Here is a 71061-nt window from a genome sequence, read left to right as displayed (position 1 = left end):
CAATGCGAATCACCCTAAAGGGGTTTATTTTGATCTTTCTGTGCAATATCCTACTTGGCTACTTGCCAAATAAATGTATTATCTGTCACAAAATCACATTTAAATTAATTTTGTTATGTCTATTTGTGCATTTATAGCTTTGCCCACAAATATGGTTCCAACAAATAACGATTTTTAGTATCCTAGCAACCACAAAAGCTCACAAGTTCAATTTAAAGGAGCAATTTCGGAGATTCTAGTATATTCTCACAAGATGTCTCTGGTTAACTGATACACTATTCTTGTCTTCTTGTTAGGTATAAATGTACCAGCAAATCATGCTAGCATGAATCTCTAGCCTTGATGTAAATCAGGAAACAGTCTGGTTAAGCAGTCAGCTCAAACATGGTGGTGCTTAATTGGCAAGCAAGCGATGAATGTAAGGGCTAATCCTCAGACTTGGATTGCTGCACATCCATTCCCTTCCCATACATGTCCAGTAAAAGGGGACTGCATCTCTCATCTTTAATTCACCTCGGCTCTGACGAGGGACGACCATGCGGAACCGACATTCTCACAAACCAGGCTTTTCGCGGCTTCAGGAAAGTACGCGATTTGACTACATGAGTGGCCACTCCTAAAAAGGCTACTGAATCAGCCTCATAACTAGTATGTACTGTCCAGTAAGCATACTGAAATGGGCAGTAAAAATATCCATCATACTATTACTGTGGAAGATTTGCAAGATGTTCAGCCAGAGCCATCCCTAGACTTTTGCGGGCCCCTAGCCGAAAAATAATTAGAGGGGCCCCTCTAAAACTTTGGTATCCTCTGATTCTTCTGATTGGATGCCATTGTTGCAGTATTCAGCCTGATCCGTCCGGTGGGAGGGACGGCTCTGCATTCCACCCTTTGCAAGGCCATGCTCACGTGTCATGGTTGTTGCTGTTGACAGAAAACTTCATTTATAGAGCAGAGCTCATCATTATATTAATGGGGCCAAAATAGTTGTTTACTTCCTGAAAGGTTTGCTCCGGAATTCATTCAGCATGGAAATAGGCATATCATCCTAGGAAGAACACAACATTTAGAGAAAACTTCACCAACTTCACATTCTCAGCGAGTGTACTCAACAAGTATACTGAATAGTAGGCAAGTGCACTGGATTTGGCCACGGCCTTGGACGTTTCTCCATATAACGCACAGAAAAGGGACTTTATATGATGAATTTATAAGGAAAAAAACCAGGATGATTCCGAACATGAAGTTTTCGATCAGACTGCTTTCCCGAAGTGTTTGTGTGCCCAGCACTGTGAGCGGGAGAGAGAGAGAGCGAGCACTTTTTCCTTCAGAGGATTAAGGCTTCCCTGATGATGCAGCCGCCTTGTGGGATTTGGTATGGAATAATTTACCATTTCAGCTCATTTGCTCGGCAAATAGCTGCACTCTGAGCGTGTGCAATTAAAAAGTGCTTCTGCACCTCGCTGTTGTGGGCTTCGTTTCAAAGGCCAATCACTTTAATTACAGGCAGGGTACAAACACCTGTACCTGAACCACAATTACAGCTAAATAAATGTTTGTGTAAACCTCGGGAAAAATTACTTCTCTTGTAATTCAATTCAATTACAGTAAAGGTACAAATGCAAATTATCCAAGATATTATGTTAGTTCATAATATAAGATGTGCCCTTGCCTTCAGAAGAGTGAAGAGAAGAAATTAATGCAAGGTTTGTTTCCACGAGCCGGTTGGGACTATCGCTAATTCTGTAAGTGCTTTAGCGTTTTATATATAGTCACATGCAATTATCCAACAGCATTGCAGTGCAGCAGTAGATACTTGAAACTGGTGCAATATAAAATATTCATCACCAGATATAGTATAATTCTATTCTAATAAGAAATTATGAGCTGTTTTTTCTTTGTTCTACATTGCATTCCATTCCATTACATTACATTGTAATTTAATGTAATAATAATGTAATGCATTCCGCTACATAGGAAAGATGGTACAAAAAGGTTCAAATTTGGCATGCTAAGCTACCTTGTATCGATTAATGCTTCATACTAAATTACATGAGAAATAGGACAGAATAGGACAGAAAAACACATTCTGAGCCAGCCAGAGGATGGGCTCCCATTAAAGAGGTTCCTCCTACATGCCATCCTGGGCATTATTCCTGTCTGTCTTGCCTCCGGCTTGCATTCGTATGTCTTAGGCCAGGCTTTACCGTTGTGATGTTGTGTTATATATATATATAAGGTCTGATTGATAACTCTAGTGTAAAATCCAGCTATGATCAGCTTGTTACCAGCTGTTTCTGTCATGGTGGGAGGTAATTCTCACTGGTGCCACTAGTTGGCCGAGGATTATTGTTTCCACCTGTTCCTCGTTTACGCCAGGGGAATTACCTCCCGGGAGAGTATTTAAGACCAGCAGGGACTAGTTTCTGTGCTTTTGTGTTCAACCGTTCGCCCTTGGCACAAAGCCGGTAAAGCGCCCGGTAGACTCTAACCCTATACGAGTCAGGTACGGCGCTGGTGGATAATTCTCTCATTGCTAAAAAAGGAGAAATATCTAAAAGGTAAGGAAGGCGTACAGCTGGAAGTGTTGTGTGTGCTGGCGCCTTCCTCAAGGGTTTTGTTTTTCTTTTGGACTCGTGTGAGTCGATGGTAGAGGGACGTTGTCCCCGGTGTTGTATTTTGGTTTGCATTTTTGTCCCGAGCTGCGCCTCGAGGTTTTTATTTTCGTGCCTAGCTTTTCTCGCTAGGTTGTATTTTCTTTTGGTTTTCACTCAGTGCCCAGCTATTTGGCACGGTACCAAAGTATTGGATCGCCCTAGTTATTTAAGGGTTGTTTTACGTTCTCTAGCCGTTTTTTGAGCTACTTCTCTGTTTACGATTTCTAAGTTTGGTTTGTTTAATTTCCTTTCCTCCCATTGTTCCGGGAGAAGTCCTGTTCCTAGCTGGGTATCCCTATTTCGGTTCTCCCTGGGATTTAGTGACTGACACGTTCGCGTGTCGGTTAAAAAAGGTTCTACCTTTGGTCGCGCCTGGCTCTCCGCTTAGCTTCCAACGCTACAGAACACAAAAGCCACCATGGAGAGACCAGCGACCAGTACTGGAAGGGAGATGGGAGACTCCCCACTAGAAGCGGTGGTAGCCGCTCAGCAGGCTATGCTAGCTAGGCAGGGGCAGGCGCTGCAGGAATTGCACACCCAGCAGACAGCTACCACCGAGCAGCAGACCATGGTTTTTCAGAGGCAGGACGAGATCCTGTCTAGGCTGGGCAGGCAGCAAGAGGTGTTGATGGAGCTTGCCGATAGTTTTCGATTACTGGCAAGCGAGTTCCATTCCCCACAAGCTCAGGCACCACATCCCTACAACCCTCAGCCACTCACTTCCTCCCCTTCTACGGGATCCGCATCCCAGCCCAGTTCACCACTAATACGGGAACCTAAGTTACAGTTGCCGTTGCGGTACGGGGGAGAGGCGGGTAGATGTAGGGGGTTTCTTTCCCAGTGCTTAATTTTTTTTAAAGCCCAACCCTCACGATTCTCAACCGAGGATTCCCAAGTAGCGTTTATTTTATCCCTGTTGACCGGGACCGCTCTGGCCTGGGCGGATCCGCTGATTCGGGCACAATCCCCCCTAATGAGCAGCTCCCAGCTCCTAATGCAGGAGATGACAAGAGTATTCGACCACAATGTCACGGGTAAAGAGGCGGCGGCCCGATTAACGTGGATGAGGCAGGGAACTCAGAGTGTGGCAGAGTTTTCAGTGGCGTTCCAGGCTCTGGCAGGGGAGACGGGGTGGGCGGACGAACCGCTAATGACACTCTTTACATGTGCACTGTCAGACTCGGTCAGGGACGCGCTGGCCACAGTGGAGCCACCGGGGAATTTAGGCTCACTAATATCGACAGCGATTCGTATTGATAACCGGGTTCGGGAACGTGAGCGAGAGAGAGCCGGCAGAATGGGTAGTTTCAATTGGCCGGTTCCGCCCTCCCTGAGCCAGTTTACAGAGGCGGAGCAGAGACAGGGGGAACACAAATTGGAGGAACCCATGCAGCTTGACAGCACCACGCTGGCGCGTCCTAGGAGGCGGCCTGGGAGAGAATGGTTGTGCTTCTTTTGTAAACGGCCAGGGCACTTAATAAAGAACTGTCCTAACCGGAAAGCAAAAGAGCAGTCCCACTAGTGGAGCGAGAGTCACTAGTGGGACCAGGTGCAGGTATTAGCTTTCGCACAGTGCTTCCCGTCGAACTGACGTGGAAGGGGGCCGTAGTGAGGACAGAAGCTTTTATCGACTCTGGGGCAGTGGACAACTTTATTGACCGTCAGTGGGCTAGGCAAAATAATCTGCCGGTTCGGTCTATACCGCAGCCCCAATCCATTACGGCGCTGGACGGCCGCCCATTGGGTTCCGGGGTGGTTCGTCACAAAACGGAGCGAGTGGTTATGCGTATCCCGTTTGGGGGGCACCGGGAACGTATATATTTTTATTTGGTGGAATCTCCGGTTTATCCGATTATTTTAGGACATGTCTGGTTGGTAAAGCATCAGCCACAAATAAACTGGGGTAACGGGAGCAACCCGGTGTCCCGGTGGGGTCCGCAGTGTGATGAGCACTCCAATCATGTGTATAACTCCTCGACCCCTCCTATTGAGACTGACATAGGGTCCGAATTGGACGAGGAGGAGGCTAGGGAGCCCCATAATCCTAGTGTCAGGGTACCTGAGGGGGAGGAGGAGCAGGAGGGGAGTCTGGAGTGGGACTCCATGTGTGATTGGAATTGTCTTACTGACGACGGGGAGGGCAGTGAGGGCTCTGATTGGGACACTGAGAGCTTGTTTCAGACCTCAGGTAGTGGGGGTGAGGAACGTATGGTTGGGGCTATCGAATTTCCGCTACCAACCAACGTTCCGAGGGTATATGGCGAGCTGGCAGAGGTATTCAGCAAGCAGCGCGCGACCACACTACCACCGCATCGGTCATACGACTGTGTGATCGAGTTACACCCAGGGACAGTCCCACCCCGGGGCGCACTCTATTCTTTGTCAGTGCCTGAGAGCAAGGCAATGAAAGAATACATTCGCGAAGCCTTAGCGAATGGTTTTATCAGACCATCATCGTCACCAGCGGGAGCGGGATTTTTTTTTGTTAAAAAGAAGGATGGCAGTCTTAGGCCATGTATTGATTACCGGGGACTAAACGCGATCACAGTCAAGAATAGATATCCCTTACCGCTGATGAACTCTGCGTTTGAGCGCCTGCAGGCGGCATCGGTGTTCACAAAATTAGATCTCCGTAACGCGTACAATTTGGTTCGCATACGAGAGGGCGACGAATGGAAGACCGCGTTTAACACACACTCTGGCCATTATGAGTATCGCGTCATGCCATTCGGTCTTACCAACGCCCCCGCAGTGTTTCAGGCGTTAGTAAATGATGTGCTCAGAGAAATGCTGGAGAGGTTTGTATTCGTCTATCTGGATGATATCCTGATCTTCTCTGCCACTATCTCTGAGCATATTCGCCACGTGAGACTAGTGTTGTCGCGTCTTTTGGAGGCTCGCCTTTTTGTGAAGGCTGAAAAGTGCGTGTTTCACGCTAATTCGGTATCTTTCCTGGGGTTCATTGTATCTGCGGGGAAAACAGAGATGGACCCGAATAAAATCTCTGCGGTAAAGAATTGGCCTACCCCGGAATCGGTTAAGCAGGTGCAGAGGTTCCTAGGCTTCGCCAATTTTTACCGTCGTTTTATCCGTAATTTTAGCACCGTAGTCGCACCCATTACCGCGCTCACAAAGAAGGTCCCGACGCGTTTTGTATGGACAGCTCGTGCGGAAGCTGCGTTCATTGAATTAAAGAATAGGTTCTGTTCGGAACCTATTTTAATAACTCCGAATCCCTCCCTACCATTCATTGTAGAGGTTGACGCCTCTGAGCTGGGGGTAGGGGCTATTTTGTCTCAACGGTCCCCCCAAGACCAAAAGGTGCACCCTTGTGCGTTTTTCTCGCGGTCGCTGTCCCAACCCGAGAGAAACTACGATGTGGGAGACAAGGAGCTGCTAGCGGTCAAACTAGCTTTGGAGGAGTGGCGGCATTGGCTGGAGGGGGCGGAGCATCCGTTCACAGTGTGGACAGACCATAAAAACTTGGAGTATATTCAATCGGCTAAGACTCGCAACTCGCGCCAGGCCCGCTGGGCGCTGTTTTTTGCGCGTTTTTCTTTTACTGTGACGTACCGCCCCGGGTCCAAGAACACCAAGCCAGATGCCCTCTCACGGGTTTTTGACAAGGCGGATAGGGAGCACGAGCCTGAACCCATTCTGTCCGGGGCTCAAATTGTGGCGCCTGTGGTTTGGAAGGTGGAGTCGGCAGTGCGGAGAGCACTGCGCCAAGATCCGGGTCCAGGGGGGGGTCCACCTAGTAGCCTTTTTGTGCCTGCGGGGGTCCGTTCCGAAGTACTACAATGGGGACATGCCTCACGGCTGGCGGGGCATCCCGGGGTCCACCGCACCAAAGATTTGGTGTCTCGACGGTTCTGGTGGCCCGGGATGGAAAAGGATGTCCGGGAATTCGTGGCCGCGTGTCCAGTTTGCGCACGCAGCAAGGGCTCCCATCGACCACCATCAGGGTGGCTACGTCCGTTACCCATCCCGAAGCGCCCATGGAGTCACATCGCACTAGACTTTATCACGGGGTTGCCACCATCGGACGGTAAAACGGTCATTCTAGTGGTGGTGGACCGTTTTTCCAAGGCGGCTCATTTTGTGGCACTGCCAAGATTACCATCAGCAGGGGAGACCGCTAGGTTGGTGGTAGATCATGTGTTTAGACTTCACGGTCTCCCACAGGACGTGGTTTCTGATCGCGGACCCCAGTTCGCTTCCCGGTTCTGGCGTGCGTTCTGCTCTCTGTTGGGGGCCTCGGTGAGCCTTTCGTCTGGCTTCCACCCAGAGACCAACGGACAGACAGAACGCACTAACCAAACTCTCGAGAACACGCTCCGGTGTCTGGCTATGGACAACCCCACGTCGTGGAGCCGCCAGCTCACGTGGGCGGAGTACGCCCACAATACGTTACTAAATGTGTCCACAGGTCTCTCACCGTTTGAGGTACAATTTGGCTATCTCCCGCCTCTGTTCCCGGAGCTAGAGAGAGGGGGCGCAGTGCCCTCTGCTGAGGCCTTTGTTCGGCGGTGCCGGGCCACATGGAGGAAAGTGCGAGTGGCCCTTTTAAGAGCTACGGCCAACCAGAAAAGGCTGGCCGACAGGCGTCGTCGAGCAGCGCCCTGCTATAGGGTGGGGCAGCGGGTATGGCTGTCCACACGTGATCTGCCCTTGAGGGTCGAGTCGCGTAAGCTTGCCCCTCGATACGTGGGGCCTTTTAAAATTATTAGGAAGATCAACCCCGTCACGGTGCGCCTCCAGTTGCCTCGCTCTATGAGGATCCACCCTACCTTCCATGTTTCCCGTCTCAAGCCCGTGTCGACGAGCGTACTGGCACCTGCGGAAGTTCCTCCACCACCCCCTCGATTAATTGACGGGGGCCCGGTCTACACCGTCCGTCGCATCCTGGCGGAACGTCGCGTAGGCAGAGGGAGACAATACCTTATAGATTGGGAAGGTTTCGGGCCGGAGGAACGCTGTTGGGTTCCCTCTAGGGACATTTTAGACCCCGAACTGATTCGTGAGTTTCACAGGCGGGGGGCTAAAGGAGCGTCTGGGGTCGCTCCTTAGTAGGGGGGTCCTGTCATGGTGGGAGGTAATTCTCACTGGTGCCACTAGTTGGCCGAGGATTATTGTTTCCACCTGTTCCTCGTTTACGCCAGGGGAATTACCTCCCGGGAGAGTATTTAAGACCAGCAGGGACTAGTTTCTGTGCTTTTGTGTTCAACCGTTCGCCCTTGGCACAAAGCCGGTAAAGCGCCCGGTAGACTCTAACCCTATACGAGTCAGGTACGGCGCTGGTGGATAATTCTCTCATTGCTAAAAAAGGAGAAATATCTAAAAGGTAAGGAAGGCGTACAGCTGGAAGTGTTGTGTGTGCTGGCGCCTTCCTCAAGGGTTTTGTTTTTCTTTTGGACTCGTGTGAGTCGATGGTAGAGGGACGTTGTCCCCGGTGTTGTATTTTGGTTTGCATTTTTGTCCCGAGCTGCGCCTCGAGGTTTTTATTTTCGTGCCTAGCTTTTCTCGCTAGGTTGTATTTTCTTTTGGTTTTCACTCAGTGCCCAGCTATTTGGCACGGTACCAAAGTATTGGATCGCCCTAGTTATTTAAGGGTTGTTTTACGTTCTCTAGCCGTTTTTTGAGCTACTTCTCTGTTTACGATTTCTAAGTTTGGTTTGTTTAATTTCCTTTCCTCCCATTGTTCCGGGAGAAGTCCTGTTCCTAGCTGGGTATCCCTATTTCGGTTCTCCCTGGGATTTAGTGACTGACACGTTCGCGTGTCGGTTAAAAAAGGTTCTACCTTTGGTCGCGCCTGGCTCTCCGCTTAGCTTCCAACGCTACAGTTTCAAAACATAGTTTGAGCTGGTCTAACCATGTTGAGTATGGAGCTGGTCTGAACTGGTCAACCAGCTACCAGCTGTTTCAGAACCTAGCTTGAGCTGGGGGTTTTTTTCTTTCAGCAAGGAAAAATGTAAAATATCTTATACATTTCTGCAGAAAGCGACGATGGAAGAACTGAGCTCATCTTTTATAAGTTATTATTTATTTTATAAGTGTCCCACAGAGCAGGATTCTGCCTTTCACCAGCACACAGTCACAGATTACCACATAACCTGTGAACATCTATTTGACCCTCGCTGTCCAATCCCCTTTGTGCCGTTTTGACACACGTTTCTGTCAAATTTGCGTTTGACCTTGATATTAATGATGCATAAGCGTGTATGCCACTTCACAGTGCGTACCGGAGTTAGTTGAAAAGTCGATCTGTAACTCTGTGGTCCTACAGAATCGAATGGTAAAGATCATGCACCATCACTCACAAATTCTGTCCAGTCATCGTCAAATGGGTCCCTTTTGGGAACCAGCCATTCCTTGAACATGAAGAGGCAGAACCAATATGCAGCTAAGGTGGCTAAGATATATTACATTGCATTGCATTGCATTGCATTAATGGAATTTGGCAGACGCTCTTATCCGTACAGCTGATTAGACTAAGCAGGAGACAATCCTCCCCTGGAGTATTGGGCCTTGCTTACAGGCCCAATGGCTGTGCAGATCTTATTTTGGCTACACCGGGGATCAAACCACCGAACTTGCAGGTCCCAGTCATGTACCTTAACCACTACGCTACAGGCCACCCTGTACATGACTGGGATCTGGAAGGTTGGTGGGTCAAGCGCCGGTGTAGCTACGATAAGGTGTACGTTTGTGATGCAGCTGCCGAATGCATGAACAAAAGCTAGTAACACACATGGTGAGTCAAGTTTCTGTAAAAAAAAAACTTGAAAATGTCATTATTAAGTGCTACATACAATGCAAATGCAGTGCATATCAGTGTACTATTTTTCATGAAGACACACTATCATACCTTTTTCACCGTACTGGGAAGGAAAAGAGAATTCAAACTTATTTTGTTTCAATTTCTTTACCACACCTGTGTTAATTGTGCCAAAATGAAAGACAAAGTCCAATCACAGTCATGAAGCAGGTTCAGTGTTAAACTAACAATTTAACAACTAACCTGCCAATGCATGGGGTTCATTTTTACTGTCAAAGTTTTTTTTTAATCAGCTGGAGATATACAGAAAGGTACTTTGACAGATTTTCCAGAAGTGAGCCATGGCAGTTGTATTTTGTTAGAGATGGATTGCTAACATTAGCCAACAAGCCCCAGAGCTTCCTAAACTTTCAGAGAGAGAGAGAGAGAGAGAGAGAGACTGCAAGAAGGCTGGGTCTGTGGGGAGCAGCACTCCGGAACTATCTGGAACATATTTCCCCAGCCCTGCACTGAAGTCCTACTCTCTTTCAGCTGTTCCCCTCCCCATCTTTCCCTGACCTTTCACCCTGACCGCCTCTGTTCAAGCAGAAGTCCGGAATAGAAATATAGCTAGGGATGAACCAAGTTGGTTGTTCACGGACCATGGTGGTTTGTAAGAAGTTTGCAGTTGCTTCTGGGAAACCTTTTTTCCAAAGCCTCCATTGGTTTTTCAAGGGATTATTTTTTTACATTATTATTTCATGACACTTCTGTCACACTTCTGACTTACATATGACACCATGCCCATGTAGGGTCAGGGGCCTTGCTGAAGGGCCCCATCGGCCCAGGGAACCTGGAACCTGGAACCTGCAACCTGAAACCAGTCCAGCACCCCAACCAGTACAACACATTCTTTTGTGTTGTGCTGTATAAAAACTGTTTTTAGATATAAATATAATCAATGAATCAGATTAATCAAATAGGCTCTAGTTCTTATCTTTGTTGTACTGTTAGCACCTGAAAATGTACTGCCTTCTAGGGTCTTTCAGCGCACTTATCTCTGGTTATGGGTATGCACTTTGCACTTTATTGTACGTTGCTCTGGAGAAGAGTGTCTGCCAAATGCCAATAATATATTATAATGTAATGTAACACTGGGCTGCCAGTTTTTAAACAATCCTCAGCCCTGGGGGCTTTGCAGTTCTGCCTCAGAAATATAACAGAGAAATATAACCACACAATATTAAAAAAATACCACACACCCAAAACATTAAAACCATAGGACATGTGACGTAGCCAATCACACATTCGATTTGTCTTTTGGAGGGTGGATGGAGGGGGGTTTTGCAAATTGATGTAAAACCACTCACCAGATGTTCCCTGTGACAAATACAGTCTCTCGGCTGATCCCTGGAACAGAAACAATGAAAAATAATGAGTGGAATAAAAATCCACCCCCAGGTGATCTGGACGCTGTTGTACAAACACTTGCTAGCCTAGAGCAAACATGCGCTAGCCTGAAGCAGAAGTGTCCAGGGAAGAGTGTGACCCAGGGGTTTAGCTGTTTATGGACAGTCAGAGAGAGGAAGAGAACAGAGATTCAGGCAATTCATTGTCTGCTATGGTAAATATTACAGTAGAAAAATAATGCAGCAATATTCACTTCACTTGAGAGTGTGCCTGCCCCATTGTTTATCCCGATTATGTTCAACGTGCTGCACAATGGTTATGGTTGCTCTGTGATGGGTGTGCTACATGCTACATTGTCTGTGGTATATATGCTAAATGCTATATGTCCTGAGGTTGATGTGCTAAGTGCCACATGCTCTGAGGTTGATGTGCTATATGCTACATGCTCTGAGGTTGAGGTGCTAAGTGCTACATGCTCTGAGGTTGAGGTGCTAAGTGCTACATGCTCTGAGGTAGATGTACTAAGTGCTACATGCTCTGAGGTCGTTGTGCTAAGTGCTACATGCTCCGAGGTTGATGTGCTAAGTGCTACATGCTCAGAGATGTGCTAAATGCTATTTCATCTGTGGTAGATGTGTTAAAGAAGATGTGAAAATGCATGCTCTGAAGTAGATGTGCTCAGGTGCTGCACAAATACATTTAGAGATATAAAACCTGGCAGCAGTGGATAAAAACTCAGGTGCTAAGAAGATTACAGGTCATAGAAGTAGTTCAGCTTTGATCATCAAGCTTAACGGGTATTAGGGGAAGGTAGCACAGAGTGACACAAGGGAACAGGCTGCTTCCGCATACTGACATTTATCCCTCCTCCCTCATTCAGTTTGACCCTTTAACTATTGACTTTCATTCACACCATTATTCTGTCTTTTCATATTGTGTGGAAATGTCTGATTTTGAATCTCAGCAGTAAAAATGTATCATCTTTGGAAAAATCTATATTATATGTATAACTGATGATTGCAGAATGAACTTAAATAAGCAATAAAATGCAATAAATGTTTTAATTTTAATTCTGTTCTGTGGGCCTGTACCCCAAAGCAGGATTAGTGAGTTAGCTGGATAACTGCACTGAGTAAAACCCAGAATCCTCCTTAATCTGCAACATGGACTGAAGTGAAAAGGTCACACTATCACATTTTTTCTAATAAAGCAAGCCAGTTCTTTAGGCATATAAATGGGTGAGGTTTACCATAAATCTACCGGTGCAAAGCAAAGCTACTTCAGTCTATAACTTTGATGGACAACATCATAGAGCCAATTAGAGAGTTTCATTGAAAGAGTAATTAATACAACTTCACTAGCTGGTGATGTTGGAAAGCACGTTAATCCTCATCTTTCACTAGTAGGGTGTGGTAGGGGTAGAGATAATGTTGGTCAAATGAAGTTTGCTGTTGATCATTACATGCTATATTTTAAAAAGGTTGATTTTTGTGGCATTATTGCATTAGTTTTCAACTGTAGTGTTCAGATCATTTGTAAATGCCAGCAACTGAATGTTATCATAGATTGCAAAAACATTAAGGTCCCTTTCATGTGCGAGACTAAAGCCTCAGGATCGAGAGGCACTCTCAAACCGGTTTTCTCAAAAGTACTGGAACTTCTTCTCACACTACTGCCCTGAGCTGGTTGTTATTTTGCTACTAAAGTGGTACCACTGAATGTGTGTTAGATTCGTAAACGCAGCTTGATTTAACTCACTATATGGATTTGTGTGTAGGAAACCAAAATATAAGTAAATAAATGAGAATTCTAATGTTCATTTATAGCACAATACGTCTGACATTGCAGTGGCACTTTTAATTTAGGACTTCTTATTTACTCTCTGAAAAGAGGTTTTGAGTTACACATTGGGCTGGTTTCCCAGACAGGGTTTAAATTCGTCCAGGAGTAGGCCATAAATCAGAATAGTTAATCATGGCTTGAAATTAAACACGCTTCTGAAACACAACTTAACTTCAGATTAGTTACTTCTGGACTACGGAGCCCTTGCTTAATTTAATCAAGATTTAGCTTAAATCCCAGTGTTGGTCCTCATTAGAGAGATTGAGTGTACTGAGTACTGAATGGAGGAATGCTTAAAAAACCTAGAATGGGCCCAAAAATGCACATTATTTTGTGGAATTGGAGAAGCAAAATCAGACAAAACAAGCAATTAGTGAACATGTTGTCCTCCACAAATGACATAGTCTTGCCACTTCTGATTTTGTTAGGTGGGGGGCAGTTGAAGGGGCCTTGTTGGTCTGAATATAGTCACATAACATTCCAGTGAGTGAAGTAACAACCATGATTAATTTCCTGTCTAACATAAAAGCCTCTAAGCATCTTTGCCGAAGATGAAAGCCTTGAATAATAATAAACCCTTCAGAACCAAGTAGAATTCTATACATCTACAGAATCCCAGTAATTTTCAAAGGAATCATATATTTTACACTTAAAAATGGTGATGTACTGCAAACAATGTTTCAAAAAGTAATACTGCTAGTAATAATACTGCAAGCGGTATTTAACGGGGTCCAAGAAGCATGTTGAAATTTTAAGCTGTAAAGACACATATTGGATGAATGGTGAAAACAACTTTTCAGTCTCTGTCCCAAAATTTTCTCTAACATGCAAGTTTTGCGATGGCATAGCTGCCATTGCTAAGGCTGTCACATTCCTGCTGGCAACTGATTGTACATTCAATGGGAGACTGCCATAGTATGCAAAGTTTAAACTTGATTGGTCAATTGGTTGAGGAGTTACAGGCATTTAATGTTATTCATGTTATTCCCCTCCCATCGCCCCAAAACTTGATTTTCATTGAAATGTCATTTATTTATTTATTTTAATTGCATTACATTACATTACATTAATGGCATTTGGCAGATGCTCTTATCCAGAGGGATGTACAGTTGATTAGATTGTGGATGTTATTGTGGCTACACCGGGGATTAAACCACTGACCTTGCGGGTCCCAGTCATGTACCTTAACCACTATGCTACAGGCCGCCCGATTGCTTATAGCACACCAATGTGATGAGAAGGAGAAGCTTGTTAGGAGGAACAATGCCAAGTGAAGAAACCCCTTTGCCAAAACAGGTACAGTTTCATCACTCAACTGAAATATAGCGACGTCATGGGCAAGCCATTAAAATCGTTATACTGTATCTCAAGTGTATGGTTTTGTTGGGAAGATGGCGATTGGCTAAGGAAAGAAAAATTGATCCTGAAGGTCACGTGTTTAAAGACATGAAGAGAAGATTACTTTTTTGCTGGAAGTGAAAGACAACCCAGTTCGCCTAATTTGTGGCAAAGAACTTGCTGTTCTCAAAAAGAGCAATCTTGAGAGACATTACACCAGCAGACATGCAAGTTATGCCACTCTTCAAGGAATGATGCGGGCAGAGGAAATCAAGGCACTGAAGAGCAATCTCGCTGCACAGCAAGCGTCTTTCCTGCGGCCTAAAAATGGAGCTGGACAGTGTCACAGACGCGAGTTACGAGTGAGCCTGCTGATCGCTAAAAGACTTCAGAATCGTCTGATGCGAAACTAATTTTTACCCCCCCCCCCTCCATGTCCTCTGAGGTCTCTGGGCGAAGGATCGGAGGTGACGTCTTCAAATACTTTGTTGAAGTCGCAGTCTTCTTCGTTGTTTGTCCCCCGGCGTCGTTCTGGCTGGCTCCTTTCGGTCAGGCTCAAACGATGGCCCCGTTTTCACTGAACCTCCTTCAAACGGCATCCGTTGGGCCCACGGCTGTTTTACACACAGCAGTAGCACTGATGAGATGCGGCAGGCTTGGCCACCATTTTGTTTTCCACCACATTCACCCTGACGTTAGATGGTCTCGGTGCAAAGTGTTGCACCTTTCCCTCCTTACCTCACCACCATGATTAGCCTTGTATATGCCATAGATTATAATGGCACTTATATATAGTTATACATAGATAATGTTGTATTGTATTAGATATTGTGTTGTTGTACTCGGGGTATTCTAGCTGCCAACCGTGGTATGCCAGTTCGTAAGTTGATGTATTCTTCAAGGGTTTCGACTGTATCTGTATGGTCACGCTAGGAACCCTACTGCCCTCTTCACAGTTGTTCCTGTGTTTGATCTGCACTTTGTTGTACGTCGCTCTGAATAAGAGCGTCTGCTAAATGCTTTGTAATGTAATGTAATGTAATGTGTTGCACATTTTTCTGGGACGCCTCAGTCCCATTCTAAATGCAAGCACAAGGGTTAAATATCTGGAGTGAGCCACTCGGTCTCTCAACTCCACACTTAACACCGAATATAAAAGGTACTCATACTCTCACCATCCATTTGGTTTCAAGTGTGAAATTTTTCTTTTCTAGAGTGTCCATACCCTGCTGAAAAAAACTGGTTTTGAAGCAGTTCAGATAAGCTCCCAGCTTGACATGTTCTGACCAGCTCAAGGTATGTTTTGAAACAGCTGGTCGCTGGTTGACCAGCTCATACCCAGCTAGACCAGTGTATGTCCAGACTGAATTTTCAAGCTGGCATAGCTGGATTTTACTGCAGGACATTTTATATGTGACTTTATTTGTTTTTCTGCTGGGCTTATCAGGTTCACACAAGTTCATGATAACTCTGTGAGTTCTCCGACCGACGACAGTAGGAAAAACAGACTTCTTTTTGTTGTCTTCCATCAGGCAATTTGCCTGGAAAAAAAACTGCTCACGCCTGTCCTCATCCGCTTCAAAAGTTTCAAAAATGAAAAGCGTCAAACTTTCCAAAAGTCAGCATTTTTTATTTATCCATGTATTCTATGCGAGTCCGTCCCTGTCATCCTCTATTTCAATTGTGGAAACATCTGGAAGGTCCTCTTTCTGTTTGAGGATCTGGACAGCCATGCAGTGAGGAACAGCTGTTGTGACGAAGACAGTGCCACGTCTTCTTGGTTTAAAACGCAGTGCTTTGGGAAGGCACTGGAGGGGACTCCAGTTCACTAAGCCTGCTCTCTTCTACACCCCTGGTGCAGAGCTCAGTTGTTGTACCGTTACTCAGCTGTTGTAGCATGGTGAACGATGCCACATGCCAAAAACCTTAAAGTGAACGGCAGACAAGGGGGTACAGGCATTCCTTTTGCCTTCAAAGATGAAAGTCTGGGCTCCAACAGCATTGATTGCATTGACTATGCATTTTACCATCTTGAAAAGTGACGTCATCAATAAGCGGCCTGTAGCGTAGTGGTTAAGGTAAATGACTGGGACACGTAAGGTCGGTGGTTCTAATCCACAATAAGCCACAATAAGATCTGCACAGCCGTTGGGCCCTTGAGCAAGGCCCTTAACCCTGCATTGCTCCTGGGGAGGATTGTCTCCTGCTTAGTCTAATCAACTGTATGTCGCCCTGGATAAGAGCGTCTGCCAAATGCCAATAATGTAATGTAATGTAATAAGTACCTTCCTTGCTGGTAGTGCTCTTTGGTCTTGATTGAATATTATAAAAACAAATGCGTTCAACTCAGTAAATCAAATGTAACTGGGTGGTGGTCCTATGAAAATTACAAATTGAGGTAAAGGATTTATATTCGCACAAATGTTGTGGGGGGAAAACTTCCTTCTTCAGCATGCCTGAAGTAACAAAGCAGAATGGCAGTTTAATCAATCATATGGCTTTCACCTTTCACCAACAGGTTAGATAACGCGGTACATAATAACACCAATCTTTCATCTAAGCAGGCAAAATAATCTATGTGTCTTCCTGACAAGCAGCATTCATTTGAAGTTAAACCTGCCTTCTTGGAGGCTTCATTTAAACCCTCCTCTCCACTTGGAGGAACACTAACCTTTGTTCCAGAAATCACATCAGTTATATCTAGAGAAAGCTAAATCTTAGACTATTTAATTCCATAAAATTGTCCTAGAAAGTGAATTATTATTATTCTAGATTAAAAGGGCATTTTTAGATTTCAGTATGGAAATAGTCTGGGGAAACTGGTCCGTTATAAGTCAGGGCAAGTTTTGCATGTTGTGCCATTGTAGGCTGGAGTTCAGACAGTAGGGGATATGCAAGTCACTGCATTTTCTTTGCTTTAGCTTTTTTTTTTTTTTCCCAGGAGCAAACCCCTCCAGTCAAATTGAATCTTGGCCTTGGCAACAGCCGTTCCACGGCTCCCTTGCCCCTCAAATGCACAGAGGTTACTATGGAAACCACTCGTGTTAATCATTGCGGCCGCCAGAGCAACACTACAGGACCAATTATTTTCCATTTTCCTCTGACATAAATACATCTCCAGGAGTGTCTTACAGGGTAGAATGACATACATTTGTCATTTCTCCCATTTGCCACAAAAGACATACTTCAGAGGGTCTTCCGCGCCCGCTGAGGGTGGGGAGGTTGAGTGACAGCTGTTGTTCTTTTTCATTATGTGTCTACTTTAAGAATTGCCATTGTAAGGATGAGCTCTGCGTGTTAGCATATTGCAAATGTAAGCCCGGTACTCCTCTGTTCAGCCGATGCAAAAGAAAATACTGTTGGTTGGTTCATTTCATTATTTGATTTGACAGGTTTTTTCTCAGATTGTCGTGTTTGTGTAAATGCTGTGTAAATGTTGCACTTCTTATGTGTACAAGTAGTGACATTGTAATATCCTTTATAGTTTTGACACCAGAGGTATGCCAAAAAGGTAAAACAAGGCGTTTCACTAATACATGGTACTTGCTTTATGTAACACTGGACCTGTCGGTTGATGGTTTGGTTAATAGCCGAAGGATTTCTGATTCCTAAAAAAAGTAGGAAAATTTATGAAGGCTTATAAAGGCTTATAATACCAAGAATATGAATACAAACAGCGTTTGATTTGATTATTTAACAAAACATGACCTAATATAACATAACATAATATAATGGGAAAGAACAGGCCATTCAGCCCAGCAATGCTTGCCTTTTCCGACAACTAAAAGTAGTAAATAGTAACTAACACCATACCGCCTGGTCTTGAAAACCCCCAGTGTTTCTGCCTCCACTACATGTCCGAGCAAGCTATTTCACACAGTGACCACTGTCTGTGTAAAAAATACTTCATTTAGCTTTGACAGCACAGGCATACCAGAAAGAACAAGGTAAGAAAAAGGCGAATAAATGGTACTTGCTTTACATAACACTTAAGGAAAATGTAGGGACTGAGAATACCAAGAATATAAATGCAAACAGCTCTTTACATTTTATGATGCTTTGATAACTATCTGCATTGGAAAATGTAAATTTGAAGGATAGGTTTGGTATTTTTTTTTAACACAGGCCCCATTTTCAGATAGTCCAGAATGATTGTGATTAGTAGAGACCATAATTTCGCTGATCGATTGAGAATTGAGTTTGATACACATTTGCCACATCCTCAGACACAACTCCAATAGGAATACATACATAGGGCAATCATTTTTTCAGTCTTCAAAAACCATGACAAATGTATTTTTTGAAAATGGGAAGTTCACAATATATTCATTCTGGTGTAGAATTATTTTTGGGTTATTCAGAAATCGTTTTGAATAACAGCAATGATGAGTTGGAACTATTTTCTCAGAATAATAATTTACAGGCCACGGAACAACCCCATGAACGAAAAACAAGACAGCCGTGGCTCTGCGATTGGTGCACAAAACACAAAAGGCAGTTGGATGACTTTGAACATAATTGAAGAGCCCTGCTGACTGCAGCTAAAGACAAGCTGCCCAACCGCAAAACATTAGCAGGCAGAATGGGTCACACGCCCAAATTTTTCAATTCATTAACCTTTCATTGAAAGAACACTAGTCCTTTGTTTAACAGATTTGAGGTCGCATTTACAGAAAAATATTATTTGTTTCAATTGCAAACGTATTAACCGCCAATAGAAATAACTGGAACTGATCACCTACAGTTATAATATAAAGTCAGAAATGTACATCATTCCTTAAATATTACATTACATGTTCTTCTGCAGACACTTTCATCCAAAGCAATGTCCAAAAAGGGCATACCAAGTAATTTGAACAAACTGCAGAACAGGTTTGATAAGGTACAATTCACACAGCATGAACTAACCTGGTAAATAGGCCAAGTCTGTAAGTAATAAGGTCAGGAACTAAAGTACCAGGGTAAACAGAAATGCAACAGTTCTAGATTAAACTACAAAATACAACAAGGGGCTTTGAGACAAGATTGAGACAGGTGAAACAAGTGGCAATAGATCAGGGTAATCCTGCAGAGGAGTCAAGGTACAGTTTAAAGAGATAAGTCTTCAGACTGCAGCGGAAAATGGGCAGCGAGTGAGCAGTTCTTACAGGAACATTCAATCCACTTTTGCTTATGTTGCATGTCGGAATGTGGCACGCTCAATATTGTTTTTGTGGGTTTTCTTTTTTGTAAAATTCATGGCCTATCATGGGACAGACAAACTCTACCTCACGTGTGTGACTATATAGATCCTACAAGAAAAATCCCAAGCATTTATTGAAACCCCGCGGCCCCAATTCTGCTTTGATTATCTCCTCGGTGACTGTTCATTCATATCTTATTTCCTCAGTTTTTTAATGCTGATCTTTGGATCCTAAATGTCTTTGGTGGGCACTTTTGGTTATATTGCTCAATGGTTTCTCCCTTGCACATTGTCAGGGAGTGTATGTGTGTTTGCATTAAATTACATTACAGTTATTTAGCTGATTATTTTATCCAAAGTGACTTAAAGTTGATTGGACTATTCTATAGCTCAATGCTAATTCCACAGTTATTTAGCTGATGCTTTTAATCAATGTGACTTAGTTTATCACAGTTTTTTACAATCGTTTTCACACTTGTCTCAATACCATGTCCACTTTTTCAAAACCCTTCACACAGTGTGCTTTTGAAACACGCACCTGAGCACATCAGTTAACCTTTGGTGCACAACCACCAAAACACTTCATATTTCACCCAAAAGTGACTCATGCTGCCGTAACTATAGCCTATGCTTTCTCTTACTTTGTCACTCAATGTACAATGAACTACAAAACACAAACAACTTGGAGCATAATACTGCATTATACAGTAAAAAAACAATTTTTACTGTATAATGTAAAACAATATGATAAAGAAACAAATCTCAAAAGCAACAGTATTCTTCAGGGGGGTTATTGTATTTTGCTGTTTGTTCTCACAGTGCAATATACTGTAGTTCAGAAAAGAAAAATACAATACAATCAATTACTCAAAATACATTACAATCAATGACAAATACATAACAAATATCAATATTGTCACTATATACAGTAAATCGCACATATATTGTCTGCCTATCAGTATCAGAAGTCTACTGTTGGCCTGGCCCATCCATCCTGTCCTCTGCATTTGGCCATAGATTTTCATCAATATCACACCGAATGTTATCTCTTGGCATACACAGAGGAAAACATCTCTTTGCATGCCTTATCCAGCCCTGGATGTGTTCCACTGTTATGTTCATACACCCAGTAGCCATTGCACCTAGAAGTGACATCTGGTCATGTGGGTAGTGGTCAAGCATATAGTTTCATTTGTTGTCAAAATGCCACATATTTCCATCCACAGTGATCAGAATTTTGTTGGGTTTTGAACTAAAAGTTAACTGTTTTGAACCGAGTATCTAAATGTCTGCAACATTTGCTGTATTTGTACAGACTCTTGCTGGTAGTGAACACTGACTGAGAGAGGTATTCATGAATTTTGGAAGAAGTGGTGATTGAATGCCTTTAGTATGAAAGCAATGCAAAAATATCCACAGTTTAGTTCACATAGTCTAATGATATGGTGAATGTGTTAAGTGTTTTGAAAAAGTGGACATGGTATTGAGACAAGTGTGAAAACGATTGTAAAAAAACTGTAACTAAGCAGGGGCAATGTGCGGTTAAGGGCCTTGCTCAAGGGCCCAACAGCTGCATGGATCTTATCACGTCTACACCGAGGCTTGAACCACCAACCTTCCCGGGTCCCAGTCGTGTACCTTAGCAGCTAGGCTACTGGATGTGTGTGCGTTTTGACACACTCAAGTCTTCTGCCTCATTTAGGGTGTGAAAATCAGCCTTTTCCTGATGAGTTCCTCCTTGGCTGTCGGTTGGCGAGCGTCCCGCCAGCAGGGGTGAGTAAGCCCCCCGGGGCGCCGGTGGGCACGGCGAACGGCCGCCTGAAGAAGCGCACAGCCGCGGCGGGGCTAATCGATCGGCCGTCATGGAGGCTAACGCGGAGCGCGCGTGGGGCCCCCCCCCTCCGGCCGCTTCTGAGAACAATCGATGGCTGAGCCCGGGGACGCCGGCGCGGTCCGCTGCACCTCCGCTGCGTCACTCCCGTTCCGGGGGCCGTGGAGCGGTCCGACGTGCGGGGCGCGGGTCTATCAAAAGGCCATTAGCCCTGGTCCATCTCTGTTAACACGCAGCGCGCGGGCTCTATTCCGCGGGTCAACTGAGGACTTATCTCTCAGTCTTCTGGCACACACGATATTGACAATGCCAGCGAGGTGTATTAAAGCTTTAGAAGAGCCTTACTGGCACAGATTTCTGTTGTTTTGGTGACACTCAAGGGACGTTTGGGCTGGAGCTCTTGATGAAGGGGCAGTGGGCTGTGGAGAGATTAACATCCTCTTTGATGAGGTCAGCCCTACCCATGGTCAGATCCTTCTCGGTCCTGTCCAAGCCTTGACTGTGATTGAACTTTACCTTCAGAATGCCTTTAGAGTGAGAGGGGCCTTGGCTGCGGAATTAGTATTGAGCTGTGGTGCTTAGTCACTGGGGTGTCCCAGGGCAACCGCTCAACTTCTGGGGTCTCCCTGTGGATTGCTCTTACAACGACCAGCTCCTGTGGGCCAGGAGAGACCATTCTTCCACACTGTGCCCGTTTATTTTTGTAAAACACGCCCCAAGTTTATTCCTGCCTGTCTAATGAACTGCCTGCTTAGAAATTCTGGTACAGAAACTCAAACATCTGTACCAGAGAATTATTCAAGAGAATGTCAAGTCATCTGTCTATGAGCTGAAGCTGAAGTGTAATTGGGTTATGTGCAACGACAATGATCCAAAACACATAGAAAGCCCATACCTAAAACCAAAAAAATGTTTGGAGTGGCCCAGTAAAGCCTACTAATTTGTTGGAATTACATAATTTCTGCGAAGAAGAGTGGACTTATTTTCCTCTAGAATGATGTAAAAGACTGATATCAAATTATAGGAAATGGTTGGTTGCAATTATTGCTGCTAAAGGTGGTACAATCAGTACTTTTTCACAGGGGGTGATTTGGATGTTTGATAATGTTTTTCATTAAATGAAAAAGTTTAGAAAGGTGTTTTGTGTTTACTCAGATTCTCTTTGTCGAATATTAAATGTATTTACACAGATCTGAAACCATTCACCTTGAAAGAATATGAAAAACAGAGGAAATCAGAAAAGGGGCAAATACTTTTTCATGACACTGCAGTTGCAAGCAGCGATTAAGGGGACCAAGCATAAAACAAAAAATAAGGAAAACAAACATTGCATGTGATCAGCAGGGACCCAGCCAAATGCCAGACTGCTCTGAACATCTTTCTAAAGAGGGTCATGGCAGGGGAATGCTCTCTACAGATGCTAATATAGATTCTTTTAGCTGTTCCTGTCGATAATATGTTCCAAGCTGGTCTTTAGGATAATTGTTATAAGCTATGTTTGTGCTTGTCTCTACAATTGATTCACATTTGTCTGCCGCTTAACTTTATTGGTGAAGCGTTAGTATTCTAACCTTGTTACACACTTGCTTGTAAGTCACTGCAAATAGGCCTCTACTAAGTGCCCATATATGAATGTAAATCTATAAGTGCTGTAATTTATAATTGACAATGTACTTCAGATTGAAGAGCATTGATATACAGTACTGTGCAGAAGTCTTAGGCACCGTAGACTTTATTATATATATGTTTATTTTTTTGTGTGTGTTAGTATAAAAGAACACACAGAGCCATTTTTGTATTTAATGTATTTAGTCAATATTACTGTAACCAATTGACTACTTTTTACATAAAAACTTGATCAAGGCTGTCTGAGATCAGAAGCAAGGAGCCAACTGTGGCAAGTTCTCCAACATGCTTGGAACAACCTTCCTGCTGATTGTCTTAGCCTATTAAAACTATGGATTTGATTCAGTTTTTAACTATTCTGCCAAATTACTCAAATGTAATGTAAAATGTATGATACGTTTATTCAGGACCTTTCATTGAATTATTTTTGACAGAATCTTATCTGTACAGAATGTTATACAGGTGCCTAAGACTTTTGCACAGTACTATACGTCCTAAAGTAGAAATTCACTTGGGAAGCTTTTATACAGTTTTAATTGGCTGTTTTCTGGCAGCATTTTGATATTTTTTCCTTGTACTCTAGTTCTTTAGCATCTTAAAGGACCAACACCATATTCATTAGATATTACTGGATATGTGTTCATTTTCATTTAGCCTTTATTTTAGCAGGAAGTCCCACTGAGATTCAAAAACCTCTTCCCCGAGGGAGACCAGGCCGAAAACGGCAGCCAGGTGACAGTAAATGCATAAAACATGCACAATGCGGTAGAAATATTTATGTGTTTATTAATCCCATTTTACGGGGTGCTTTAAAGTGGATGTTTGGTTTAAGCCACTCATCAGACCCTTGAGATCAGCCTGAGTGCTGCTCCTGGCTCAGAAGTTCATCAGCGGCTGGCTGATCAGTGCTAGCGGTCCGGTTCCTACCCGCGGAGAAGCACCCTATGGCGAGGCTTAGCCCCTCAGAACCAACCCGCTGGGGTTCTCCGTCCATCCTGGTTTCTACGGGATACCGACCGCGGGTCTCAGTCTCCCAGCCAGACAGCCACACAGACAGAGCGATGCTCGCTCCCAGCGGAATTAAGCCACAGCTATTAATATTTAAAACCTCACTGCATAAACACAGCCGTATTTCAAAACATGCTAAATCAATCGCGAGTAACCCCAGCTCCATGCCACAGCTCTCCCTATCTGTAAAAACACATTTTTATAGATGAGATTTATATATTCTCTCTCCCTCCATTCCATGGGTTTCGTATCCTTATTGGACATGGTTCCTCATCCATAGGCAGAAGGTTTTGTTTTCCTCTGCACAGAGTGAGAACATTAGTCCTATGGGAGAGAATATTTTATAGGATAGGTTGAGGTCTATATGTCTTTGAACAATCAGGTCCTTATTTTAAAACTGTTTTGCAAACCCGAGGACTATAGATAATATATAGTAATATAATAATATAGAATTTGCATTAACTGACACAATTTCACATTCACATGAAATTGCATAACATAAAGGCACCGAATAAGGATATATAAAGGTATAAATGCACTGGAAATATAGGTGAGTCCTTATCGCAAGTCCCTAGTAAAATAAAATAAGAATAAATTGATGGTATTCAGTAGCAAAATGTGATATGCAACTCTCTGCTGCAACTTGGTATGATAAATATTTATTCCTTTTGAATCGTAGTTTTTTTGGAATCTTTCAACATTCCATGTCAGTGTTCTAGAACTTTATTGCTTTCACTTACCAGCAGTGATTGTTACATCAGCAGGAGAATGCTCAGTTAGCCACATCCTAACCACATATCTGTGATCTTACACCTCAAAAGCTTAAATATGTATCAAAAGGCTTAAATACGCATACAAATTCTGGGTGTAATTAAACTTGTTTTAATTTGCCGACATAAAAAGCAAAGTGGGAATTTCTGCGGTCCTCCTTGAAGCCTTGATGCTACTTTACACTCTTAGGTTTTTGCTGCCATCTGCAGTTAAAAACAATGTACAACATAAGGGTTTTTTTTTTCATTTGCTGAAAATAGCCTGTGACTTCCTGACTGTTTGGGGAAGGTCGTTCCACCATTAAGGCAGGGTGCAGGAGCAGAGGGAGCTCTAAAGGACGGGACAGCCAGCTGGCGAGAGGATGCTGAGGGGAGAGGTCTGTTTGGAGGGCAGCGGGTGACCATTGTCTGCAGAGAGAGGAAGACGCAGTACCATTCACAGCTTTGTGATTTGCATTGAATGCGGGCCGCCGCCAGATGCCACTGAAGGGCACTCGAAAGGCCGGTGGCATGTGTGAATTTGGGCTGAAGACCAGGTGGACAGCAGCCTTTCTGGATCAGATACGGTGCCCTGTTGGCACAGGCTGGTAAGACAGCAAGCAAGGCCTTGCAGGACTCCAGATGAGATATTATGGGGATTTGCAGGAGTTCAGGTGAGATTATGGGGGTTTGCAGGACTCCAGAAGAGATATTATGGAGGTTTGCAGGAGTTCAGGTGAGATTATGTGGTTTTGCAGAACTCCAAGTGAGATTATGGGGGTTTGCAGGAGTTCAAGTGATATTATGGGGGTTTGCAGGACTCCAGGTGAGATTATGGGGGTTTGCAGGAGTTCAGGTGAGATTATGGGGGTTTGAAGGACTCCAAGTGAGATTATGGGGGTTTGCAGGAGTTCAAGTGAGATTATGGGGGTTTGCAGGACTCCAGGTGAGATTATGGGGGTTTGCAGGACTCCAGGTGAGATTATGGGGGTTTGCAGGAGTTCAAGTGAGATTATGGGGGTTTGCAGGACTCCAGGTGTGAGGTCCTGCAGACTCCAAACATACAGGTGGTACATAGAACACAGACACACAGGACTACCTCAGACAATGGAATGCAAGAACATTTTCTTGTAGATAATTATAGATCCTGGGGTAAATAATCTTTGGGAGTTACAGATATTTGCAAATTGGTATTGTTGAGAAGTATTAGTTTTGACAGAAGTATTAATGGCTGACATAAATCAAGTCATAATCATACATAGTCTTACCAGAAGCCTTGAGTTGATAACATCTTAAATGTCCAGATTCCTTTCACAGTTTCTGTTGAACCTGCGAGCACCTTCTCCAGTCTCATTCATCTCTCTCTCCCTTTCTCACTCACTCACTAACACACTTACCCACCCACCCACTCACCCACTCACTCACTCACTCACATACATTCACACACTCACTCACACACTCACTCACTCACATACTCACCCACTCATACATTCACACACTCACTCACACACTCACACACTCAATCACTCACTCACACACTCAGTCACTCACTCACTCACACACTCACATACTCACCCACTCATCCATTTGCACACTCACTCACTCACCCATACACTCACTCACACACAGCTGGTGACAAGGCCATGTAACAATTGATGACAGTTCAGTAATTGCAGTCTGTAATGATGGAATGAAGGACTGATCTTACTTACCTGTGGTTTCCCTCTTTCTTCATCTGTGATGAAAACATTTTTAAAGTGTACTTTGTTTCCTCTAAACTGTATCCCCTCCAGAAAGAGTAATAGTGTCCATTTGTCTGAATCGTAAAACCATCAGGCTGCTTTGCAGGAATTCAAGTCTCACTCTTCCGTAGAGGGATTTTCACCGGTTGACTGATGCTGTAAAAACCACAAACAATAAACATTATATTTTACAAAACAAACCTGTCTACTGCTCTCATATCACATTGCCATGCTAACTGTATTCTCACATTCTCACACTGAGCCCTGTTTCTCTGCCCTTGCAGGAGCAGTGAATGTGACCATCCGCTTCTGTACTGCATTTTTTCAACTAGCTCATGGGCTCATGGGAAAACCGCATATTAAATTCAAAACTTCTCTGGTCTTTTGGAAGAAAACTAAATCGAAAATGTTCTATGTCATTGGTTCTTTTTAGAAGCAGCCACCAGAATTGAACCTAAATTTGTACTTAGCCAACATTTTAGTGATATTGTGATTAACATGGACTAGGCACAGCTACTACGACTACCTAAATAAAGTCATGTCTTGCATAGATGATCAGTATAGGTATAGGTAGGCACGTGGTACTCATGATCCTTGGCATTGGTGGAGTAGATCAAGATGTCATCCAGGTAGACGAACACATGGCGACCCAACAAGTCCCGAAGAACATCATTCACCAGGGCCTGGAACACAGCAGGAGCATTGGTGAGGCCGAATGGTATGACCAGGTATTCGAAGTGTCCGAGAGAGGTGTTGAAGGCGGTCTTCCATTCATCGCCCTCACGGATACGGACCAGGTGGTAAGCGTTGCGGAGATCCAACTTGGTGAAGATGGTGGCCTCGTGAAGTGGGTGGAACGCGGAGTCCATCAGGGGCAGAGGATACTTGTTCCTCACCGTGATGTTGTTCAGCTCCCTGTAGTCGATGCACGGGCGTAGGGAGCCATCTTTCTTCTGAACGAAGAAGAATCCCGCACCGACGGGAGAGGAAGAAGGGCGAATTAGTCCGTTAGCCAGGCAGTCACGGATGTATTTCTCCATCGCCTCCCTCTCTGGTCTGGAGACGTTGTATAGGCGACTTGAGGGAAGTGACGAACCAGGAAGGAGCTCGATGGCGCAGTCGTAGGGTCGATGAGGCGGCAAAGACTGAGCTTGTGTCTTGGAGAACACTGTGCCCAGGTCATGGTAAGGAGAGGGGACCCTCTCCAGGGAGGGTTTGGGAGTCTGTGGTGTTATGTTTGTCCTACACTGCTTACCGTAGGACATGGGCAATGCATGATGGGGACCAGGATGTGTTGTTGTAGGTGAAAACCGAGTGAATAAACCACGTTGAGTTTAGCTCCCTGTTACGAGTGATTATTGGTTATAAGAGCGGAGTTATAAAAGTGTCCTTTGGATATAACAAGTGGCGACGAGGCTGTTTGATCTCACGTGAGCGAGCAGAGTGTGAGTCCGGCGTTTCGAGTGACGTGATATCGGCTTGTCCTCGTTTGAGCGCGGCAGATTCAGTCTCGTAAAAAAAACAAACAAAAAAAACATTTTTTTTTTAATTAATATTTTTAAAAAAAAATTTTTAAAGGGAAGGGGAGGATAATAAGAAGACGGCCTGTCTGCTAGTGAAGAGGACGTGTCTAGGGATAATCAACAACCTACACAGAAGATGGCTGGAGTTATTGGGAATATTGGCCCTTTCGATGAGCATGTGGAACAATGGAGCTCATACTCGGAGCGTTTTGACTATTTCATTAAGGCAATGACATTGCTGATGCCAAGATAGTGCCCACTTTTCTGTCAATAATGGGACGAAGAACCTTTACTCTATTGCGTGACTTGCTACAACCCACAACACCAGGGGAAAAGACATATAAGGAAATCGTTGAAGTCTTGTCACAGCATTATTCCCCGAAGCCATTGTTAATCGCAGAGAGATTCCGATTTCACAAACGCGATCAAAAGGAAGGTGAATCGGTTGTCATGTTTGTTGCCGCCCTGCGGAAGCTAGCAGAACATTGTGAATTTGGGGCGGTTCTAAATGACACCTTGAGAGACAGACTGGTTTGTGGCCTTAGAGAGGAAGCAGCGCAGAGGAAACTATTGACTGTGTGTGATTTGACCCTGGAGAAGGCCATTAGCATCAGTACTTCCATGGAAATGGCATCAAGGGAGGCTCAACAGCTACATGCAACCAGCAGAGTTCACACAGTGAGCACTGAGAGACAGAGTGGGCCGGGCCCATGTTTTCGTTGTGGCAGAATGGGACATCTGGCCACCACGTGCAGGTGTAAGGACATGGACTGTCGCAGCTGTGGAAAAAGGGGCCACATAGAGCGCGTCTGTCGAAGCAAAAAGAATGAGGGAATGTCAAAGTATGGAAACAAACAAGAGCCCAGGAAAGAAAGGATGAAAAGGCAGGTTCACACAATGAGGCAGCAAGAGGAACTGTCCAGTGAGTCCACAGATGAAGAACCGGAAGTGAGTGTGCATACACTGAGAATTAATAAGATTGATGTCGATACTGAGGGTTATTGGGTAAAACCCCTGTTAGAAGGGCATCCCGTGAATATGCAAATTGACACAGGGTCTAAGGCATCCATCCTCTCAGAAAAAGTTTATAAGAGTTTCATGCGACACCTGCCCTTGAGACTTTCAGACACCAGGTTCAGTACCTACCTTGGAGAACCAGTGCCCATGGCTGGCATGACTGATGTTACAGTCGAGAGTAACCACCAAGTACAGAAACTTCCCGTCTATGTTGTTAAAGGTAATTACCCTGCCATCCTAGGTCGAGTTTGGCTAGAGAATTTTAAATTGAATTGGCAAACTGTGAAGATGCTGTTACCAACGGCCCCAGAGTTAGCCACTATTTTGAGGAAACATGATGAGGTCTTCAAAAATGAGCTAGGCAGTATGAAAAACATCACAGTCAAGTTAAGTGTTAAACCAAATGTAAAACCAAAGTTCCTGAAAGCCAGACCAGTGCCCTACGCGATACGTTCAAAAGTTGACGCTGAACTAGACTCTCTGGTCAAAAGCGGTGTTCTGGAACCAGTAGCCATTAAGGAATGGGCCACGCCCATTGTTCCCGTGCCGAAGAAGAATGGAGAAATTAGGATCTGTGGAGACTTCAAAGTGACCCTGAACCCTGTACTGGCTGCCGAGCAATATCCTCTTCCCCATATTGATGATTTGTTTGCAGGACTCAGTAATGGCCAAAAGTTTAGCAAAATGGATCTAAGCCAGGCCTACTTGCAGATGCATGTCCAAGAAGAGTCAAAAGAGATGCTCACGATAACGACACAAAAGGGTCTGTTCAGATACTGCCGGCTTCCTTTTGGAATCACGTCAGCTCCCGCACATTTCCAACGTGCCATGGACCAGATCCTCAGTGGTCTCCCCGGCGTGCAGTGTTACTTAGACGATATCCTCTGCACAGGGGCTACCGATGAGGAACATCTACGTCATTTGGATGCTGTTCTTCAGAGACTGCAAGACTACGGGCTCCGGGTTCGTAAAGACAAATGTGATTTCTTCCGGCCATCAGTGGAATATCTGGGGCATGTGATCAACGCCAAGGGGCTGCACACCGCCCCGTCCAAGAGCCGTGCCATAGTGGACGCTCCACCACCACAGGATGTGAGCCAGTTACGTTCTTTTCTGGGATTACTCAACTATTATGGGTGGTTTATACCAAACTTGGCATCCATGCTGAAGCCGTTACACAGCTTACTTTGTAAGGGGAAAGCCTGGAGTTGGGGGGAAGCCTGTCAGGAGGCTTTTCAGAAGGCCAAGGACACCCTGGTAACGTCTGGGGTGCTGACCCATTTTGACCCTTCTCTTCCCATTCAGTTGGCCTGTGATGCATCCCCCTATGGAGTGGAGGCTGTTATTTCCCACATAATGCCAAACGGAGAAGAAAGGCCGATAGCATTTGCATCGCGGACACTGAACAAGGCAGAGACTAATTATGCGCAGATTGAAAGAGAAGCCCTGAGCATTGTCTATGGGGTTCGTCGTTTTCATCAGTACCTGTATGGAAGACGATTCACCCTTTTTACTGATCACCGGCCCCTGACGACTATCCTGGGGCCACACTCAGGTATACCGTCACTTGCAGCGAGTCGTATGCAGCGGTGGGCTTTGCTATTGTCGGCGCACTCGTACGATATCAAGTATCGTAAGGCAAATCGACATCGCAATGCAGATGGATTATCCAGGTTGCCCCTTCCTGTTACCACGCCGGAGCCGCGCGGCGCAAGCATTTTCTACTTCAGCCAGGTGGAGGACGCGCCCATTTCTGCTGCTCAAGTAAGGAGAGCCACACGTACTGACCCCGATCTGGCGGTGGTCATGGACATGGTGATGAGGGGCCATTCGGGAAACGGTGTCCCCAGTATTCAGCCATTCCTCTCAAGGCGAACAGAACTATCAGTGCAATCGGGTTGTTTGCTATGGGGGAGGAGGGTGGTCATTCCACAGCCATTACGCAAGACTGTTCTGCAACAACTCCATGCAAGTCACAGTGGAATTGTTCGCATGAAAGAATTAGCAAGGAGTTACTTCTGGTGGCCGGGAGTGGATCGGGAGATTGAAAACGCAGCCAAAACCTGCCATTCATGTCAGAAAGTTCAGAACACCCCGCGGTTAGCTCCCTTGCACCCCTGGGAGTTTCCAGAAGAACCATGGCAGCATGTTCATATTGATTTTGCGGGACCAGTGGAAGGGAGGATGCTCCTGGTAGCTGTAGATGCCCACAGCAAATGGCCCGAGGTGGCAATTATGAAGTCCACTACTACTACCAAAACCATCGAGAAAATAGGGGAAATGTTCAGCCGTTTCGGTTCTCCCCTACAACTGGTGTCCAACAACGGTCCCCAGCTGGTGTCGCGAGAAATGGCCACATTTCTGCAAGCAAATGGGGTACAACACATCAAATCAGCACCATTCCACCCTGCGACTAATGGGTTAGCTGAAAGGTTTGTTCAAACCCTGAAACATGCGCTGAAGGCCTCTCAAGGTCAAGGGACATTTCATCAGCGCTTGCACCGATTCTTGTTAACCTATCGCAGTACTCCCCATGCCACCACAAAGGTCTCTCCGGCGACTCTGATGTTCAAAAGAGACTTGCGGACCAACTTCGACCTGCTGAAGCCAACAACAGTGAAGGACACTGTTCAACGTCAGCAGGAGAAGCAGATCCAGCAAAGGGAGAAACGAGCCAAAGAAAGAGCTTTCTCTTCAGGCGACCATGTGTTGGCAAGGAATTACAGTACTGGGCCACAATGGGTTCGCGCGACCATTGTGGCGCACACCGGCCCTGTCTCCTATACTGTCCAGACTGCTGGAGGCCTCACCTGGAAGAGGCATGTCGACCAACTGATACAGACGGCAGCAGCAACACCAGGACTGCCTGCGGTGGAGTGCCCCGAGGAGTCGCCTGTTGACTTCGCCATTAGCCCACCTTCACCACCTGAGGGGGCCTCTGTTCCTGAGGTGCCTGTTTCTGACTCTTCACCAGAGACGGTGGGGGCTGTGCCACCTTCCCTGGCTGTTCTGCCGTTGCCTTCCAGAGGCAGTATCGCTGATTTTCCCAGTGTGCGTCGATACCCGATAAGAGAGCATCGACCTCCAAAACGCATGGACTTATAGACTCTGTAGTTACGGACATACCCAAGTTATTGGGGCAGAATAATCCCCCTGGGTATTGTCACGGGAGGAGGTAGTCTACCCTCATCTCGTAGGTTCAGGTGTGATTTATATTTGTTTGAGTTTAAGAAAAATGTTATTTTGAAAGTCCCATGATATTCTGTTGTATCAGCAGCTAGTTTATGTGCAAAAGAGCTTTGCCATTGGAAACACAGTTACTTAGCTGTTCGTCTGATTTTGTTGTTAATGGTTAATGGTTAATGGTTAATGGTAATGGGGACATTTGTTGTAAGGGGGGAGGAGATGTTATGTTTGTCCTACACTGCTTACCGTAGGACACGGGCAATGCATGATGGGAACCAGGATGTGTTGTTGTAGGTGAAAACCGAGTGAATAAACCACGTTGAGTTTAGCTCCTTGTTACGAGTGATTATTGGTTATAAGAGCGGAGTTATAAAAGTGTCCTTTGGATATAACGTGTGGTAGAGCTGGCACTCCCTCTGCTGGTGGTGGGGCGGAACGCAAGCAGGACAGATGGCACTTAGGATCCCATGCTTGCACTTGGTTAGAACTCCAGTTGATCGTGGGGTTGTGTTTCTGGAGCCAGGGTAATCCCAAGATGAGTTGGTCATTAGGGGACTGGATGACGCGGAACTGGATCATCTCCTGATGGTTCCCAGAAATGATCAGTTGTAAGGGAATAGTGATGTGCGTCATGCGGCAGCAAGTCCTTCCATCCAGCGACCGCGCGTTCTCAGGGTGGGGTAGAGGGAGGGTGGGGATGTTCAGTTCAGACACCAACACTTCGTCGATGAGATTGGCGTCCGCTCCAGAATCCACCAACACGTTAATCCGGGTTGTTCTGTCGGGAAGAATTAACAGCGTGGTGAGCGTGGGACGATGGTTGTCTCTGTCAGAACCCTCATGCCTGTCGACTGCTCTCACCTCTACTGGTCGCCTGGTCCTGAAGGAGCACCGAGCCTGGGTGTGACCCGGCCTCCCACAGTAGAAGCACGAGCCGGTGGTTCTGCGGCGTGCTCGTTCCTCGGTAGAGATCCTGGTACCGGCCCGAGACAGGTCCGGTACCCTCCGACTGCTGCTCCCTTAGTCGAGGACTTGGCCCCTGCCTGGGGTACGGGTTGCCGGGAAGGATCGGTCTCTCCGGCCGGCGTCGTCTGGCACGGTCGTCCAGGCGGATCGTGGTGCGCACGAGTTGGTCGAGCTGGGTGATGGGGTCCAGTCGCGCCAACTCGTCCTGAAGCGTCTCGCTCAGGCTGGCCAGGAAGAGATTCGCCAATGCTGCATCGTTCCAGCTAGTAGCCGCCGCGAGGGTGCGGAAGTCGATGGAGTGGTCTGCCGCGGTCTTCCGTCCCTGGCGCAGAGCAATCAGTCTCTGGGATGGCTCCTGGTCGCTGGATGCATGTTGGAACACTTTCCGAATCTCGTCGGCGAAGACTGGGTAACGAGGAGGGAAAGAATCCCCGGACCACACCGCCGTAGCCCAATCCAACGCCCTCCCCTTGAGCAGTCCCATCACATAGCCTATCCGACGGTCGTCGCTGTTGTAGGTCTGGGGCTGTTGCTTAAATACAAACTCGCATTGGAGTAGGAACGCCTTGCACCTCTCAGGTTCTCCACCGAACCTCTCCGGAGGGGGTTGTTGGGGCTCCCGGAATTGCCAGGCTCCCGAGGGGTTGACCGCCGGGGAAGTGGGTGGGTGGGTGGGTTCCTCCCGTGGTTGTGGCAGGACCGCGACAGCGAGCCTCCTCATCTCTGCACACAGTTCACAAATCTCCAGGTGAAGCTCGGAGATTCCTTGTGAATGCTGCCGGATGATGGCTCCTTGTTCCTGGAGGGCGTGGAACATGGCAGTAGAGTCAGCAGGGTCCATAGTGGCGAAATTGTTCTGAGACGGGTGCGTGGGGGTTGGACCCAAAATGCACGACTCAGAAACAATAGTTATATAAAGACCCCTCAGGGCTTTATTCGGGGACGAATCCCAGGAGCGTAGTCAAAACAAGCAAAGTCCATACACGTAGATCCAGCCAAACAAATAGTAAACAAACAAAAAGCATGGTGCCGAGGGAAGAGGCAAACTCGTAGTCGGTAGACGTGCAGGGAGGTCCGGTAGCAGGAGAGCTGTCAGCGGGGCAGATGAACAGGCGGACGGCAGGCAGAGGCGTAGTCGTGGTCGAAACCATGAAACAATCAGCGAAGCAAAAGTACAAAACGGTAGGCGAGGACGTGGTCAAAAACAAACACTGGTCAACAAAACAGAAATCAATAAACAATGGTCGGTAACAGGCTTGGATCGTAACGTGTAATCAAACAGTAAATAATGCTCAAGTGTTGCGTAGTAAACTAGAGGCAGACAATTTCGCAGTGAACAGTAGCACGACTGGGCTATAAATGCGGGTGTAGACAGGTGTAGACAATTAGTTAGAGCGTAGCAAGGAAATGGAAAACAGGTGTGATGGATGACAAGTATAACAAGGTGATTAGTAATCGTTAGTAATAAACCTATCCTGCCCTAGCATTAGTAAATTAGTAAATGACATGCACGAGAAACGTAAGGTAACATGAACACATGATTAGTTTGTTAGTTTCTACCCAATCCTGATCTAGCGTTAGTAGTTTTAGTAAATAGAAAAATGGAAACAGTGGAGTGAATGACAGAAAGAGAGAGAGAGAAGGCGGAACGCAAGGTTTGCGGAAAGACATGTAAAAGTGTATGCATAAACAACGACCAGTAAACGTAACAATAAACATAAATCAAAACATAACACAAAGCGAAACTAAGACGATAACCACTCAACATAACAAGGTAATATAATCGTACGAAACATAACTAGACATGACAAGAAAATAAATCGTAAAGAAACATAACTAAACAACATGACGAACCTAGACTAACATAATACATGATAAGACACTACGTGACTAAGACAACATGAATAAACATAAAACATGGCGAGACAGACCTGAAATGTGACATTTAGCACATTTATTTGAAATTGTGATATCATGCAGGTATTATATTGAAATACCTAATTCTGTTAGTTATTCCCTCTTATTTCTGTGTGTCTTTACTGCAGTGAAGTAGAGGCAGCATAGTTAGCATAAAGGAAGATATAACTCACAATAGTGTACCGATGCCATGTGTTTTCTCAGATACTTACTTTTCTTTTTGAGCCACACATTGGTGCATTAGAACAATCTTTCAGAAATTGCATTTTTTTCAGCACCAAACTCATACTACCACCTGTCTGTCTATTAAATTTGAGACTGACAACATGAATGGGATATTTTAATTAATAAGTATCAAATGTGACATATATCTATCTAGATAAATTAGACATTTGAAAAATAGTGTAGCTAATATTACAATAGTGTAGTTGCTTTACTGGCTACACAATTCTGATAGTGGCCTGCTAGTACACTGTGTAATATCCATATGTGAAATGTGATTACTATCCTCATGATATCATAAATAAATATGCAAATGTATAGTTACCTAAGCTTGCTAAGATTTATCATTTGGTAGAAGCAAGATACCAACTGATAAATCTTGCCTTCATAATTAAAGTATTTTTCCAGTTTGTTCATCATTGAGGCAGCATCAGAGATGTTTTCCTCAAATAAACTAACAAGCCAGCAACCCCGTGACTGGCATCAACAAGAACTTTTGCATTGCATTGTGGGTCTCTGTACTTAAATTACGAACATTTTTATTCACCAAAAATTTTCTAACAGAATATTTAACTGTTTTTTTCCCCCTTAAAACAATAATAAGAAAAATTCACCAGCAAGCACACCACACTTTCAGCTTGATTATTTGAGAAATGGGACTCACTTACAGTGTGGGTGCACTTACAGAACGCTAAGCACATGAGCCGACCTGAACGCACTCACCAAGTGCTCAAGTGTGCAAGTACACATAATGGGACAAAGATGTTTGCAAAGATGCAAAAGTTGTAACTTGTAAAAAGTTGTATATTTTATTCATATGGTAGGATTAAGATGTATTGTTAATTGCATTGTTAATTCTCTCTATACACCTCTTGGTTCTGTTATCTCTTCCCATGGCTTTTCTTACCATTCTTAGGCCAATGTCACTCAACTCTTTCTTTCATTCCCTCCCAATACACAGGTCACCACATAGATCTGCCTGCTTGGCGGATATCTCTGCGTGGATGACTTCCCACCACCTGAGACTTCACCTTCACATTCCAGGCTGCTAAGGGGACTGCCCCACTCTAAATCCAAACTTTAATTGCTCCCTACACTCCAGCAAGACCACTCTGGTCTGCCAGCTCTGGTCACCTTGTGGTTCCCTCACTAGGCTTTTTAAATTTCGGATTAAAAGCATCTGCTAAATGACTACATCCATCAATCCATTGTCTGAACCCGCTTACCCTGAACTGGGTCGCAGGGGGGCTGGAGCCTATCCCAGCATACATTGGACGAAAGGCAGGAATACATCCTGGACAGGTCGCCAGTCCATCACAGGGCACACACACCATTCACTCACTCACACCCACGGGTAATTTAGACTCTCCAATCAGCCTAACCTGCATGTCTTTGGACTGTGGGAGGAAACCGGAGTACCCGGAGGAAACCCACACGAACGGGGAGAACATGTGAATATAGTGTTTGTAGATAGCAAGCTTTTGCAGTTATATCTAGCTATTAATGGTAATGTTACTATAAGTCAATTTAAATAAGGACCAGGAAACAAAAGATGTGACCTAATTGTTCTTGGTTTTTTTTTTTTTATATCCCCAGGCACTTGGGCAGTTAATATGGATGTACGTTTGAAATCACAATACGTCACCAAAATGTGTGTACCCAAGCGCACCTAGCTGACTTGAGCCCGTTGAGCTGAATGCTTGAGCCCATGCTTGAGCCACACGAGTAGAGAGAGAAATAGGGAACCCCATCTCCCTGTTCCGCACAAGGTCGTCACTTCCCTTCCCTCAGCTAAGGCTGAAAGGCAAAAGCTTTTAGAACTCCTTGGACAGGGTTAATATAAGTCCTCCAACCACTGGGTGGCGATCTGTAAATAATACATTATTTAATATCCAATCGAAAACGTTTTAGGAAAATAATATATTGGGGAAAATCGTGTTTAAATTACGGATGGTATCCTGTATGCGTTATAATCATTTTTACAACGTTTTAGATTTTAAGAACGAAAAATAGAGACGGGGTTGTGTCATTTACAAGGGGAGGGCGCGACCTGAGCGCGACCTGAGCGGAAGCCCTCGCTCCTTTAGTGAAGAAGATGGCGGCCCTGCGAGCGGTGGTGTCGACCGGTACCGGGAGGACTCTTCTGGCCGCGCCGAAATCAGTCCATACTTCCCGGGTAAGATTGTATAGGCCGCGGTGTTGTGGTTGTCTTCAATGCGTGGAAGTGTCTCCTTTCGTAACTCGTCAAGACAAATGACTGTACGATACGCGCACCGTGTCGGGATGGTGGCGGGGCAAGGTCATTTCAGGATTCCCCCAATTATAACGACTTTCCTAGCTGCTAGCTACTAGTTACAGTACATCGGTAGTTAATAGCTATAATGTGTAATATTGTCATTTATCAGAATCGAGGAAAACGACATCAGACTACTACTCTCATGTGTAGGATAACGGAGTGGTAGGTCGTATATAGTTAGCTAGACTAGTTGGCTAGTTCTCTTGGTTGGTGGTATAAAAATGCAGTCCTGTAACTTGAGAATTGGTCAGCTAACGTTAGCTAGTTATTTCAAATAAATCATTTGTAATATATTGCTTGTTTGCTGGCCTTAGCACTATGTTCAAATTCTAATAAATAAAATGTACAGTTTCTATAAATACATGCATTAACTGCCCGTATTTCGTCGATTATGATGTGCTTTAGCGGTCAAATTTTTACGCTGTTGTAGCTTTAAGGGTTAAGGTGCTATGAGATGAAGTGTAATCCATTGAGTAGTGGAATAGCGCTGGATAAACAAGCGAGTTTGACGTAGATGACGCGGCGAAAAGGTGTATAATTTTAATCCTGCTACTGGAGCAGCTGTTGGCTGACTTCTCAGTCGTGTCACTAACTTCAGGCCCTTGCCAAAGAGTATTAACTAAGGTATGTAATAATATAGCAAAGCATTGCCCTACCAAAACTGAAGTGGGTTTGGAATATAGGGGACTGTTGTTAAATGAGGCAACAAGGTAACTGGTCTCATTTGCTGACTATGAGAGTTTGTGCTTCCCTTGCTGTATGGAGAAGGTCACTGTTATGTTCTGTAAAACTTGAACCGCGCTGAGTTAATTTGGATGATCTGTAGCCCATCTTCAACAGTATATCAGAGAGAAATAGTTTTCCGTTTAAACGTTCAGTTGGTTGTGAAATATATTGTTAAAGGTTCAAGTTTGATATTTTTTCCTATTACTGTGTTTTCAATACTACAGTAAACTTGAGAAAGCAGAAGAATGATGTGCTTTTTATTCGCTATACACCATGTCTCTTGGTTCTGTGATCTCTTCCCACGGCTTTTCTTATCACTCCTACGCTGATGACACCCAACTCTTCATTTCCTTCCCCCCCGACACCCAAATCACCACACAGATCTCTGCCTGCTTGGCTGATATCTCTGCGTGGATGACTTCCCATCACCTGAAGCTCAACCTTGCCAAAACTGAGCTTCTCTACATCCCTGCTAAGTCCTCTCCGTCAATCGACCTCTCATTGACTGTTGAGGACCTTGTAGTTTCCTCCTAGCGTACGGCAAAGAATCTTGGGGTGACTCTTGATAACTGCCTCACCCTGGCTCCACAAGTATCCTCCACTGCCAGAACCTGCAGGTTCTTTCTGTATAATATACGCCGTATCCGTCATCTCCTGACTGAGAAAGCCACCCAGCTCCTAGTCCAGGCGCTCGTCATTTCCCGCCTGGATTACTGCAACTCCCTCCTAGCCGGTCTCCCAGCGTGTGCCATCAAGCCCCTCCAGCTGGTCCAGAATGCTGCAGCCCGCCTGATCACCAATCAGCCCAGGTCGGCTCATGTCACCCCGCTTGTCATTGGCCTCCACTGGCTTCCCATTGCCGCACGCATCCGTTTCAAGACCCTAGTGTTGGCATTTCAGGCTGCTAAGGGGACTGCCCCACCTTACATACAATCCCTGATCACTCCCTACTCCCCAGCTAGACCGCTCCGGTCTGCCAGCTCTGGTCGACTTACGGTTCCCTCTCTACGTGCACCTGGCGGTCGAGCTGCACGTTCACGCCTGTTTTCCGTTCTGGTTCCTCAGTGGTGGAATGACCTGCCTACCACTGTCAGAACAGCAGAATCCCTCCCCCTATTTCGACGCAGACTCAAAACCCACCTTTTCAAACTCTACCTTAGTCCTCCCTCCTGATTTCCCCTGCCCCTCCTTTCTGATATCCCTATCCTTGTCTAACCCCCCCCCCCCCAAAAAAATAAATAAATAAATAAATTCTGATGACAACTATGTTTAGAACAGCATTTCCTGTGTATTTTGCTAGTTTCTGGATGTGATGCTCTGACTTATGGTAGAACCTATGCACTTGTAAGTCGCTTTGGATTAAAAGCGTCTGCCAAATGACTAAAATGTCAATGTAAAATGTAAAAAAACCATAGTGGAGAAGTGAAAGGTGTTCTGGGAACTAGGGGACCAAAGGAGTGTAAAACAAAACTGAGATGGCTGATGGTTCCAGGCACTCCCCGAATACAATGGGAAGGAAAATGGTTTATTTACATAACCGTTATAATAATAGCTACTATTTTAATTGTTATCGTTGTTATTGTTATCAGTTTGGCTTTACCACCTCAGTAAGGCCTGTTGAGTACCTCGGTGAAGTGGCTCATGTGGCATGTCTGTGTTGCGCAGGCCAACATGTCGTTTTCCAGTCTGTCTCGAGGAAAGAAGGTGGGCCTGTCTACGCTGGGCGTGCTGGCAGCAGGGGGCGCTGGTCTGGCCCTGGCGCTTCAGCAGTCCGTCAAAGCCTCTGACCTGGAGCTGCACCCCCCCTCGTACCCCTGGAGCCACGGTGGCTACCTGTCATCCCTGGACCATGCCAGGTAACACCCCCCCCCTCACTTGGGACATGCCAGCCGTTTCCCATAGCAACGCGTGCAACTGCTATAGAACCGTCGTCTTATGATTGCTATCAGGGTCTGAACCGACTCTGAAGTGTTCCAAACTTTTGTAGTGATGTGAAATACAGAATAATTTGAATACTTTATTGATTGGAATCTTAGTTACAGTGGCCTTTTTTTCAAATGGTCTATTCTTAGTTGTAAGGGGTTGTCAATATTGGTTGATAATAAGAAATGAAAACTGTAATAATAGCTTAAAACAAACTTATCGATATTGGTCTGATGCTAAGCTATCATATGATAGCTGATATGAGTCCACGTAACACATGCCTCAATGCATTTGATGTGCTGTCGATACTATAAATACAAATAAATGTCATGCTCAAAATGTAGACTACTCCTAGTCATCTGAACCTCTTTTTTTTTTTGTGTGTGTTTATTTTACCCGCCATTATGACCAATTGGAATGTAGATATGGCAAGTCAAAGTCATGGAGTCGTGCCAATTGCTCCAAACTGTGTTGTCCCATATCTCCCAGGATAACGATCCCAGACGGGTCTAATTTCAGTTCCAGGCCTTCCTTATAACATCAAACGAGCGTACCAAATTTCCTTAAAATCCACAATGAAGCTGTCCAAATGTGCATTGAAGTGTTTTATCCTGACTTTTACCCCCTAGTAAAAAGCCTAAATATAACTCTGCAGAGGCTTAGCAGCTTTCTACACTCGTGTTACCTGTTCAGAGAAGCTACCGGAAACGCTCAGCAGTTACACCTGCGTGTCTTCTTTCGGGCAGCGTTCGCCGAGGGTATCAGGTGTACAAGCAGGTGTGCTCCGCCTGCCACAGCATGGAGTACCTGGCCTTCCGTAACCTGGTGGGAGTCTCGCACACAGAAGCCGAGGTCAAGGTTTTGGCCGAGGAGGTAAGCGCTCGACTGGCTGGTCTCTGGTGACTCTTGCTTTCACTAATGCCGCGTTCACGTGGTTAACCTCAGAAGTTCAGACTTAACAAATCGGTGAGGTTTCTCTTCCGACTTGGCTAGTGCTCAGGTGCAGTTGGTGGGAGAAAAAAATAAAAAAATAAAAACAACACCATGGAGCCCGGTCATAAATGCTTATATCTAACATTATAAGCATCTGCTTGTGAATTTCTCTGTTGTAACGATTGGAATGGCTAGTATAAATGAGTTTTTTGTTCAATAGTATTTCTTACCATCAACCTTTTTGCCTTTCTTCTGTGTTTTTTCTACTCATGAGAAGTGAAAAGTGATTTTCATCACAACCCGGCAAAATAAAAGTTCTCAGGCTTGCCAACGTTGTTTATCCCCCTTGTTAGGCTGTTCACGCGCTATTTTCGGGTTCGGAACTCATTCGTCCGATTTATCCTACACCACGTGAACGCAGTGAAAAATGTGTTTCTGTCCACTTCAACCAGCCAGGAGGGGAACATGGAATGAGAGGAGTCAATTAACCCAAGACAGGAAGATAGTCCTTCACCTGTTCTTTTTTTAAACCTCATACCGCCATTGTAGTTTAGACTTCACAGTTTGTTTGGACTGCAGACAGCATGTCCTTGCCGTTCTAGCAGTGGCGTCTGTTTCATAAATAACATAGTGCAAGAATACTTACAGGTAGGGGCAGTAATTATACAGTATATGACACCAGCCAGCTGTTGCATAAGTTCTGGTCATTTAAGGTCTCTCGAATGCTTTGCACGGTTGTACGACCTGTTTTGTCCGTTTGAAATCACTGCCTTGTTTCTTGCTCTACTCTTCCTCAGTAAGTTTACCAGCATCAGTTAGAGTTCATTTAGACCGCGCATTTTCACAGCACTGAATTTAATTTGCCTCCTCAGTCATGTTCTTTCAACTGCAGTGCCAACAAATGTGCAAGAAACGGGACAGAATTTGGGTGCTGCTGCTCATCAGTGTGGTGATATCAGTACCAGACCTGGGTCAGTTGTGTAATCATTTTGGATTTAAATACTTTTCTGTGCTTGATTGAATTTGCCTGGTGCAATTCAGCCAACCAAGAGTAGTTGGTGGGGTTTGCACTTTTTAAAGAGTATTTCATAGGCTCCAATGCACCAGACAAGCTCAGTAGCTTTGTATTTGACCCAGGTCTGATCAGTATCCCTGTGCCCTTATAGTACTTGACTGTATATTCCTGGGCCATTTGGTTTTGTAACCAGGGAGATTAAACTGCTGGTCAGGTGACATGCAGGTCTTGCATCTTTAAAAAAATTCTGGGTGACATTTACATTTACTATTCAATTTAATTATGAAGCTAAAATGGGCCAGACTGGGCTGGGAGCTGTTCAGTGCTGTTGAGTTCAACTGTTGAGTTGCATTTACATTTTAGTCGTTTTAGTCATTTGCAGAATGCTAAGTGAAAAGCATAAAATAGCATCAGTGCGGGAGGTCGCTGTTCAGTTAGTTTGTTTGTATGGGAGATAGCTGTTCGGTTACAATTAGTTTGTGCGGGAGATAGCTGTTGAGTTATAATTAGTTCATGCGGGAGATGGCTGTTCAGTTACAGTTAGTTTGTGCTGGAGATGGCTGTTCAGTTACGGTTAGTTTGTGCTGTTCATTCTGTGCTGTGCTCCTTTCAGATTGAGGTGGTGGATGGTCCAGATGACTCCGGAGAGATGTTCACCCGCCCAGGAAAGCTCTCGGATTACTTCCCCAAACCATACCCCAACGGCGAGGCCGCCCGCGTGGCCAACAATGGAGCCCTGCCCCCCGACCTCAGCTACATCGTCAACGCCAGGTAAATATACACCCCACCACTTTATCAGGCATTTACTAGACTTATTCTTTTTACATTTATTTGGTCAGCTCCTGTTTCGACGTGTGAGATGCTCTTCCGCATTCCACTGTGTGTAGCGCGGTTCAGTTACTGTTGCCTTCCTGGCCCGGCCCTTCTCCTCTGACCTCCCTCATTAACAAGGCATCTTTCGTCCAGAGACCGACTAAAGTGGTCACCGAGTGTACACTCCATATTCTATTTATGCATTTGTGTCCTTCACGTCTCCCCGCGGCTGCTTTGTTGTTAATGTCATTCGTGATTGGCTGCGTTCAGGCACGGGGGGGAGGACTACGTCTTCTCCTTGTTGACGGGGTACTGTGACCCCCCCGCGGGAGTGGAGGTCCGGGAGGGACTGTATTACAACCCCTACTTCCCCGGCCAGGCCATCGGCATGGCGCCCCCCATCTACAACGAGGTCCTGGAGTACGACGACGGTGAGCGTGTGCTGGAGTCTGTGTCCTCTACATCTGCCTATGTCTGTACTCCACAGCCTCTATGCCGTGCAAGACAGTCATTTATGTACAGTGCTTCTTTTCAAATGGTGTTTTATAAATGGTAGGTGGCAAATGTTTCTTCTTCTAACAAGATTCTGGCAACTAAGACGATGTTGTTTGAAGAATACCGGTCTGTAATATTGTGTACGGCTGTTAGATTAAGATGGAGTAGGGTATAATATGTCAAGTGTACTATACTATACTGTACTATACTGACTGGTATAGCAGGGCTGTGGTGTGTCACTGGTATAGCAGGGCGGTGGTGTGTGACCGGAATAGCAGGGCTGTGGTGTGTCACTGGTATAGCAGGGCAGTGGTGTGTGACTGGTATAGCAGGGCTGTGGTGTGTCACTGGTATAGCAGGGCTGTGGTGTGTGACTGGTATAGCAGGGCGGTGGTGTGTGACTGGTATAGCAGGGCTATGGTGTGTGACTGGTATAGCAGGGCTATGGTGTGTGACTGGTATAGCAGGGCTATGGTGTGTGACTGGTATAGCAGGGCTATGGTGTGTGACTGGTATAGCAGGGCTATGGTGTGTGACTGGTATAGCAGGGCTATGGTGTGTGACTGGTATAGCAGGGCTATGGTGTGTGACTGGTATAGCAGGGCTGTGGTGTGTGACTGGTATAGCAGGGCGGTGGTGTGTGACTGGTATAGCAGGGCGGTGGTGTGTGACTGGTATAGCAGGCTGTGGTGTGTGACTGGTATAGCAGAGCTGTGGTGTGTGACTGGTATAGCAGGGCTGTGGTGTGTGACTGGTATAGCAGGGCTGTGGTGTGTGACTGGTATAGCAGGGCTATGGTGTGTGACTGGTATAGCAGGGCTGTGGTGTTAAATTGTGCCGTTTCCTGCAGGCACTCCGGCCACCATGAGCCAGGTGGCCAAGGATGTCTGCACCTTCCTCCGCTGGGCAGCTGAACCTGAACACGACCAACGCAAGCGCATGGGACTGAAGGTGAGCACGCTCCACAACCCCTCATACGCACGCTCACACAAATGCGCATACGTGCACAAACACACAAACGCACATACGCACACACTCAAACGCGCTCACACACCTCTAGCCCATCATTTTGGATTTAAGTATTTGGACAGTGGTACACTTTCTGTTCTTTGGGTTCTGTCCTCCAGCACATTGGATTTGAAAGGAAATGGTCACTCACAATCTGAGGCTATTTACAGCCAAACTGGGTGATTTGTGTAGGAATTGCATCCCTTTTTATACATAGTCTCCCCACTTTAGGGGACCAAAAGTAATTGGACAGTTGGCTTCTCAGCAGTTTCTGATTAGTCCGCAGCATTGCTTCCTTAGTGCAAGTATAAAAAACAGTCCAAGACAAAGGCCCAACAATAGGCTTACTGAAACTGCCGTTTGTCGACATGAGGACCAGAACTGTACTTATGAAAGTCAAGGAAGCCTATAATGAGGGCTGTGGTGAATATGAAAATATAAAGAATAACAAGACGTAAGCCAAACCATTAAGACCGGTGTGGTAGTGTACAGTGAACGATCGCTGTGACTGGTACAGTTTATAACCCCGCGTTTCCTCTTCCCCCAGCTGCTAATGGGTACTGCCATCCTGGTCCCGCTTGCCTACTACATGAAGAGGCATAGATGGTCCGTGCTGAAGAGCCGCAAGATCGCCTACAGGCCACCCAAATAAAGCATCGACGCGCTCTCACTTTCCCACGACCATCAACACCTGGAGTATTTCTTTGGTCTTTGTGCACATTCAATGAGTGGCAGTTGTGAGCGTCGGTGGGTGCAGGGCCTCTTTTCAGAGCACGTTGTTCTACCCGGGAGGGCAGGGTTAAGCATTTCTGACATTGTCACACAACATGTTTTACTGTAAAGCATACACATTATCAAAAGGCAACCATTCGAGATGTCTATCAGTAGGCAGCGCCTGTTCTGTTGAGGGGGGAACTCGACTCGATACAATCTTCCCGAGTTTGTGAACTGTCCCTTAATGAGTTCACTTGTGTAAATATTTAATATACAGTGGCGTACCTAATAAAGTCATAATTTAACCTTCCTGAAATTGCTTTTGTGGTTTTTACTTGGCTCAGCTGTTGCTTGGACAAAAATAAGTAAGATACCAAGTCCATCGGCACACAATGTGGGTTTACATTACATTCCTTTGACATTATATTAGCTGAGGCTCTTATCCACAGTGGAAGAGAATGTAAATGCAACTTCAAAGCTAGCAAGTGAATACACACTAAATTTAAGCTTGTAAAAACCTAGAACTGTAATACAAATCATGAATTTGTATGTCTGCAGTGTAACAGCGAAGTAAAATAAAGCATGATATGTGAAAATGTTAAGCAATTCTATTGTCTGGACTTCTGTGGGAAGTTTGTTCCACCATTGGGGGTGAAGGGCCGAGTTGCAGACCTGGGTGAAATATGTAATTGTTTTGTATTCAAGAACTTTTCTGTGCTTTAAATAACTTGTCTGGTGTATTGGAACCTCTGAAATGCCAAAAACTACAACCCCGCCTTCTGCCACACTTGGTTGGACCGGTTGCACCAGGCAAGATCAATTGAGCACAGACACGTATTTGAATTCTTAACAATTACATATTTGACCCTATAATATTTTGAGACAGTGACGCCAAGATAAATCTTTTTGGGGAAAATTATGCTACACAGGGCAGCAGGAAGTGTAATATTTTTACTTGCCGCTCATGCTCATTTGTGTGTTTGGTCACATGCTTCGTCACGTGCACAACGAAGAAAACGCAGAGCAGTGCCTCTGTGGATGAACCACTGAAAAACGCTTGGGCATATAATATTTTACATTACATTACATTACATTATATGGCATTTAGCAGACGCTCTTATCCAGAGCGACGTACAACAAAGTGCAAATCAAACACAATAAATTACATTTGCTGTATAACAAGAATGTCCAACGGCAAAATAGATTGGAATCACTAGGGGGCGACATCATATCAATTGATAGTCTGCAGAGTTGGACATCATGAGTTTGCAGAGTGGAGAGATCGGGCTGGGGGTAATGGTATGGACATTGGAGGTATGGTGCAGGCGTTCTTTATTAGCTGCAGGGGTTAGTGGTGAAAGGTAAGAAATGACATGCAATAGCCAGGGAGTGAGAACACCTGCACCCAAACAAGGAATAGTGTAGCGAAAAAAATACTGTTTAGAAGAAATCTGTAGACCTCACAGCTGTGACATAAGTCAGAAGGCGAGTCAGAAATTCAGAAAATGTAGTGGGGGGGCTGCCGTTAAGATTAAACTAAAGAAAGACTGAACCTTTAGTAGTGTCTTACATATTGTGATTGTGACTTTCAATAATCACAATATAGAGAGCAATAGATTGGTTGCCATTACACTGTATTCTCAAATTCAGCAATAACAAGAGGAAGAGTTGTATCCCCAATGACATCATGTCTTCAAATGGTCTTTTGCAGATTCGGTTTTGGCAGATGAACTACAGGCTGCACGACTGAGGGTGAGATGGAGCATAAAAAGTGGCATCCTCAATTTAACAATGACCTACACTTGGGTTTATTGAAATGGTATGTTGGCAGGCAAAAGGTAACCGTTTTTAGAGGCATTGGTTTAACAAATTAGGTTGTAACGGCATTATGGCCAATCATGTAGCGTGAAACATGCTCTTTTCCCTTGCAGATGAAGCGCTCTATTCAACACATGCGGTAGGCTCCAGAATTACTGGCACTGTCAATGCACAAAAAATACTAAAAATGTGTTATATGATTACTGAGATAAACTCACAATGCTCAACGTGTGGGGAATAGTGTACTTAAATGAATCAAACATTAATTTAATAAAAAATAGATTTCAGCAAAATCTACGCTTTGCCTACATATTGAAAACCGACCATGGTCGAATTTGACCTCACACGTGGTGATATTTCATTGGCTTATTTTAGTGCCGGAAGTGGGACATTGAGATCCGTCATACTTCCGGGTTTCTTCCCAGTAGTGTGAAAGCGAAGAAAGATGGAGACGTTGAATAAACTAAAACAGTTTGACGCGTACCCTAAAACTCTGGAGGATTTCAGGATCAAGACATGCGGTGGAGCCACAGGTGAGCCGATGGGTCGCTTGGTTACTCGGTGTTTGATCACTGGAGCACGGTAGTGTGTGTGAAGCAAACTGGCGAATGCGGAGAGATAGCTAGTATCTGAGCTTTAACCATCATTACCTCATCGCTACCTGTCTGTCATCGAGACCCACATATGACGGTATTCATGAATGAACTTATGAGCAATAAATCGATTTCTGTTTTCTGTTTTTCAGTCACCATCATTAGCGGGCTGATCATGTTGATCCTGTTTTTCTCGGAGTTGCAGTATTATCTCACAAAGGAGGTGGGTCGTTGCTAGGTTGTACCAAGTAAGCTTGGCTGTAGTGTGCACAGTCGTTCTTACGTGCATTAAGATGTCACTGTGTTTGGACTGCATGTGAGCTCAGCTTTAGCCTGATATAGAACTTGTATATCGGGTTGCAAACGGCGGTCCCATAATCACAATAACAGTAGACATAACTGCACACACAACGCTAGCTAACTAAGCTATGTAGCGAGCCAAGTAAATGGTAAATGGTTGGCATTTATATAGCGCCTTTATCCAAAGAGCTGTACAATTGATGCTTCTCATTCACCCATTCATACACACACTCACACACCGACGGCGATTGGCTGCCATGCAAGGTACCGACCAGCTCGTCAGGAGCATTTGGGGGTTAGGTGTCTTGCTCAGGGACACTTCGACACAGCCCGGGTGGGGGATCGAACCGGCAACCCTCCGACTGCCAGACTGCTCTGAAAGCCAATATTTTAAGCTCCTGACTCACTCTGGTTTGCACTTCTCAGAGCATTAGATTTGGTTAAACAAATACGCAGGGAGATGAATGTGGACACATACAGGACCTTGGGAAGCTTTGTGGTGGTATAAGTTCAGTCTGACATAGTCATGTGCTAATTATGTTGTGTTTTTTGTAGGTCCATCCGGAATTGTATGTGGACACATCACGTGGCGACAAGCTGAAAATCAACGTTGATGTCATATTCCCCCATATGCCTTGTGCATGTAAGCATTAAGTGTTCTTGCTTTGGTGTCAGCAGAAACATAAACTGGCTGGCTGGAGTATGGAACTGCTTCTATGAGGGAGGAAACCGTGTTTGCAGGGTCATCTGTTGACAGTGTGAATTGGACAGGAACCACAAACTGAAGCCTTTTGCAGTGTTTCTTATGTGCTTATGCCTTTGGACACTTGTTGGACACTAGTCTCCCTGGGTGAATGTTTTTGTAGGTGTAAAATGTTTGCATTTTGGTGTAATTTGTGCTCTCCACCCGGAGTGAAACGCCTGGTTTGTCTGGCAGACCTCAGCATCGATGCTATGGATGTGGCAGGAGAGCAGCAGCTGGACGTGGAGCACAACCTGCTGAAGCAGAGGCTGGACAAGGATGCCAAACCGGTCACCTCCGAGGCCGAGCAGCACGGTAACCTGTGGTGCAGTAGAGAGAAGCACCTTTCTTATTATTATTGCGATTATTGTAAACTGTGTTTATATAAACTGCACTTGTGTTGAATTATTTTACTATATGTGGTGTTCTAGTTGTGGTATTGCTACTTGGCCAGTTATCTGATTATTCTACAAGGGCTGAAGTTTTAATCTGTGTGATCACTAGCACTTGGAACTGTACTTCCCTCTAGGGTTTTCAGCGCACTTGTCCCTGGTTCTGATTTGCACTTTGTTGTACGTTGCTTTGGATAAGAACCTCTGTTAAATTATTATAATGTATAATGTAATCTAACATCTTTCACAAGACTTACATGTCAAAAGTCATTCACAGAAAACAATAATTTACAAGTTATTGTGTAAGATTTACTTTCATTCATATAATTGGCATCTCTAGACTATGCCTTTATGGTATATGCTTAGCCTCACTCTCTTTTTTCTTCACCATTGAGCAGACCTGGGTGAAATATGTAATTGTTTTGGATTCAGATACTTTTCTGTTCTTGCTTGATCTCGTCTGGTGCAACTGAGCTAACCAAGCAGACCAGAAGTTGGGGAGTATTTCAGTGAGGTTTGATGAGAGTTCCAATAGGTTCCAATACACCAGACAAGGTCAGTAAAGTGTAGAAAAGTATTTGAATCTAAAACAGTAAACTATTCGACCCAGAACTACCATTGACATTACATTTGGGTGTTCAGCAGATGTTCTTATTATCAGAAGCTCTAATTAACCTGCACAGCGATGAGTTATTATTACTATTATTACTATTACTGGCATTTGGCAGACGCTCTTATCCAGATCGACGTACAGTTGATTAGACTAAGCAGGAGACAATCCTCCCCTGGAGCAATGCAGGGTTAAGGGCCTTGCTCAAGGCGGCTGTTGGGATCTTATTGTGGCTACACCGGGATTAGAACCACAGACCATACGTGTCCCAGTCATTTACCTTTAACCACATTAGTAGACGTTCTTATCCAGTGCTGCCTGCAGAAAGCTTGGGCACTGAATGAGCTTCCTGTGTTCTTGCAGTTCTGGGGAAGGAGGAGGGCGGGGAGGTGTTCGATCCCAGCAAGCTGGATCCGGAACGCTGCGAAAGCTGCTACGGAGCTGAAACCGAAGATCTGAAGTGAGTCTCCCGTGAATGGCTCCTGTGGGAATGTGAGAATGCTGATCCAGGATCAGTTTGGCTTGTTGGGCTCAACACGGATAATGTTTAGGATATGGATGAGGGAAAACCTGGATCAGTGCTGCTAAACTGAGATGTTTTATGAGTATTGCCCCTGATGGTTTTAGGAGTGTGTCTCGGGGGTGGAGGTTTTAGGAGTGGGTCTCGGGGTGGAGGTTTTTGGAGTGTGTCTCGGGGGGTGGAGGATTTAGGAGTGGGTCTCAGGTTGGAGGTTTTAGGAGTGTGTCTTGGGGGTGGAGGTTTTTGGAGTGTGTCTCAGGGTGGAGGTTTTAGGAGTGTGTCTCGGGGGTGGAGGTTTTCGGAGTGTGTCTCAGGGTGGAGGTTTTAGGAGTGCTTGTGTCTCAGGGTGGAGGTTTTAGGAGTGCTTGTGTCTCAGGGTGGAGGTTTGAGGAGTGCTTGTGTCTCAGGGTGGAGGTTTTTGGAGTGTGTCTCAGGGTGGAGGTTTTAGGAGTGCTTGTGTCTCAGGGTGGAGGTTTGAGGAGTGCTTGTGTCTCAGGGTGGAGGTTTGAGGAGTGCTTGTGTCTCAGGGTGGAGGTTTGAGGAGTGATTGTGTCTCAGGGTGGAGGTTTGAGGAGTGCTTGTGTCTCAGGGTGGAGGTTTGAGGAGTGCTTGTGTCTCAGGGTGGAGGTTTTAGGAGTGCTTGTGTCTCAGGGTGGAGGTTTGAGGAGTGCTTGTGTCTCGGGGTGGAGGTTTTTGGAGTGAGTCTCAGGGTGGAGGTTTGAGGAGTGCTTGTGTCTCAGGGTGGAGGTTTTTGGAGTGTGTCTCAGGGTGGAGGTTTCAGGGTGGAGGTTTGAGGAGTGATTGTGTCTCAGGGTGGAGGTTTGAGGAGTGCTTGTGTCTCAGGGTGGAGGTTTGAGGAGTGCTTGTGTCTCAGGGTGGAGGTTTGAGGAGTGCTTGTGTCTCAGGGTGGAGGTTTGAGGAGTGATTGTGTCTCAGGGTGGAGGTTTGAGGAGTGCTTGTGTCTCAGGGTGGAGGTTTGAGGAGTGCTTGTGTCTCAGGGTGGAGGTTTGAGGAGTGCTTGTGTCTCAGGGTGGAGGTTTGAGGAGTGCTTGTGTCTCAGGGTGGAGGTTTGAGGAGTGCTTGTGTCTCAGGGTGGAGGTTTGAGGAGTGCTTGTGTCTCAGGGTGGAGGTTTTTGGAGTGTGTCTCAGGGTGGAGGTTTCAGGGTGGAGGTTTGAGGAGTGCTTGTGTCTCAGGGTGGAGGTTTGAGGAGTGCTTGTGTCTCCTGCAGATGCTGTAACTCCTGTGAGGATGTACGGGAGGCATACCGGCGTAGGGGCTGGGCCTTTAAGAACCCCGACACCATCGAGCAGTGCAAGAGAGAGGGCTTCAGCCAGAAGATGCAGGAGCAAAAGAACGAGGGCTGCCAGGTGTACGGCTTCCTGGAGGTCAACAAGGTACCGCACCCACAAACGTATACATACACACACACCCAGACATCTGTGTACTTATACACTTAAGCCTAGTTCCGATTCAAGGGCCTAGTGTTGGCATTTTAGGCTGCTAAGGGGACTGCCCCACCTTACATACAATCCTCGATCACTCCCTACTCCCCAGCTAGACCACTCCGGTCTGCCAGCTCTGGTCGCCTTATGGTTCCCTCACTACGAGCACCTGGCGGTCGAGCTGCATGTTCACGCCTGTTTTCTGTTCTGGTTCCTCAGTGGTGGAATGGCTTGCCTACCACTGTCAGGACAGCAGAATCCCTCCCCCTATTTCGACGCAGACTAAAAACACACCTATTCAAACTCTACCTTAGTCATCCCTCCTGATTTCCCCCGCCCCCCTTCCTGATATCCCTATCCCTCTTGTATACCCCCCCCCCCCCCCCCCCCCCCCCAAAAAAAAAGAATTGCACTTATGATGACTATATGTTTAGAACAGCACTTCCTATGTATTTTCCTAGTTATGGATGTGATGCTTTGACTTGTGGAAGAACCTATGCACTTGTAAATCGCTTTGGATTAAAAGCGTCTGCCAAATTACTAAAATGTAAATATTTATACTTTTTATAAATGAAAGTGAAGGCATGTTGTCTCTATGGTAATGAGATGCAAACTTTTTTCTCTGGCAGGTGGCTGGAAATTTCCACTTTGCTCCTGGAAAGAGCTTTCAGCAGTCTCATGTTCATGGTGAGTCCTGCATAGCATACTGTTACCGTAGCTTATCATAACGTTAGCATCGCCTGACATTAGCTTAAGGCTTTTATGGTCAGCTTCAAAATCTCTGCATACTTAAGGACCGTCTCAGTAAGGCTCCGATTGATATTACTCCATTATGAAACGTAAATGATTTTTTTATTTTTATTTTTGGGGGGGGGGGGGGGGCGGGGGGGGTCAATATATACACCTGTGACTATGGACATCAGTACTAAAATGCTCAGCAGTCACAAACAACAACTGCTACTAGATCTGAGATCTGTATGAAAGAAAATACAATCTTCATTTAAAGATGTACCTTCAATTGTCAGCGATAAGTCATACGAGGGCTGTTCTCAGGAAATGGATCATCAGTAGTTTCACGTGAACTTTCTGGGGGAAGAGGGGCTATTACATTCTTTCCGGGGCAATATATTGAGCTCTCACCAGGCCAATGGTTCTTCAGGAGTAGATTCCTGAGTGCACTGGAAGGCCACCTCTCCCATTGTTTTAATTAATCTATCTTGCCCTAACCGTTTTAAATGTACTGGTGGGTTTTAACTACAGTGGCTTTAGAAAGTATTCAGACCTCTTCACTTTGCACTTTTGTGTTGTAATTTAATGTAATTGATTGAATTGCCATTTTGCCCACCAATCTACAATAACTAATAAATAACCCATAATGACAAAGTGAAAACATGTTTTTAGACATTTTAGCAAATTTATTTTTTAAAATCCTGCCAGTGGGTATGGGCTGTGTGAAAGTTTAGGAGTCAAACACGGTAAGTGGACTGCCCAATTCTCACACCTCGCAAATGCCAGAGTGGCCGGAGACTTTCTACGTACCTGGCATGCTGCTCCCAAAGTGCATTTCTCACTGATCCAGGGTCAGGCAGGTCTCCATGCATCCGGCATGCTGCTCCTAAACCGCTTTGGTCTGTTGCTATGGTCTTTTCACACTGTTCTTAGCCCAGGGCTAACAGATTTTAGCGAGTGTTCACCCTTACACACTCTGAAGTGGGCTGGCACCAAACTGAGTCCCTGGGCTAGCTGGCTTTAGCACTGACTTTTCAGGGTTAACCCCAGACACAGACAAATGCCCAGTGTGAATGCCTGTGTGAACACACGATAAGATGGCTCTAGGTTAGCCTTAGCCTGGGGCAAAGGGTAACCCAGAGCTAACTACAGTGCAGTGAGAAAATGTCTCTTGGTCAGTGAAATCACTGATGCATGCCCGTGGATATCTCCTCCTCCCTGTCCCTCTGCCCTTGTGCTCGTGATCTTTTAAGGCTGATATCAGTTGTGACCTGTGTCCCATAGTGCCCAGAGCCTTTTCTCCCATCCCCACGCTGTTTGCAAACCTTGCTTTGTAATATATCAGAAAAGAATCCTAAAATTCAATCATCTGGATTAAATTAAAACAAACGCAGATTAAGTTCATTCCTTGACTACACTGGGTTTTTTATAGAGAATCTCCATTTAAATTAGTCGAGGAATCTTAACCTGTCTGAGAAACCCTCTGTCTCTCTGGTGAGGTAGACAATCGATAAAAGACTTTGAAAAACTTATTTTGTGGATTATTGTAGGGACTAGAGTTAGCAGGGCACCTGGATATTTATACCAGAATACTTTGAATATGTTTTTTGTAAAAGGGAGATTTGTATTCAAGACGTGCTTCTTCTCTTCGGAGAGAAAATCTACCCACGTACCTGTGCGCATGCATCAGTGTGATACTGTACTGTAAATGTAGCTGCAGTGGGTAGCTGGTACTGACAAGATGCAGTTCAACTGGACAGGGGAACTAAGCACACTGCTCCTCCTGCATATTCTCAACTGTGTGAGTTTCGATCCTATACTTTCTGCTCACTGTTATACAGAGCTCCATAAGTCTTGGGACACATGTTTTCTTAATTTCACACTGCACTCTAAATTTCTTGTATGTGAATCTAAAATAACTTGAGACTGTTATTGCCATTTGTCAAGATGAGGACTAGAGTTGTGCCAATGAAAGTCAAGGAAGCCAGTATGAGGCTGAGCAATGAGAAAGCTAGCTAGCTCCTAACCCTGAGAATTATGGGTTGCGCTTCTGGCTTCCGGTATGCTAATCCGCAGGATTCCCTGAAATCACTGATTAAGTTAAGGTGGTTATGCAGGTGCTGCAGGTACAGCATTAGGGGAATCCAGGTGTACACCAGAACTGTTCCCTTGGTACACGCCTTGTCTTTTTGGGGAGTAATGTTGGGAAAACGCCTCCCATTCAAAGCTGAAGTTCCTTGGAATCTTATTAACCCTTTGTCCGATTCACGTCTCTAACATTCTGCTATTCGTCCAATCAGATTAAAACACCAGAAATGAATAGGGTGCAATGATTCGCTTGCATCTTTCCGACACAGCAACGCTAATAATCTAACTAACACCAGATCTTATCAGCGTGAAATGGCTACCTTAACATTATAATTATCTTTGCTTTTAAATCTATCTGCTTTTAAACAAGAGGCTAAAATTTACAATCGGTTGCTATGCTGACTGGCCTCAGTAAATTAGTCACATGGCAGCAGATTCACAAAGGAGGACAACTGTGTGTGAAGGCAAAGATTTGTGGAGGGGAATCAATCTGCTAAAGCGGTGGGTTTCTCGGGTCTGAATCAGTTTCAAGTATAAATAAAACCCAGTTCATAAACTCTCAGATCTGGTTCCACTTCAAGCCAAGGTCCTCATTTGGGAATCTAGTGTGACTTTCTTTTTTTTCTTTTTTTTTAAAGTTACGCTGCAGAAACTCATTAGGGGCACTCAAATCAAAGTCAAATTAAGTAACAAGGTATACACAGTCTGTTCTGAGCTGAAGGCTTGTAGTAAGTCAAGGGTCTGGAGAAGCACTGAAGCGTCCACAGCGTTTCAGACTCGATCGAATGGTCACCCATCTTGGTCTGCGCTGGACGCTGGCTTAACCGGTGTGCGGTGACCTTCCCCATTCTCCACCCTACCTTCTGTGGTCAGCACAGAGCGACTGGCTTTGTCCAGACTGCCGAAAAGCTAATAGGGGAATGGTCCGTGTCCTGGACCACTTCCCCCCCCCCCTTGCCCTTGAAGATCTAAGGAGACCTGATTTTACTGAGCCCCCCCCACCCCAGCTCTGCATTGGGATAGGCCATGATGGCAGACCCATTGCAGTGGGATTCTCAGTAAAAACAGGACTGACCCACTGTGCTCCTGGGCAGGGGGGGGTTTCTGTTTTCCCCATGCCATGCGCCTCGTAGTGACTTTATTTCTCTTCTTTCCGCAGTGCACGCTGTGGAAAGTAAGTTGATCTGTTTTTTCCCCCTTTTTAAAAAAATATTTGTAAAAACCCATATATAATATTCCCCAAAAATTAGTATCTGTCCCTTTGAGGGCAAAAAAAAACAAAACATAAAAGTACACAATCATTCCGACCAAGTCTGCATTTACCCTGTTACTTAACTATGTGGAAAAGAAAACCACTAAACTGTGTGAGCATTTTGTTGCTTCTTAAAATTGTCTTTAGCAAATAATCAGCTTGTGACCGCTTGATTTCACCTGCAGTTCAGATTTATTTGGTGAAGGAGCACAAATCAAAAGTACTAAAACCCCTTTCTGCTGTTTCACACAGAATTCACTTCTCTCTGCACCGCTTACATCCAATTTGAATTCAGGCTGATGCCACGGTTTCCGTTTTTTAAAATTCAACAGTAATATTGTTTCACAGTCAACAAAAAGTAGCCTAAACGTTCCATTTGCATTCATTTTAACCCCTGAAAGCACAAATCAGACTGCTCTGAGAATGACACTCACCTAAACGGCTTGCGTTTCCTTTGCAGTTCATGATCTACAGAGTTTTGGTCTAGACAACGTAAGTAGCTAAGTGCACACATTTTCTTTTACCTGATTGAACTTTCATACGAAGGGGTCGGCAGGGTAACTGATCTGCCTCTCGTCTCTTTGCAGATCAACATGACTCACTTTATCAAGCATCTGTCATTCGGGAAGGATTACCCAGGCATCGTCAACCCCCTGGACGGGACCAACGTCGATGCACCACAAGGTTTGGACTAGCTTCTCCCAACCCCCCCCCCCCCCCTCTCCTCGGCTACTTTGAGTTGCATCACCAAGACCAGAAGACAGGAGTCGATCCCCAACACTAAACGGAGGATGCGTGCTTGTATCTCTGAAATCCACCCCAGATCCTGAACAGCCATACTATACTTAAACTTTAAATTAGAAACATTAACAATCCCCTAGCAAAGAGCCAGGTGGCACACCCAGGACTTTTTTTTTTTTTTTGCACTTTGTGTCAATTATCAGAGCCTTTATTGGAGCAGTTTCTCCCAGAAACCATAATCACGTACAGAGAGTATGCAAGTTGGCGAGGTGGCGTGTGGTGAAGTGTTCATGCTGAAGAGTTTGGCGACGGGCAGTATCAGCACCGGATACCCATGCCTATGGCCATGAAGGTGCCGAAGGTGCCGCCGCTTTGCATCATGGTCTTCCCCACTCCTCCCATCAGTTCTCTGCCCCTCATGCCGATCCTGGGGAGGGAATGGAGACCACATGTTCAACAAAACCGCACACGTTTCAGAAGAAATATCACGTCTGTGTACCTGTGGACCGGCAGAACTCAAAACGTCTATGCTGTTTAACGTGTGTGCGGAACATGATGGTGCGGTCTTGTTGAATGGGAACGTGTGGGTTTGGACAGTGTTCAAGAGACCGTACCTTCAAACCCACACGCTCTCTGCAGATGTTCAATGAGACCACAGGTATTCAGACATGGACCATAAGTCATATTCTGAAGCGTTGAGTCCAGCAGGTTTCAGTAAAGTAAGAAGCAGCCAATCAAAAGCCCTGCTGATGCACTCGGCAGCGTGAAGTCTGAGTTTGGACCTTGAACTGTGCAAATAGCAAAGCAAATGAAAACCTTCCAGATTCCAATCAAACTATTTATACAGTACTTTTTATTCTGTGCGCTGAACTGAAGACATAGCGGTGTATACATTTCTAAACCAAGTCTATCTGGGTGAACCTTAGCAGCAGGTGATTGCACATTGTACGTGCTGTAGCCTCATTTCCAGATTAGCAGACGTGAGAAACGTGCAGGAAGCGATCTCACCTCAGACAGGAGAAGGTTCCAAACATCGCGCCTGCCGCCATCCCTACAGCGAATCCCATCATGAAGCCCATCTTAACTCTGTCAAAGCAGTTGGGCTGGGTCTGTCCGTACGGTCCTACTGCCACCGGCATCTGCGGGAAGGAACACAAATATTAAATCCTGAAATTTACGAAGCTTTAAAAGTGCAGATTTACAGCCTGGTGTAAAGCCAACTGCAGCGCTGATGAAGTCTCATGTTAATAATGGCATGCTACCATGTCTAACATTCGCCAGATATGGTAATGACACGGAGATGACAACTAATTACGACCCCTTATTAGTTATAAAGCCAACTTATAAAGTTAATAACACCACCTTGGTACACGGACTAGCGTGCAGAAGAAATGTTACAGCCAAGTAGCCATGTCAGCCTCGATTACGTTAAGCATTCTACATTTTTTAAACTGCACGCCTTTCTGTAATATGTGAAGTGTACGCGCGTAGGGTTCTTTTATTTTTTATTTACTCGTTTGGTGTATACTCATAGATGTTAGTAGCAATTAGCTTGCTAACGACTAGCAGCGATGTCACCTCGCTCTGGCCTTGAAAACAGTATCTCCAGCTACGGATCCGCTTTCGATTATTCTGAACCCACTATTAGTAGCTCAGTCTTACCTTGTATTTCTAAATTTTAGAGATTACTCCCGTTCCCGTCGACGCAAAACTTATTTAGGCAGGACTGTTTACACACTAGTTAGCTAACAAGACGAACACTCAGTTCAGCAGGACACCATGTCGTGAAAGGAAGTGGTACTGGTAGTGCTGATATACACCACTGTCACGTGATTGGGGTGCCATGACCAATAGAGAGGTTTTCTTGGAGCGCCCTCTCTTGGTGCAAAGCTGCAAATTCAGCCGTGGAGATATTGTGACGAGCAGCCATTGAACTGTTACTATACAGTTCAATGCTAGCAGCACCTTGGCAACTCACTGTCCGCAGCTACATCATTGACATTATGCTGTTTTGTTGTAGTTGCTATTTTGATAATAGTGGATGAGGAATACTTTGTTAACGATTAATTGGTAATATCTAGGCAGTCAAAAATCTGATGAAAGTACATGCATCACATTTTTTAAAATGTATATAATGTTCTCTTGTTTGACTTAATTGCCAATATATTTAGTTAATGTCATCACCTTTTCCCCCACTATTTACTGTAAACTGGCTAACAAGTTCCCAGGGACAAACTCTCTTGGGCTTGCAGCTGGACCTGGCTGACCTGGCTGTGGCATTCTCAGACACCTTAATTTAATTGAACTCTGTCTTATTTTAGCTTCCATGATGTACCAGTATTTTGTGAAGATTGTACCAACCATCTACGTGAAAGGAGATGGAGAGGTGAGTAGAATCCAAAGGTAATGCGTAATTATTTCACGTTTCACGTTTTCTCACTGAGAATTGCTCTCACACATTTATAATTAAAAGTTTTCGATATTAATGTGATTAAATTGTATTTGTGGTATTGTATTTCACCTCTTTGAGCTCAAGCGGCTAGTTCAGAACACTTTTACTCATTAAGCGTACATCATTTTTTGAGGTAACAAATTGTGTGATTGTGGTTGAGAGGTTGACATTTTCTGTAATGAATTCCTAACCCCTTTGGCCTTGTGTCTGTCTCTACCTTCCTGACTTTGGGAGCATCTCCTCTTGTCTAATCTACTGTTTATGATTGACAGGTGGTCAAAACCAATCAGTTCTCTGTAACTCGACACGAGAAAGTGGCTAATGGCTTGATTGGGGACCAGGGATTGCCAGGAGTGTTCGTGCTGTATGAGCTCTCCCCCATGATGGTGAAGTTCACAGAGAAAAACAGGTACGCTTCCTCTGTCCCTCAGATTTGTCTACTGAGAGATGTCTGTGTTTGTCTTTTGAGAGAAGGGTTTGTCTTTTGAGAGAAGTGTGTAACTCTTTAGGGTTTGTCTTTTGAGAGAAGTGTGTAACTCTTTAGGGTTTGTCTTTTGAGAGAAGTGTAACTCTTTAGGGTTTGTCTTTTGAGAGAAGTATAACTCTTTAGGGTTTGTCTTTTGAGAGAAGTGTAACTCTTTAGGGTTTGGCTGGTGATAGATATGTGTGATTCTTTCGGGTGTGTCTGGTGAGATGTGTGTGTGTGATTCTTGTTGTCTCTTTCTTAGGTCCTTCACCCATTTCCTCACAGGAGTGTGTGCCATCATAGGGGGAGTTTTCACAGGTTTGTAATTTCCTGACACAATGCTCTATGTACATATTCAACGGAGTGACGGAAGAATGAGTTGAATACAGCTTCTCCAAGCATCTCCAAGAATACAGCTTCTAAATGCATTCCACAGTGCCTGTAGTCACTGAACCTACAGATGTGGAACATAATATGCTGAAACAAAGTATATCATCAAGATATTGTACTGTAAGACTTCACAATATATGGGAAAGTATAGATAAATATATCTTTAAAGTTCATGTACTACAGTATATTATATTTATGTTAGAGAATGTTTCATCTCACCAAATGAGAAAAGGCATACAGTAACAATATTTAAAAAAATGTTAACTGGTTTTTAAGAGATGTAAAACACTGAATCTGGCTCAAACATTATATGAAGGTTAAAGTGAGTGGATGAGAATGGTCCAGAACGCAGTGATGTCTCCCCTCTCTGACGCGTCTCTGCTCACCGCAGTGGCCGGGCTGATCGACTCGCTGATATACCACTCGGCGCGCGCCATCCAGAAGAAGATCGAGCTGGGAAAAGCGTCGTAGGGGCAGGAGCCAGACCGTCGGCCACAGCTGAGAACCGGGCGCTACCTCACAGCCTCCACGAAGCGCCACCGGAGAGGCACACGGCTAAACTGACACCCGGACGGACAGACCGATTCCCAGCTTCCTCACCCGCAGACAAAAATATCGCCGCGCCACTGAGCTATCCGAAACGTTTCTCTGTCGCTCCCTGCTTTAAGGCTGGAGCGGACCGGTTCCGAGTCTTCAGAGGCGACAGCGGTTTCATTGGCAGATACGTTCACACATCCGTAGGATTAACGTAAAAAAACCATCCTCGTTATTTTTTTCCTGGAAATTCTCCCCGCTTTCCTAATACCAATCCTGTGTGTGTGGAACATTTCTTATTTTTTATTTTTTACCACGGTGCCATCATTTTCTGTTTCTCCTCTGACTAAAATAACGTTACTGTTTTTGTTTCGGCGTAATTGGAAGCTGTGCGTTTCGGTTCGTAGCGAGGACAGGTTTAGCTCTGGATTCAGTTAAACCGCAACGCGCTTCGTCTTTCATTTTGAAAACCGTAATTAAAAAAAGTGCAGCTTTTTCTCATTCGTCGCAGAGACTGCAGTCCCCGATTCTGCATGATTGTGTATCACTGGTTCCTTTCATGAAGAGAAGGATTGCCCACATTGCACAGGGAGGGGGAGGGGTGTAGGTGTGTGGTCCCGTGTTATTTCTGTTGTGTTTTTGGCACCTTAAGGGCCTGTGTCTGGAACAGGGGTTGTGTGTGTGTGTGTGTGTGTGTGTGTGTGTGTGTCTGGGTGGGTGGGGGTGTGTGTGTGAGTGTGTTCAAAAGATTCACAAGGGTGTTGAAAAGATGTATATATATTTTATTTCCATTTCTAAGATAACAAAATAAATGTGGAAAAAGCAAAAATAAGTTGCTGTTTTTAGTTTTTTTTCGGATGATATTGTTATTGGAAACTGATGTAACTGGCTTCTTTCTAACGCTAGGATCGCAATAGATCTGAACAGTAACTGCATTGTTCCAGTAAGTGCAACACCAAACCGGAATTATGTTATAAAAACTGGAACATTGCTTACATTTTTTAAATATTTGAGTTGAGTTGCTCTTGTGAAAGTGAAATGTATGTATAAAAAAATGTAACATGAAATTCAGTTACATTGCCACTGCAGCCCTCCAGGACTGGAGTTAAACCTGCAGATACTGCAGCCCTCCAGGACTGGAGTTAAACCCGCAGACACTGCGGCCCTCCTGGACTGGAGTTCAACCCTCAGACATTGCGGGTGGAGTTTTGTGACTAGACACCCTCTTTAAAGCAGGGATTAAAACGCTAAAACGGACTAAAGAGCTTTTTTTTTTTTTTTGCACTCTAACCACCCTAAACTCTTCCTATGTCTACCGATTGCTTTGGGAAACGCATCGATCCTCCGGCACTTCCATCTCTTCTCTCGCGTGGCTTCAGTGGTAAAGGTGCGGTCAGTGTTCTCTTCCCTTTGCGGACTCGGTGTAGTTCCGCTCGAGCAGACCGGCGTCGGTCTTGTGAGCGTTTGTGCTCACAGGACCGTACAGGTCGTTGGCTCGGGGGTTGTGGGACAGCTGCAGGGGGCGGGGGGGGGGGGACTCTTTTCGGCGCTCTCAATGAACCCACTATTAGTTTACCCCGGCATGTGACGACCCGAGGCTTCCTTTGAGCCCTGGACGCAGAGGGCCTCCATTGTACAGAGATGACACTTCACGCCCACGGAGAGCGGAGGATCTGCTCGTCCCGTTCCTGCCTGACTGGGAGCGGGGAAAGTGATTCTCCCCTCGCCTCCACAAGGGGGCGCCCTAAGCCCTGTCAGCAGGCTACGCCGGTGAAACTTGCGTACAAGTGAAGAAAAGTTTCTGGTAATGGTTTGCGACGGAGATAATCGAATTCCCTTCACGTGAGTCATGACACGAGTGAGGAATGGGATCGGGAGATAAGACTCGATGAATTCCGGAGGGTGAATGTGCAGTAATTTGGAGCTGAATTCCGGGGATGGATGTACAGTAGTTCCCAGTGTCCTTTCCTCAGGAATCCTGCGGGAATCCTTTTCCGGCTCTGTTACAGGGAGCGTGGCAGCGGCCCGGAGTTCCCACATCCTGCCGGCTGCCTGTGCCACTCGCAGGAGGGAAATGTAAAAGAAAAAAAAAGAAACAGAAAAGCACGGAAGAACAAAGGAAAAATTGATAATTGTCGGATGTTTTCTATCTGAGATAGAGAGTCACCGGTGATAACCACATGATAATCCGTCACGTGGAAGGAAGAGGAAGAGGAAGAGGCCGTGGGGGTGGGGCTGGGGGAGGGACGGAGGGAGGGAGAGAGAGGGCGGGAACAGCCTCAGCGAGTGAGCTGGGTCAGGGAGTTCCTCTGTTTGGATGTGAACTCGTGTGGATTAGCCGGCAGCTGAAACCGCGGGAGGAGCGACCGGGCTGCCGGTGTGGGACGGGTGCGATTACGTAACGGGTCCGTTAGCGGCACACGAGCGACGGCTGCGGTCCGGTCGCCGTGGAAACCCCCCCCCCCCCCCCCCCACCGTGGGCCCCACTGAAAACAACAGGGTACTGCACTCCAAACTGGACTGCCGCGAACATGCAGCACAACCCAAAACCAGTGTCATGGCTGCAGTGTCCGAGCCCTGTCTCCGAGAACCCACCTCGGGGAGGGGGCTCACCACCTACAGTGCTGGCAGGATTTGGGTGGATTTTTCCGGATTAGCAGGTCGGCCCTAAAGGGGCACTTCAGTCCAATCCCCACGCTCCCCGATTAATGCAGCGTATTTACCCACAGTCCTCAGAAAGGTGGATGAGTTATCCAGGTATTTGGCCTTCGACTCTCCCTCTCTGACGGGGGGGGGGGGGGGGCACTTGCATTCCTGTCTGATCTCTCTAAACGGCTGCGGGGGGAGGGGGAGGAGAATGCGGGGGGTTGTTAAAGTCCACTCTAACATCAGGATGAGACAGACGGCTTTTCCACGCGCCCGTGGATGGGCTGGGTGATTCCGCCCCCCCTCCTCCCCCCCCCCCCCCCTCAGGGCACCCTCCTGCTCTTACGGAGGAGTCACGGGAACGCAGACGCGCTGAAGTAAAACGGGTCCGCTGAAAGGACCTCTTTTACAGTCGACTGGGACGCGGACCAACGATGCCCAACACTGACCGGACACTGACCTCTTCAGACCGCTCCACAGCTCCCCCCACCGCCTGTAGATAACCTTCCTCTTTCTCCTCCTCCTCTGGGTGTCCTTCTGGATAGTGTTACATGTGTAGCTTTGTAGACACAACTTGTTGTTTGCTATGTTAACGATACACTCCTTGTAGGACGGCCTGTAGCCTAGGTACATGACTGGGACCTGGAAGGTCGGTGGATCAAGCCACGGTGTAGCCACAATGGTAAATGGTAAATGGTAAATGGTTGGCATTTATATAACGCCTTTATCCAAAGCGCTGTACAATTGATGCTTCTCATTCACCCATTCATACACACACTCACACACCGATGGCAATTGGCTGCCATGCACGGTGCCGACCAGCTCGTCAGGAGCATTTTGGGGTTAGGCACACTTCGACACAGCCCGGGCGGGGGATCGAACCGGCATCCCTCCAACTGCCAGACGACTGCTCTTACTGCCTGAGCCATGTCACCCCACAATAAGATCCACTCAGCTGTTGGGTCCTTGAACAAGGCCCTTAACCCCACACTGCTCCAGGCGGGTTTGTCCCCCGCTTACTCTAATCAACTGTAAGTCTCTCTGGATAAAATCGTCAGCTAAATGACAAATTATTTAACTATTATTATTATGTATAATAAATTGGCCTTGTGCCTTTTTGTGTGGTGATATAGCACCAAGACGTTTTGTATTCATGCGAGTGAGACTGATGTTTTCCAGCTGTCTGTGACCAAGCAATTGTAATGTAATGTTATATCATGTAATGTAATGCATCTCTATTTCATAACACGTAATTAGGAGAAAATCTCAAAACCTGATGGTCCTGTTCAAGAGGGTAAATTTTAAGGCCTCGCAGGTGTGTGTATAGTGGCTATAAATAGTGACACACTAGTCCTGTGGTTGAGCTGTGTGTGGTAGCACACACACACACACACACGGACAGGAGTATAACTACTTGGATGGACGGTGTGAGGGGCTTTGATACGTTTTGAGTTCAGTGGGTCATGGGTAATGAGAGATGAGTGTGTGTGGAAGCCAGCGGCCATATTTATCCACTGTGGGAGTCCACGTGTCAACTTGTGAAACAACCATTTCACAATCTGTTTTACTATATCGAGTGCGAATATAGGGTTCAGGGTACCAACTTTGTTTATGAATATAAGATAATTCGATAATTTGTATGTGTGTGTGTTTACATGTGTGTGTGTGTGTATATATGTGTGTTCATGCATATGTATGTGTGTGAGCGTGTGTGAGAGTATGTGTGTGTGTGTATGAGCATGTGTGTGTTTGTATGTATGTTTACGTGTGTGAGCATGTGTGCGTGTGCATATGTGTGTTCGTGCATGTATGTGTGAGAGAGTGTATTTTGTCTGCATGTGTGAGAGAGACTGTGTATTCGTGTGTGGGTGTGTGTGCGTATGTGTGTGTGTGTGTGTGTGAGAGAGAGTGTGTGTTGGTGCGTGCGTATGTGTATGTGCGTGCATGCATGCGTGCGTGAGTGTGTGGTGGGGGGTGGTTCTGGGAACAGTGCTTCTGTGAGTGAGTGAATGAACAAGGTTCCAGGGGATCGCTGGTGTTGGGTTCCCGGGTCAAGTGTGACCCAAGGCCAGAAGGCCATACCACTGCCCTATATGGGACAGCAGCCAGCAGTGACAGCAGCCATGTGATTGGCTGGCACTGGAGCCTGCAGTGGCAGGAGCCGTGCGATTAGCTGGGACCGGAGCCTGCCGTGAGAGGAGCCAGGTGATTGGCTGGGACAGGGGCATGCACTGGCAGTGGCCGTGTGATTGGCTGGGACAAGAGCCAGTTGTGAGAGGAGCCAGGTGATTGGCTGGGAGAGGGGCATGTACCGATAAGAGCTGCATGATTGGGCGGGACAGGGGCATGCACTGACAGGAACATGGGCCCTCTCATGCACACCATCCAGCCCTAAAAATAGACCTTCTCCCCCCCCCCCGCACTGAAACAGACCCCCCCACTCCCACCCCTGTGCAGAAACATGACACAGTTCCTAGAAACTGCCCGTTCCAAGAGGTACCCCTACTACACACATGTAAGATCCATGTGATCAGTGCTCCCTGTCCACACACACACACACACCTGCTTCCTTTCCCCGTGCCTGTGCAGGCTGAAATATGGGGGTGTCTGTCAGCCTGAGCTGGAAGGGTTTTCCTTTAAAATCAAGGGCAAAAAAAAAAAAAAAAATCACGTTTGCTCTTGTGGCTCTATCCCACAAGATAATCCTGCATGACTGAAACAAGTGTTTGAATCTCATTCACGCCCGCCATAGAGAAAGACTGACACTCCAAGCACAGACCGCGCATTCATATTTTTCTTAAGGCTTTGCATTGCAGCAGAGTCTTCTGGCCTGTGCTTCTCATGCTGTGGGGGTAACAGAAGGCAGCTTGCCTCAAACTGCCTGTCTGCACAGAATGTTCCAAATATGCAGTGCATGTGTTCCTGGGAGTGTGACCTCAGCTCCAGTTCCCTCTCAGCCTCCCCCCACCGCCCCCCGCCCCCCATCTCTGAGAACATGGAGAAATTTACATTAAGACGCTCTGCTGGGAGGGGGGGGTCTCTACACACATGGAGACAGATGTGTCTGGGAAGGGGGGAAAAAGGCACAATGTAGGTGTGTGTGAGTGTGTGTGAGAATGTGTGTGTGTGTGTGCTCATCCGTGGTCCGATGCATGCATGTGTATGTGTGCATGTGTAGTGTGTAGGTGTGTGCACATTTGTGTTGAATGTGTGTGTGGGTGCATGTGTAGTCCATGTATGTGCATGCTTGTCTGTAGGGCTGTGTGTAGTGTGTATGCGTGTGCGTGCATGTGTAGTACGTGTATGTGCATGCTTGTCTGTAGGGCTGTGTGTAGTGTGTATGCGTGTGGGTGCATGTGTAGTACGTGTATGTGCATGCTTGTCTGTAGGGCTGTGTGTAGTGTGTATGCGTGTGGGTGCATGTGTAGTACGTGTATGTGCATGCTTGTCTGTAGGGCTGTGTGTAGTGTGTATGCGTGTGCGTGCATGTGTAGTACGTGTATGTGCATGCTTGTCTGTAGGGCTGTGTGTAGTGTGTATGCGTGTGCGTGTGCGTGCATGTGTAGTACGTGTATGTGCATGCTCGCAGGCGCATGTCTATAGTGTGTAGTGTGTAGTGCGTATGTGTGTGTACATTTGTCGTGCATGCCTGTTTGTGTGCTTACGGATGTGCGAGTGTGTTGTGTGCGTGCTAGTGTGCTTTTTGTGTGGAATGTGGAGAGGTTTTTCTGTGTTCGTGTCTTGGTGTCCCTGTGGATGCATACGTGTGCACGCCTGTGTAAGTGTGTGTGTGGTTGCGTGTGCGCCTGTTTGCACATGGGTGCCAGATCGGCTGAAATCTGCAGTCTGTCTTTCCTTGTGACAGAAAGCCCCCTCTGATCCAATCAATATGAAGCCAACATAGCCTGCCAAGTCACTGGGACAAATGTACGCTTTGCCGTCGCTTTGGCTGGTTTTTTTATCCGATGGCGCAGTGCTTTACGGGTGTAAAGTTCAAGTCCTCTCAGGTACTCTCAGGTACACTCCGTTCACCTGTGTGAAAATAGCAGTAGAAACACTCCCCAGCAATGTGGCTTCTTTCCTATAATTCATTCATTGTCGCTGCCTGCAGTTTTTGGAAATAGACAGGATGAAACAGAATGGCATTAATCCCAGTTCTTGCATTTCTGAGAAGGCGTTGCGCTCTGCGGTGAAGAATATGCCTGAGTTTGGGCGCCCAGATGTTTTGTTGATTTTCCAAGTGAAGGGAACTTAACCTCTACAGGGAGCACACTTTGACTTGACATACTTCTGTGAAGCTGCAGAATGAAGCACCGTGGTTCTGGGGACCCCCGTGTGTGCTGGTTTTTCTCTTGCACACGTTTAAGTTCTTTCATATTTTTTTCCCCTTAAACTTGTGAACAAAATGCCAGTTTGGCTTGTTATTTATTTGCATTGTCTTTGAATTCTTCATCATCTACATTCTTAGTTTCAGTGGCCAGGTATCACCTCCTATGTAATCGTTTTTATTACAACAAAATAAGCACACTGTGAACATGAGACCTCCTTTCTTTGTGGCTTGCATAGCTACGTCTGGCATAATGTGGCTTAGGATGGTAACTAATTTCTAAAACATAAAAAGTAAGGGTTCCTTTCACCCGTCAACAAAATCACCCTTCAAAGGCACCTTAGGACAGGCCTACATTTGTCTGACAGGAGGATTCACATTTCCATAACAGAATATGCAGAAGAAGGTGGTGAATGGACTCCTATACCGTAAGTGTCTCCAGATAAGAGAAGTACATTCATTGGTCAGGAGGAGGAAGTAGCCTCAACGTTGAATGAATCTACTGCAGGGATCCTCAAATCCGGCCTTTGAATCAAATTCAGCCCTGGCTTCCTTTCCTCCCAGGGTCATTAACTGAACAAGTACCGCTACCAATTGGCCAGATCTTCACACCTGACTCCCAGGTAGAGGTTGTAAAACCAGCAGGACGGTGGTTTGATGATCCCCCCGGTGCATTGTGATGGAAGGCATTTAAAGGGTGTCGCAGTCGTTTGTCTCAAGCAGAAGCTGTGGATCATCCACGTGTGACAGAGGCAGATAAAAGGGAGAGGTCCCTCCGTGGCTTATTTAGTAAGAATGGGGAAGTGAGACTTTCATCGCTAGTCTCAGAGGCCACGCACATGGTTTTTATGGAACTAAAAGTACCACAGGAAAAACGTTGGGGCCCCTTCCCCCTCACCAGCGATTCATGAATGTACTTCTGATAAAAGGGGACACGCGTCAGCGCCTGCTGAGACCGTTTCAGTTACGGTAACAGAGCCCCCTCGCCCTTTAGCAAGTGTATTTGCCAATTCTGCAACATTTTGACATTGGTACGATTGGTAAGAGTCATCACTTCCCAAAAACATATAAGTGTGCTCCATTGCTTTGTGGTACAATCTGCAATATTTGAACGCATGCTCATTTTTTTTTATGTCTAAATACTAATGTTGGCTCAAGACATCTGTGTTTACATTCCAGTTGGCAGTAAGGGGAAGGAGGGAGCTGGAAGCTTCTGGCAGTTTCCATCCGGGCAATCCCTGTCTGCAGTGGGCTGCAGCTTCAGAATGAAGTCTATGCTTCAAATGAATTCATATTCAATTGTAAAAAAAAATAAAAAAATAAAACTACTTCTCTCTCATACTCTCTCTCTCACACACTCTATTTCTGCTACAGTTTAGTGCATTTCCATATTAAGCATTTCCATATTAAGCATGCTGGGAAATGTTAAATTGCTGCTGATGTTAATATCAGCTTGTGATTCAAAAAAGGTGTGAATCTGGATGTTTCTGTAGGGCTGAGAAATGGGCTAGGATTTATGTGCTAAAATGTAATGTTGGCTTGCAGTGCTGTAGCTAAGATTGAGCTCAATTGAGCGTTGAGACCAGGCTGTGACCAGAGCAATTTCATTCCAGGTTAAGTCTGAGGCCATAACACTGTGTTTAGCACGGTATTGACCATAGCTAATGCAAATGACAGCATTTCTACATCTGTGAAACCGCTCTCTCTACCACTGAACCAAACCTTTGGCATTTTATCTCTGGGTAATAGATATATTTAATCCATCACTCTTTACTTCCGATTGGAATATAAACTGAAAAGTGTTGGGCCATCATTTTAGTTTTTAGCCATTAAAAAAATAGCAAAGAACATTCATTCCAGGCATCCCAACTTCTCCTGGAAGGTCTGGGAATCTCCCGGAATAACTAACCTGCTGCCTGATACCCGAGTGTGCTCAGAAATCTCCCAGCAGTCTGCACCGTAGTGAAGTGAGGTTTAGAAATGCACATTATCCCATTGTGAAGTGACAAACGGTTGCAAATCGAGGAACTGCAAGGCACAGGGGAATCCCCCCATGTTGTGTCATTGGCTCACCTTCATGCTGCAGAGGACCTATCATTACTTTACAGTTCTTTAGCTGACACTTTTATCTAACGCCACTTATAGTTCATTAGGCTGAGCAGGGGACAACCCACCTGGAGCAATGTGGGGTTAATGGCCTTGCTCAAGGGCCCAACAGCTGTGCAGATCTTATCATGGCTACACTGGAGCTTGAACCACCAACATTCCAGGTCCCAGTCGAGCACCTTAGCACCTAGGCTATAGGCTGCCCAACCTCCCAGTCATGTACCTTAGCCGCTAGGCGACAGGCTGCCCAACCTCCCAGTCATGTACCTTCGTCCCTAGGCTACAGGCTGCCCAACCTCCCAGTCATGTACCTTAGCCATGAGGCTACAGGCTGCCAAACGTCCCAGTCATGTACCTTAGCCACGAGGCTACAGGCTGCCCAACCTCCCAGTCATGTACCTTAGCTGCTAGGCTACAGGCTGCCCAACCTCCCAGTCATGTACCTTAGCCACGAGGCTACAGGCTGCCCAACCTCCCAGTCATGTACCTTAGCCGCTAGGCTACATGCTGCCCAACCTCCCAGTCATTTATCTTAGCCGCTAGGCAACAGGCTGCTCAACCTCCCAGTCATGTACCTTAACCGCTAGGCTACAGGCTTTTATCGAGACGATGAGAAAGTGTCGCTGAGGCTGAGGCTGGCTTCCTGTACTGCAGCTCTGGGTGAGAGTCTATAGCAGACCCCCAAGGACAGCAGTACTGGCGGTTTCTTCCACCCGATAGTCCACAGTCTGTAATATGAGCAATGTCACTGATTGCTCAGAGATTACACTTATCTGAAGCGTCACGTTTAAACCAGTCCAGATTAGGGGGGAGGAATGAAGACCAGCAGTCCTACCGGTCCAGAGGGTCAGATTCCAGCAGTGGCCCTCACTCCCGGTCCTTGAGAGGCAAAGGGGGGTGCCGGCTTTCATTAGTTTAATTGATCAATTAAAGCGGTCCATTACACAGTTCACTCCTTGTTTCTCAGGGACTTAAGCCCTGCGTCTCTCCAGGATCAGGAGTGAGGAGCCCTGGATTAGATCCCTGGCCTTTGACTAGCGCAGGAAGTCGCGCAGCGGAAGTGTTCCGGCGTCGGACACGTGGGAGAGGTATGGTGGGGCGTCTCCATTTCTGAGGAAAACCACATTTCCCATCCCTTTCGTGGGAAGAAACCAGTTGGCCGCTGCGGACGGCGAGATAAGGGAATGCTGGGTAGTAATCTCTGCAGCCAAACTGTGAATCACTCTGAGTGCGACTGCGTTTCTGCAAAATCCCCCCTATCGCCGAGTCCCAGGCAATGAGCCTGCCCCTCCCCCCACTCCCCTCCCCCCGCCACACACTCCCCCCTGAAGAACGTTAGGATGCTGGTGTTGAAATGGAAAATTTCTTAAAAAGAAGAGGACGTTGACTGTTGGTTTTAATCTGGCCCCCCCACCCTCGCACACCCCCGCTAGACCACTCGTTGCGTTGTGTCGCCGAGGTTATCGGAGTTCACCAGGAAGATGTGGAAAGGCTCCGTTAAACCCCAAAACTTATGAAATAGAGCCTAAGTCATCCGAACCCCCTCTTTCTCTGGAAAATGACTCTCTCCTGGAAACCCAGACAGAAACAAGCCACTGCCCAAGCCTGAACACCATGAGGAGCCAAAAACATCACAAATTAACACATTGTCCTTACAGAAACAACACAAATGAACTATTTTTCTTGGCAAAAACAATTTAAGTGTACATTAGTTATTTAGCTGACACATTTATTCAAAGCAACTTACAGTTGATTAGACTACGTAGGGTCCCATCCCCCTGGAGCAATGTGAGGTTAAGGGCCTTGCTCAAGGGCCCAACAGATGCACTCTTATTGCGGCCACACTGGGGCTTGAACTTGAACCACCTTCCAGGTCCCAGTCAAGCACCGTACCTTAGCTCCTAGGCTATCGGGTGCCCCACAGTAGGAAATGAAGAGGTTTTTCTTTTTATTTCTCAGTCATTTTTGTGAACTTAAACCCAGCATTCTCTATACTGGTTACAGTAGCAGGACCTT

General features: G+C 45.7%; 3 protein-coding genes across 6 annotated transcripts; 2 read left to right on the top strand and 1 right to left on the bottom strand.

Annotated features, from left to right (window-relative positions):
* Positions 1 to 36957: 36957 nt before the first annotated feature.
* On the top strand, positions 36958 to 45212 carry LOC133110622 (cytochrome c1, heme protein, mitochondrial). Its single transcript, XM_061220856.1, has 7 exons — positions 36958 to 37149; positions 39661 to 39851; positions 40665 to 40791; positions 42480 to 42637; positions 42950 to 43110; positions 44025 to 44125; positions 44730 to 45212. Exons 1-7 carry the CDS (start codon positions 37069 to 37071, stop codon positions 44832 to 44834), a joined length of 924 nt encoding a protein of 307 aa, XP_061076840.1. The 5' UTR covers positions 36958 to 37068; the 3' UTR covers positions 44835 to 45212.
* A 947-nt stretch (positions 45213 to 46159) lies between these two features.
* On the top strand, positions 46160 to 60798 carry ergic3 (ERGIC and golgi 3). Of its 4 annotated transcripts, none has more exons than XM_061219597.1 (17): positions 46170 to 46257; positions 46608 to 46715; positions 46828 to 46853; positions 47090 to 47247; positions 47460 to 47530; positions 48163 to 48250; positions 48545 to 48664; positions 49715 to 49811; positions 51101 to 51266; positions 51944 to 52001; positions 55291 to 55305; positions 55844 to 55875; positions 55971 to 56067; positions 58446 to 58510; positions 58849 to 58985; positions 59305 to 59360; positions 59824 to 60798. In XM_061219597.1, the coding sequence occupies exons 4-17, from the start codon at positions 47160 to 47162 to the stop codon at positions 59901 to 59903; spliced, it is 1170 nt and encodes a 389-aa protein (XP_061075581.1). In that variant the 5' UTR covers positions 46170 to 46257; positions 46608 to 46715; positions 46828 to 46853; positions 47090 to 47159; the 3' UTR covers positions 59904 to 60798. The 4 variants fall into 4 exon arrangements, with proteins under 4 accessions (XP_061075583.1, XP_061075584.1, XP_061075581.1 ...); XM_061219596.1 differs by having other exon boundaries at positions 46174 to 46195; XM_061219599.1 differs by having other exon boundaries at positions 46160 to 46715; positions 47140 to 47247.
* On the bottom strand, positions 55557 to 57944 carry romo1 (reactive oxygen species modulator 1). Its single transcript, XM_061219601.1, has 3 exons — positions 57787 to 57944; positions 57133 to 57263; positions 55557 to 56551 (listed from the first exon to the last, which is right to left on the bottom strand). Exons 2-3 carry the CDS (start codon positions 57261 to 57263, stop codon positions 56443 to 56445), a joined length of 240 nt encoding a protein of 79 aa, XP_061075585.1. The 5' UTR covers positions 57787 to 57944; the 3' UTR covers positions 55557 to 56442.
* Positions 60799 to 71061: the final 10263 nt, after the last annotated feature.

Source organism: Conger conger, chromosome 14, assembly GCF_963514075.1.
Source record: "Conger conger chromosome 14, fConCon1.1, whole genome shotgun sequence".
Classification (NCBI taxonomy): domain Eukaryota; kingdom Metazoa; phylum Chordata; class Actinopteri; order Anguilliformes; family Congridae; genus Conger; species Conger conger.
This window is presented reverse-complemented; position numbering and strand designations above follow the sequence as displayed.

Coding starts and splice junctions, on each gene's coding strand:
- LOC133110622 (XM_061220856.1), top strand. CDS start 37,069: ATGGCGGCCCTGCGAGCGGTGGTGTCGACCGGTACCGGGAGGACTCTT. Junction 37,150..39,660: donor AATCAGTCCATACTTCCCGG/GTAAGATTGTAT, acceptor TGTGTTGCGCAG/GCCAACATGTCGTTTTCCAG. Junction 40,792..42,479: donor TCAAGGTTTTGGCCGAGGAG/GTAAGCGCTCGA, acceptor TGCTCCTTTCAG/ATTGAGGTGGTGGATGGTCC.
- ergic3 (XM_061219599.1), top strand. CDS start 47,160: ATGGAGACGTTGAATAAACTAAAACAGTTTGACGCGTACCCTAAAACT. Junction 51,267..51,943: donor GCTTCCTGGAGGTCAACAAG/GTACCGCACCCA, acceptor TTTCTCTGGCAG/GTGGCTGGAAATTTCCACTT. Junction 58,511..58,848: donor ACGTGAAAGGAGATGGAGAG/GTGAGTAGAATC, acceptor TATGATTGACAG/GTGGTCAAAACCAATCAGTT.
- romo1 (XM_061219601.1), bottom strand. CDS start 57,263: ATGCCGGTGGCAGTAGGACCGTACGGACAGACCCAGCCCAACTGCTTT. Junction 56,552..57,132: donor GGAACCTTCTCCTGTCTGAG/GTGAGATCGCTT, acceptor TTCCCTCCCCAG/GATCGGCATGAGGGGCAGAG.